At 35.9% G+C, this 72,089-nt stretch overlaps 2 protein-coding genes across 2 annotated transcripts; one reads left to right on the top strand and one right to left on the bottom strand.

Annotated features, from left to right (window-relative positions):
* Positions 1-6,187: 6,187 nt before the first annotated feature.
* Positions 6,188-25,819, bottom strand: ido1 (indoleamine 2,3-dioxygenase 1). Its single transcript, XM_056464285.1, has 10 exons — positions 25,630-25,819; positions 19,575-19,670; positions 17,313-17,432; positions 17,101-17,219; positions 14,273-14,287; positions 13,086-13,185; positions 10,985-11,102; positions 10,423-10,474; positions 10,192-10,340; positions 6,188-7,146 (listed from the first exon to the last, which is right to left on the bottom strand). Exons 1-10 carry the CDS (start codon positions 25,729-25,731, stop codon positions 6,701-6,703), a joined length of 1,317 nt encoding a protein of 438 aa, XP_056320260.1. The 5' UTR covers positions 25,732-25,819; the 3' UTR covers positions 6,188-6,700.
* Positions 25,820-30,495: 4,676 nt separating this feature from the next.
* Positions 30,496-63,915, top strand: rhobtb2a (Rho related BTB domain containing 2a). Its single transcript, XM_056464356.1, has 10 exons — positions 30,496-30,607; positions 39,905-40,106; positions 40,270-40,373; positions 41,906-42,091; positions 46,354-47,306; positions 52,335-52,453; positions 54,837-54,987; positions 59,475-59,563; positions 60,954-61,059; positions 63,713-63,915. The coding sequence occupies exons 1-10, from the start codon at positions 30,546-30,548 to the stop codon at positions 63,913-63,915; spliced, it is 2,175 nt and encodes a 724-aa protein (XP_056320331.1). The 5' UTR covers positions 30,496-30,545.
* The last annotated feature ends 8,174 nt before the right edge of the window (positions 63,916-72,089 follow it).

The following is a 72,089-nucleotide window of genomic DNA, read 5'->3' as shown; positions in this document are numbered from 1 at the left end:
TATTTATGCCACATATTTAACAAAATTCTGGAAACATTCCTCGGATATTTTGATTCATACTTGAATCTCTCATTCCAGCACATCCCAAAAGTGCTCTACTGGTATGAAATCTGCTGAATGCGGAGGCCATTGAGTTTGAGTATGGACAACTCAGTCAGTCATTGCATTTACAAGAACACCAATACTTCCATTTGAATAACCAATATACACTACCTGGCAAAAGTCTTGTCGCCTATCCAAGTTTTAGGAACAACAAATAATAACTTGACTTCTAGTTGATCATTTGGTATCAGAAGTAGCTTATATGAAGATCTAGATTACACCTATTTGACCAAAATAAAACATGATCATGCTTTGATTTTTAATGATTTAATTAGGACAGTAAGATCTGACTTTGCTTAGACAAAAGTCTTGACGCTTAACAGAAATAATGTCCTGTATAGAATATAAAGTCATGCTGCAGTGGAAACAGAATGAATATTGTGTCTGACTCGTATGAGCTTGGAGAACTGCATCCATACATTTCCACACATACATTCACTTGTTAATAAAGTCATCTGGAATGGCAATGAAAGCGTTCTTGCAGGACTCCCAGAGTTCATCAAGATTCTTTTGATTCAACTTCTCTTTCATCTTACCCCAGACATGCTCAATAATGTTCATGTCTGGTGACTGGGCTGGCCAATCCTGGAGCACCTTGACCTTCTTTGCTTTCAGGAACTTTGATGTGGAGGCTGAAGTATGAGAAGGAGCGCTATCCTGCTGAAGAATTTGCCCTCTCCTGTGGTTTGTAATGTAATGGGCAGCCCAAATGTCTTGATACCTTGTAACCCCAAACCATGATTTTTCCTTCACAAAACTTGACTTTTTCTATGAGAATCTTGGGTCCATGCGGGTTCCAGTAGGTGATTTGTGATGATTGGGATGCAGTTCAACAGATGATTCAGCAGAAAAATCTCCCTTCTGACACTTTTCCAAATGATCAACTAGAAGTCAAGTTATTATTTGGTGCTCTTACAACTGGGATCAATGACAAGACTTTTGTCAGGCAGTGTACATGCAGAAGAAAAGTGTTGCAAGCATATTTTTAGTGTCTGAAAACAGAGAACATTCATATAAAAGTCAAAGTGACTATAAATCATCAACAAAAAGAAGTTATGTGGCAAGAAATAGCAGAGAAATTGGGACTCAGTCATTTATTTTAAGTCGTATTATAGATATGATGTGTTTCAGGTTTAGTACTAAAACATCTTAATTTGCTGCTGTATGTTGGTTAGTGGATGAGGTTAATGACAAATGGAGGACATTACAATACAAATGTAATAGAGAAGATGAGGTTGAGTGTTGTAGTGGTTGCAGTTTAGTTGTGTTCATTGCCACGCTCACATGGAAGTATGAATTTGGATAGTTCACCCACACTGTAAAAAGTGTTTGTGCTGCCCTAAAATTTTAAGTTTGCTTCACTTAAATAGTGCAGTTGTCTTAACTCAGGTTTAAGTTGACAGGACTTGACAATACTTGAATTTTGTCAGCCCAAACTTTAAAAAAAAGACCTAAAAACGAGTAGGTAAACACACTTGTATTTTGTTAAATATTTAAACTGATGCCAAATTTTGTCCCAAGAATGGTTACTCGCTGACGCTAAGCAGTGCTGAGCCTGGTCAGTACCTGAATGGGAGACCAGATGGGCAAACTAGGTTGCTGTTGGAAGTGGTGTAAGTGAGACCAGCAGGGGGCACTCAACTTGCGGTCTGTGTGAGTCCTAATGCCCCAGTATAGTGAAGGAGACACTATTTTGTCAGTGAGCACCGTCTTTCGGATGAGAAGTTAAACTGAGGTCCTGACTCTCTGTGGTCATTAAAAAATCCCATGGCGCTTCTCGTAAAAGAGTAGGGGTGTAACCCTGGTGTCCTGGCCTCCATCAGCCCTTAACCATCGTGGCCTCCCAATCATCCCCATCCACCGAATTGACTCTATCACTGTACTCCACCAATAGCTAGTGTGTGGTGTGCGCACTGGCGCTGTTGTCCTGTGGCTGCTGTCGCATCATCCAAGTGGATGCTGCACACTGGTGCTGGTGTGGAGAGACCAACATCATGTTTGTGAAGCACTTTGGGTGTATGGCCATACACAATAAATGCGCTATATAAATACATGACATTACACAATCAAATTCTAAACCTGTAGAAACACATTCATCGTCTGTCACCATCCAAAAGTAAACAAATATAAATTTAAGGAGTACAATAAATTAAAAAAATTTAATAAATTAATTAATTAAACAATGCATACAAATACAATTTTAAGTAAATTTATTTCATTAAAAAGGTATTTGTTTTCATTTGCACATATTTGCCCTATTTAAAAGCTCAGATGTTTAAAGTGGTTAAGTTAACTAAAATATATGAGTTCAGCTGATTCTTTAAGTCTAATAAGTTCAGCCAAATAAAACTTTGATATGTAAATAACGTCAACATGTTTAATCCAGATAGGTTAACTTAACTCAAAATATTAGGTTGTGATAACTAATTGGTGCAATAATTTTTTTACAGTGCAATAAATGAAACATTTCTCACCATTTACGCACACTCAAGTGGTTCTAAACTTTTATGAATTATTTCTTGTGTTGACACAAACACAAAATGAGAAAATCTGCAGAAGGGTGAAAAAAATCAGTACATACAGTTGAGGTCAAAATTATAAAAATATTTCCCAAATAATGTTAAACAGAGCAAGGATTTTTCCACAGTATTTCCTATAATATTTTTTCTTATTTATTTTATTTCGGGTAGAATAAAAGTAGCTTCTAACTTTTTTTAAGCCATTTTAAGGTTTTTGCTGAATGTGGAGGAAACTGATTTGAGTATGTAGAAACTTTGATATATAAATAGGTTAACTTAACTCAAAATATTAAGTTGTGATAACTAATTGGCGCAATATTTTTTTACAGTGCAATAAATGAAACCTTTCTCAACATTTACACACACTCAAGTGGTTCTAAACCTTTATGAAATATTCCTGTGTTGAACACAAAAAAAAAGATATTCTGAAGAATGTTGGAAAAAAGCAGCCACTGACATCCATAGTAGGAACAAAAAATAATATGCATTTCAACATTTGATTGTTTTGTCCAGCAAAATTCACGCAAGCACTGTAGTATGTACCTGTAGTATACTTGTTCCTGCTGCTTTCTGTCACGATCACCAGCGATCATAACTCCCAGATTGCTGGATCTCACACACAAACACACATGGACTACAATTCCGCCATTAATGGACTACATATTCAGTCATGCCACACACATACTCACACCTGCTCCAAGTATCTACTGATTACACTTGCACCACCTGAGGATCGTCGAGGACTGATTACAAACACCATTTAAGCAGCGCACACACTCATTCACATTGCCGAGTCTTGTTTTCTGTAAAGTGACATTACAACGCGTTTCCCTTAGTCTTGTTCCGCCATGTTCTTGATCTTTGCCTGGTTTCCCTTTCTCCTTGTCTGCCGCCTGCCTTCCGACCTCTAGCCTGTGTTTGACTACGATTCTGGACTGTCTTTATACATCTGTTTGCACCTGTGTTGACCATAGCTTGCCTGACTATGATTAAAGCTGCAAGTGGATCCTAAACTTCAGTTGTCTGTGTCACTCCCCATGTAACACTTGCAGTATAATGAAAAACATGATGTCTGCAAAACTGTTGCTAACAATTTATTTGTGTTAAATTTAAACAAACAAATTAAATTTAATAAAGTTCAACTTAATTTGTTTGTTTAAATTCAGCCCAAATAAATTGTTTACAACCCCTTAACGTAAAAAAATGTAGTAAAATCAAGGAATCATCTTTGAATAATTTTTTTTTCGACCCAGGCTCATTCTGAGAACGTAGTCCCAGGGATGTTTCTGGAGACCGCCAAATACGTAGCCGGGGGTACGTACGGCTGCATTTCATTTTTTTAAGCGAACGCTGCAGGGCGGTGTGACGCCGTTACCTTCGCCGCTTGCCGGCCGGCCAGCCGGCCGCTCGCCTCCGTGAGGAGGGCTTTCCCGCTGCAACCAGTTTGTCCGGTTAGCTCTTCGTGTACTCTGGCGGACTCGAGGCGCAGAGAAGGGCTGACCACGACGACGACCGGGTTCGAGTCCGGGGAAGAGCGGTTCCAGAAATCAGGTAAGAAAACAAAAACAAAATCCAAAAAATGAAGCGAACAAGTTCGTCACAGGGTGAGAATGTGGTCAAAATCCGAAAACGTGGTAAAAATCAGACGAGGGCTTTTCTTTTTCTGGACGGCTTTTGTGAATCGTCGTTGGTTGGGTTTAGGGACGGAGGAGGGTGGGTCAGCCGATTGGCCGGTCGCACGGTCAATCATTCTGTCATCCAGGCAGACAGGCGGAAGGTCGTTCGACAGCGGCCTCTAGCGGGTTTACGCGAGAACGGCGCGGGAAAAAACGCGCACAGCGGCCTCTCGCGGATTCGCGAAAACAAAAACTGCAAAAATACGCACCTCCCGGGACGTATAGACTGATTTCACGCGGCTGCCATTTTTAAAAGCGAAATCAAGGCTGCGGTGGGAAGAAACCCGGAAGTATCGTTGGGAGTTACATTAGAACGTTGTGTACTTGGCTGTATATCTTATCAGCGAATAGAAAGAGACACAAATTTATTAATTCACCGCCTTCTGAGTGACCCGAAGGTCCGTTCTGAATGAATGGTGAAAATAAAAAGGGATATCAGAGCTCATTTTCAGCTAAGTTAAGGGAAATGGCACTAGTTAGCTAACGTTTTCTTTCCCAAACACACGTTTTAGATGCCCTTTATCAAACTCAAGTTAATGAACTGATTCTTTCACTATATTAGACTTGTCACGTTACTGAATTAAAAGAAAATTTGTCAATTTCCCGCTAACATTTAAGGCACTGTTGATGGCTTTCTTAAAACAGCGCTGATTGGCCATTGTGTTCACGTGCTCAACAGAAATGCTTGTGATTGGCCGAGAAGGTCATCAGTTCACCCTCCGCTGTTTACTGAGCACAAACACAGCCGAGCGATCTGCTTGATGACTCTACTGATCCTTATGGCTGTTTCGCGCTTGCGCTCCAGTCTCCGTGTATCTGTGTTTGCACTGGGTGAAGAGCGGTAAACTGAGTGCAAACACAAGATACATGGAGACTGGATCGCGAAGCAGCCGTGAAGATCAGTCGAGTCATCCGCGTTCAGCGGCGCTTCAATTTTAACTTAGCGGGAATTAGACTGTTTTAAAACTTCAGTACCGGGACAACACTGTGCTACAGAGGACTGCAGTGTTTATCGCTCACCAAGTTACATAGGTTACATAAGTTACAGACGAGTCTTCGCTGAGGCCAGCTTCCAGCCTCCGCCACTGAGACTGCAGCTCTGCACAAGACGTTTGGCCAGCGGAGAAATTAAAATGGTCGTGCCCAACTGAGTCTGGTTTCTCTCAAGGTTTTTTTTCTTCACTTCCGCCTTTAGTGAAGTTTTTTTTCCCTCTCCGCTGTCGCCACTGGCTTGCATGGTTCAGGATCTGTAGAGCTGCGCATCGTTGGATTTGCTCTTCAGTGTTTGGACTCTCAGTAGTGATTATTAAACCACACTGAACTGAGCTAAACTGAACTGAACTTAAACACTACAAACTGAACTACACTGTTCCTATTTACTGTGACCTTTTATGTGAAGCTGCTTTGACACAATCTACATTGTATAAGCGCTATACAAATAAAGGTGAATTGAATTGAATTGAATTGAATTGAATAGGCTGAAGCAGGGAAGCGTCCCCTCTGTTTACCTGCTGCCATGAACTGAAGCCTAGGAGGACACTTGAGCATATTACTCTTACAGAGCTTGTGATGTTGTTTGATGCTAAATTGCTTTTAATTGTTTAAATTAAACGTACTGACTGATATTAAAGTGATGTTTACACCATATCTGTATTTTGAAATCTCGGCAACAGCTGGAGGTTTGTAGTCCACAGCATGTCACTGCAATGTTTACAGTGCTGGTCCTATACTTCTGCGTTTCTTCCCACCACAGCCTCGCTTTGGTTCTTTAAAATGGCGGCCGCGTGAAATAAGCGTATTTCGTGGTCTCCAGAAACGTCCCCGGGACTACGTTCTCAGAATGTTTTTTTCAGTGAGCTGCTGTGCACTGCTGGTAAAATGACGCCTTCGACAATTATTTTAATAAATAAAATGTGCTTAATTTATTGGCTTGTATTCTAAAATATATGTATAAATTAAGTTATTGAGTTACATTTAAAATTTTATTGTACAAAATTACTTAATACAATAATAAATAATAATTACAAAGCATTTTCAGTTTCGTTTTCCAGCCAAGTTCATCCAGAATTTCAGTTCTGGCCTAGAATTTTTATTTCAGTGCATTTCTACACAAAAAAAAGTAAATAAATCATTGGATTTACTACATTTTTTTAAGGTAAGTGGTTGAAAACATTTTATTTATCCTTAAATAAATTTAACTTAAATTTAAACAAACAAACTATTCAATATACTGCATTACTAAATTAAATTTGTTTATTTAAATTCAACCAATACACATTGTTTGCAACCACTGAACTTAAAAAAATGGACTAAAATTGAGTAAATCCAATGTACTTTTCAGTGTACTTGTAATGCATTACCCTCAACACTGGTTATCATTAGCATTCTCAGCGTGAATGGGATTTATTCTATGGTGAGCTCAGATGCAGATTTCTCAATCTCTTTCACTGGTGGTTCTTGGTTTCCATTAGTAAACACTGAGATGGAGCTGTCTTTAGTTTCATTTCGCACAGTCTTCAGGAAGGTCATGATGCCTGATCCTCCAGTTCCTCTTTCCTCCAGTGCTGTCGGAGCTCGACTGATTGTGTCCAGTTCCTCCGCCAGATTTTGCTTATTGGCACGGAGCTGTTTGGCACGGGACGCTGGTATCGTGATGAAACGGGTGACGATGTTAATGTGGCAGTTTCGAAAGTCCACCAGTCCAGCCACGCACTTCTCAAACGCACGCGTCAGACGCTCATCCGCTTGCTGGAGAACAAAATTACGCAGAGACGGACAAATGGAGATCTCCTGGATGAATTGTTTATGGGAGGGCGGCATGTAGTCCCTCATTCTTTTCAGGAAGGCCCCTAATTGGACAGAATTGACAGAGATCAGCAATATTTAGTTACACTTTACAATGCTCAACATAAATGAGTTATGAAAATGAATATTTGGATCCATTTCTCAGAGAATGTAGGTCATATTTTGGTGTATTTGAACAAAATGGATTTAATAAATGGATATATTTATTAAAATAATATTGTAGTCACTGAACATCTTTAGACAAAGAAAGATAACACATTTAAATGTATGTGAAGTATTCTGGAAAAAAATTACAAGCTACAAAATTGTATACAATTTTTAATACTTGGCGGTTCATTCTGCTGTGGCGACCCCAGATTTAATTAAATTAATTAAATACTTTTCTCTAACCCACTGTTTCCCAACTCTGTTCCTGGAGGCCCACCAACAGTACATATTTTGGATGTCTCCCTTACCTGACCCATTAACTTCAGGATTGGAGTCTCTCCCAATATACTGATGAGTTGATTCAGGTGTGTTTGATTAGGGAGAGGTTGAAAATGTGTACTGTTGGTGTGCCTTCAGCAACAGTGTTGGGAAGCACTGCTCTAACATATAAATTTGGGTGTCATTTGGGGTGTAAAGCTACTAAATAAATCATTCAAGAGTTCACACTTAGCTGATAATCAATAAAGCGTATTTGGCATGCTGTCCCAGGAGAGAGCCCTGAGCTCGTAATGTCCTCGAGCCCAGGGCTCCCTCCCGTTAGAAGGGCGAGAGGGGAGTTCGAGCTCAGGTAGGTCTCGAGGACTCCCCTGCTTGTCGCCGTGTGAGAAGTGTAAACTAGTGTAGTTTTCGGTGATAATTTGGTTTAGTCGATTGGCTATGGTTTATGTTTTTGGACGGTGGGAGGAAACCGGGGGACCCGGGGGAAACCCACGCGAACACGGGGAGAACATGTAAACTCCGTACAGAAACACCAACCAGCCCGATAGGAGGTTGGACCAGCGGTGTTCTTGCTGTGAGGCAACAGTGCTAGCCACTGGGCCACCGTGTTGCCCTATCGGAAAAAGGGGGAGGAAGTAGGGGTGGAAGGGGGGGAAGCTTCAAGACGAAGATAACTGGAGTGAAAAACTCTGGTTATTTATAATGCTTCTGTAATCATCTAATGGGTCAGATTACGGAGCTAATGAGGAGCCAGCCGTGTTGATCATAAGCACGTGATCCTCTCGAAATTAGTTTATAAATAAACCACACTTAAATCCACTAGAGGGCGCTGCATATATTTTACCAATCTAAAAATACATTACTAAGGGTACATTTTATTGTACGTTACAGATACACACACCTCTTGCACACACCCACATAAAGGCGGGGCTTCTCAAACAGAATGATGACAAGATACAGTTGGTGACTATACACTGCACTATAAAAAATATCTGTTAATTAGCAGTTTCCGTATTTTGTGTTTTCAGTTTATTTACGATTGTGAACTGCATTATGGGAGCTTGATCTCTGCTCTGTCAACGTTTGATGTTGAAAATTCAACTTTACAAATTGACTTTTACAGACATTTAAGTAGTTTGAATTAACGTATTTTTAATAAATAATAAGTAAAGAATTGAATCTGTATCATGTTTTGGCAGTTTATAACAAGGGTTTTGTACCATAATATACAACACAAACCCAGACAAAATATCACTTTAAACTAGAGATGCCCAAACTAGGACCTGCAGGACAAAGTTGGCCCATGATAACCTTTGATGTGGCCCACCATCCCATCTGAGAAGAGATTTAGAATGATGTGAATGTTGGGATGAGATCGTCATTGCAAACTTAACGTAATCTTTTGTTTGTTTGTTTAATTGTTGAGCTACAAAAAAGGCAACTGAAAGGAAATGCTTCAGTTAAATGTTGTGCATGGATCAGATTTTTATGTAAATATAAATATAGTCACTTGAAGATAGACAATGCACAAGGCGGAGCAGCTTGACTCGTGTATTCAGCATTGAACACCATTATGCTATAAATGTGTTTATTTATGTTTTTATTGTAAGAAGTTCATTATAAAATGTAAAAAAAGTATAACTATTAATACAATAAAGTATTTTTTGCTATATATTTTTGAATATTATTACATTTGGGACGACATGATGGCTCAGTGGTTAGCACTGTCGCCTCACAGCAAGAAGGTCGCTGGTTCGAGTCCCTGCTGGGCAGTTGGCATTTCTTTGTGGAGTTCTCCCTGTGTTCGTTGTGGGTTTCCTCCGGGTGCTCTAGTTTCCCGCACAGTCCAAAGACATGCGCTATAGGTGAATTGATTAACTAAATTGGCCGTAGTGTACGAGCGTGTGTGAATGAGAGTGTATGGATGTTTGCTGGAAGCTGGAAGGGCATCCGTTATGTAAAACATTAGCTGGAATAGTTGGCAGTTCATTCCGCTGTGGTGACCCCTGATGAATAAAGCGACTAAGTCGAAGGAAAATGAATAAATGAATTAATACATTAGGAAATTAGCATGGCAGCTTTAATGGTATATTCACCTTCAGCCGACCACCTTCAATCAACTTTGGTTTTTGGCACTACATAAGCAAAAGTTTGGGCGCCCATGCTTTAAACTATTAAAAATGGCAATAAAGGTCACTTTTTCCAACTTTTTGAAATTAATTGAAAGAAGAAGAAAGATCGAGGTCTCATAATAAAACTTAAAAGCATAAACAAACTGGGGAAAATAAGAAGAATACGAAAAACTGCTTATATATATATATATATATATATATATATATATATATATATATATATATATATATATATATATATATAAATATATATATATATATATATATATATATATATATATATATATATATATATATATATATATAATGCAAACTGTAAAAAAATAAATAAATAAATTATATATATACATATATATATATATATATATATATATATATATATATATATATATATATATATTTTTTTATTTATTTATTTTTATTTTTTATTTATTTATTTTTATTATTATTATTTATTTTATTTTTTATTTATTTATTTATTTTTTTGCATAATGACATAACCCCGAGCAGATTTAGTGATGATTCTCTCACCATTGTTGCCTTCATGTTGGACTCCCAGAAGCTCATCAAAGCAGTGTAAGATGCTGCTCTGTGCTGCACTGCCTCCAGAAAACTCCATAGGTTGATCATCAACTCCTTCATAGACCAGACCGTCAGCCATCGACGGGTTATCTTTCCATCTAACAACCACAAGCAGAAAGAGATGAGCATATCATCCATTTAGAAGAACTTTGAGGGAAAAAATCCTAGAGTACGGCTTACCCAGAAAGATGGATCCTTATAATGCCATAGAATATGGAGGGATCAACATATTCTGAAAGAGAAAGACAAGCAGTTGAAGTCCTCCTGTGAATTTTTCTAATATTTCCCAAATGATGTTTAACAGAGCAAGGAAATTTTCACAGCATGTCTGATAATATTTTTTCTTCTGGAGAAAGTCTTATTTGTTTTATTTCGGCTAGAATAAAAGCAGTTTTTAATAAAAAAAAAATAACAATAATTCTAAGGTCAATATTATTAGCCCCTTTAAGCTTTATCTTTTTGACTGTCTATAGAAAAACATTTTACAATTGCCTAATTTCCGCCTAATTAACCTAGTTAAGCCTTTAAATGTCTCTTTAAGCTGAATACTAGTATCTTAGTATCTAGTATCTTAGTATCTAGTATCTTAGTATCTAGTATCTAATATCTAGTCAAATATTTTGTGCTGTCATCATGGCAAAGTTAAAAGAAATCAGTTATTAGAAATGAATTATTAAAACTAATTCTGACGACAAGTGAGTTTATTAATAACCAGAATCTGTGTGTCACCTGGAAATATTACCATGCATTCGTTTCAGGGCCTGTTTCATGCTGTCGATGGACTGACTGATCATATCCAGAGCTTTGGTGACTCTTTCAATGTCGTTATAATGGACACCGTTGATGACATCAATAACAGACTGTAAAAAAGACATTCACAATTAATTTGTTTGGATGTTTTTCAAGCATTATTGTGATACAGTCACAATAAACTAGTAAAAAAACTACTTTAAAAAAAAGTTTTACAAGGAAAATGTAAAGGCTTAGTCCCTTTAATAATCAGGGGTCGTCACAGCGGAATAACCCGACAACTTATCCAGCATATGTTTTACTCATTGGATGCCCTTCCAGCCGCAACCTAACACTGGGAAACACCCATACACACTTTTTTACACACATACACTACGGCCAATTTAGCTCATTCAATTAACCTTATTTATTTACAAGCTTATTTATTCAACATGTGTTTGCACTGTGGGGGAAACCGGAGCACCCGGAGGAAACCCACGCTTACACGGGCAGAACATGCAAACTCCACACAGAAATGACCCAGCCTGGGCTCGAACCAGCGACCTTCTTGCTGTGAGGTGATGTACTGCGCCACCGTGATGCCTAATTCAATTCAATTAAATATTTAAATTAATTGAAGGCATTTTAGTATTAAAAAACTTTCTTTAATTCCTTTTTAATTAATTTATTTTTATAACTTTTTTCCTGATTTTAATAGCTAACTGCGTTATTTGATACTTGTTTTAATAATGCTTTAATACATTTTCAGTAAATGTGAATGCCTTGTTACAAGTTTTAGAGTTTTGCAAGAATTTAAAAGGTTTCATTTAGTTTTATAATTGCAATTCCTTTGTAACTATGAGAACTTTTTTTAGCAAAAACACATTTTTTTTTGTCTGATGCATAGTCACATGAATTTAAAAGGTAACATTAGATTCAAGTTTCTAGTAAAGTAATGCATTAATATTTCTCTAGGCATTTCATCTTCAAAAAACAGGTTAACATCAGGTACATCAGGTATATATCGGTATATTGGGTATATATATATATATATATATATATATATATATATATATATATATATATATATATATATATATAAGCAAGGGTGGCTAAGTGGTTGGCACAACGAGAAGGTCACTGATTCAAATCCCAGCTGGGTCTGTTGGTATTTCTGACCCCTGAAGAATAAGGGACTAAGCAGATGGAAAATGAATGAATGAATGAATGAATGAATGAATGAATGAATGAATGAATGAATGAATGAATGAATGAATGAATGAACGAATGAATGAAATAAGCAAGTCCAGGTGAAAAAAGTAACACAACATTACTTCCCTAAAAAGTAACACATAAAGAAATAACATAAGATAATATAATACAACCTAAAAGTCCCCTTTAACAATAAACAAAAAAATAGATAAATGTGTAACTAAATATGTTAATTGTAAATTTTATTATTTTATTAAAGAGTAAGAAAGGTTTAAAATTGTAATATATGACCTTTTTTTTACCCAACACAGGGTACTTCAGGATACAGCTGTGGACAAAATTATTAGGCCTCCTTTGCAATATTTATTCTTTTTCAAATATGTCTTAAGTGATAAGAAAATGTTAACAGTATTTCCTTTAACGTTTTTCCTTCTGGGGGAAGTCTTATTTGCTTTATTTCAGCTACACTAAAAGCAGTTTTTAATTTTTCTAAACCATTTTAAGGTCAATATTATAGCCACCTAAAGCAATTTTTTTGATTGTCTACAGAACTAACCTTCATTATACAATGACTTGCCTAATTACCCTAATTAACCTAGTTAAGCCTTTAAATGTCTCTTTAAGCTGAATCCTAGTATCTTGAAAAATATCTAGTCAAATATTAAAAAAGATAAAAGAAATCAGTTATTATAAGTGAGTTAATAAAACTATTATGATTACAAATCTGTGGATAAATCTTCTTTCATTAAACAGAAATTGGGAAACAAATAAAATAGTAAATACAATATAGCTATACAATTTAACAGGAGGGCTAATAATTCTGACTGTAACTCAGCAGATATAATTAATGAATATTATTTTTTGTCTTCTATGCTCTTGTAACTTTTATAAAGGTGTCCGACCTTCAGTCCAGGAACGGCCGCCAGCTCCACCAAAAGCGTGACCAGAAAAAATCCTCTTAAACTTTGACCTCCAGGCAACGACAGCAACAACTCCAGATTCCTTAGATTGGAGTAGATCAACACTTTAACTACAAAACTTAAATAAATATGCTTCACAAAACACATATTTTAAAATTATTTAGTTGTTCGTCTTGCTCTTGGATTTAATGTAATTGATTGGTCAGATGCTGCGATAAAGGATAGACAGAGTTTTGTTTAGATTTTTTTCACCTATTCCACGTTGTATATGATGAAACAGTTCCCTCTGCTGGTTTTAACAATGAATAACATTTCACCAAAGAATATGCCATAGTTTTTGGTGCAATCCCTGATTGTGTTATACCTTTAGTCAAATCTGGCCCTAAAGGTTCTTTAGATTCTTTTATTTTTGACAACACAAATCTTTTCGTTGATCAAACTCTTCTCAGTTCTATGTCAAACAAAGATATTCGCTTGGTTATTAATAGTTCTCGGATCTGTTTACCTGCTTGCATAGGTTTTTGGAATAATGCATTTGATGACAAAGATTGGGAACAGTTTTGGCTTCTTCGGAAAAAAATCTTTTTATCTAATAAAGCTGTTGAAGTCTAAATCAAAATCATTCATAATTGCTACCCAATAAATACAAAACTAGCTAAATTTAATAACAATATTTCCCCTAAATGCTCATTTTGTACTCAATATGATGAAACACTAAACCATTTATTTTGGGAGTGTACTTACTGTAAAGTGTTTTGGGTAGACTTTTCCAATTTCATTAAAAAATTCTTATTTCCAAACTTCTGCATCTCCCCAAATATTGTATTCTTTAGTTACTCGCTGAATGTAGATCCTTCTCATTGTAAATTTATTATTAATTTATTGTTTTTAGCAAAATTGTACATCCATAAATGTAATTTTTCAAAGAAACACCCTTACTTTTTTATTTTCAGAAAGGACTTTAAAATTTTTTCTTTAAAAGACTCTAACAATTGCATTGCATGTAAAACGCTTTCTTGGTGTAAATCATTTAAACATGTTTAATTTGCTGGAATCTTATTTATGTAACCCTCTTTGTCTCCTTTGTAATGTTCTTTCTTGCATAATAATAATAAAAAAAAAAGAATAACATTTCATTTAACAGTTAATTCATCGAAAATAGTACTTACTCCATGGTGAAAGGTCTGTGGAAAATCAGTATCCAGTTGTGCATAAAAAAAGAAAACAAACCATTAATATTTACAGTTTGCTAAATAATGTGTATGTCACATCTGCAACAGCTGATTTATCAACACATAATCTCATCATTCACTTTATTTTCATCTTTTTGTTGGACTGGGTTCTGTATTGGACTTTATTTTTTTAATGGAAGTGCTGTTTGTTATTGGAAGCTCGATCCATTACAGCTTCGCCTTACGTGCAGATACATTTTGGGGTCTTATCTTATAGAGGACTTTGGGTGTCTTGCAGAGGACCAACAGCATATTAGGCAGCTTATAAATTGATTTATATGTATATTGTATTTTTGGAATACGGAGCTACTGTATATTATGGCGGCAAGATTTCAGGGAAGCAAAGCAGAGACATCTACTTCAGTGGTCAAACTAGCATAGAAATTTTACTTTTGAGTTACAAAACATGGGAAGGTACGGAAACATTTATTTACAATTAGCATATATCTGTTTTCAATTCATTAATCCTGCGGTCAAGGATTGAGGAAATGACAACAAAACGCGGGACTGTCCCTGCAAAACAAGAAAATCTGGTCATGTTAAGGTATGGGGAAGTATGCTAAATTATACTTTATAGGACGAGTTAGCCCCTGCTGGTATAATTTGTTATTACAGTTGTAATCTATCAAAACTCGCTCTTAGCAATTGGTTAACCCCCCCCAAAAAAGAAAAATCTGTAATCGTTTACTCCCCCTTCACTTGTTCCAAACCTGTCTGAGTTTGAAGAAAGCTGAAAACCTCTAACCATTGAATCCTGTAGCATTTGTTTTGTTTTGTTTTGTTTTGTTTTTTCCTACAATAGAAGTCAGTGGTTACTGGTCTTCAGCTTTCTTCAAAATATCTTCTTTAGTGTCCAACAAAGCAAAGAATCTAGTAAAGATTTGAAACTACTCAAGGGTACAGCAAATAATAAATTCATTTTCATTTTTAGGTGAACTACCCTTTAAGTCAGAGATGCCCAAAGTACGCCCCACGGGCCAAAGTTGGCCCATGGTAACCTTTTATTTGGCCTGCCATACCATCGGAAAAGAGAGGGAGAATGGGAGTGGTTGGGGTAAATGCCTTTGATAGAGATCGTCATTTCGAATTTAGAACAACCTTGTTTCTTTGTTTTATTGCTGAGCTACAAAAGAAGCTAATTGAAATTAAATGATTCAATTAAATGTTGTAAATGAATCAGACTTAAAAAAAATGTTTATGTCACTTGACAGATAGAGGACAATGAACAAGATATCTGCTATTTTTATCAAGATATTTTTTCTTTTTACTGTAATAAGTTCATTATAAAATGTTAAAAATGATACTACATTTGTTAATTTGATGCAAAGCAATGTTTCTACTTATTTTTCAATTTTACCAAATAAATTCAGAAATTACCCATGGTAAATTTAATATATACAGTTTGGTATGGATTCAGCCCACAACCCTCAATCAAGTTTGCTTTTTGGCCCTTTATAGGAAAAGGTTTGGGCACTCCTGCTTTAAGTGCATGTGATGGGGCTTCTTAAAGGGATGGTTCACCCAAAAATGATAATTGTCATAATTTATTCATCCTCCGCTTGTTCCAAAGCTGTTTGAGAAACTTTCTTTTTATTGACCTCCGTAGTGTAAATATATTACAACAAAACATTTGATTTAAGCTTAATTAATCAAAATAAAATGCTTTCAATAAATTTTATTTTACTAGTTAGATTGAATTAACTCTAGTTTGTCAACAGATTCCACACAAACTACTTAAGTAAACTCAACTAACTTTTGTTAGTTCCTTTATTCATCAACACGACAATATGGGTCAAAATGGTTGATTTTTATTTTACACCAAAAATCTTTTGAATAAAATCTTTTGGTAAAGATGTTCCATGAAGACATTTTTCACATTTTCTACTATAAATATATTAAAACTCAATTGTTGATTAGTGATGGTCATTGCTGAGAACTTTATTTGATCAACTTTAAACATGATTTTCTCAGTATTTAGTTTTTTTTTTTAATCATAGCCAAATATAGTCTTGTCCTAACAAGGTATACATTCAAGGAATTCATTCATTCATTCATTTTCTTTTCGGCTTAGTCCCTTTATTTAAATCTGGGGTCGCCACAGCGGAATGAACCGCCAACTTATCCAGCAGTTGTTTTATGCAGCGGATGCCCTTCCAGCTGCAACCTATCACTGGGAAACACATACACACTTATTCACACACACATACACTACGGACAATTTAGCCTACCCAATTCACCTGTACCGCATGTCTTTGTGGGGGAAACCGGAGCACCTAAACCCACACGAACGCAGGGAGAACATGCAAACTCCACACAGAAATGCCAACTGACTCAGCCGAGGCTCGAACCCGCAACTTTCTTGCTGTGAGGCGACAGCACTACCTACTGCGCCACTGCGTCGCCCATTCATGGAATGCTTAATGCACAAATATCAATTTCTATACAAAAGAGGGCGGAGCTACACATGGCTACGTGTCAGCATAGTGGCAGATTCAAAACAGGACTAATGTCCTATGCTAATGAGGGAGAAATGGTCGCTAATGGCTGGAGCTTTCCTCCTCTGATGGCGCATACAAAAAGAGAATGTCAATCAAAGTGTTTCTGCAAACTGTTTTTATCAAGTGTGATTAAAAACAAAGAACTAATATATTTTTAGAATAACAGTCTGGTTATATACACACACTGCTGCTACACGACTGTTTAAACATGTTATAAAAGTGATTTTTGCATAATAGGTTCCCTTTAATATCGCATTAATCATTTACCCATTTGGATCTGTTTTCTTCCAGTTGGCAAGGACTGTGTCGGCATGGGTAAGGATTGGTGGCAGACCCAATCTCTGAGAAACCTCACAGAAGGGTACAGACAGAGACTGCGGAAGCACCTGGAAGATCAGAACAAACATGTGCAGTTAGACAAGTTCACTTTTGTGCCTCAGCGCCAATTATGGTCTGAATAGCATTTAAAGTCATTGTACTTTTACGGTTTCTTTTTCTCCCTCCTGCCATACATAACCCATAGTCATTACGCTCAACGCCAGATGAGCCAATCGCAGCTCACGATGGGTTCGCAACAAATCAGTCGTCAACAGTGGCATCTGAGATAGAAAAAACACATGAAACTATTACCAAACTTTAGAAAATATGAATATCACACACTTTATTTTGGACACTGTAAAAGTGATTAGTTACTTTAAAAAAAAAAAAAAAAGTGAGTACATCAATTGTCTTAAAAGCAGCAATTTGACTTTACTTAAAAAAGTTAGTAAATCTGGTGTAACTTAGAATGGCTAAGTTGACTTAATTTTTACAATTATGCACATAAATCGTTTACTTAATTTTAAGGCAACAGTTTTACTCACTTTTTAAAGTAGAGTCAACAAATTAATTTAAAGGCAACAAATTTACTCACTTTTTAAAGTCAACTTTTTGTTTTAAAAGCAACAGGTTTACTCACTATTTTAAGTAAAGTCAACTAATCGCTTTAAAAGCAACAGGTTTACTCACTTTCTTAAGTCAACTAATCGCTTTAAAAGCAACAGGTTTACTCACTTTCTTAAGTCAACTAATCGCTTTAAAAACAACAGGTTTACTCACTATTTTAAGTAAAGTTAGCTAATCGATTTAACAGCAACGGGTTTACTTACTTTTTAAAGTAAAGTCAACTCATTCATTCATTCATTTTCTTTTCGGCTTAGTCCCTTTATCAATCCGGGGTCGCCACAGGGAAATGAACCGCCAGTAAAGTCAACTAATCGCTTTAAAAGCAACAAGTTTACTCACCTTTTAAAGTAAAGTCAGCTAATCGCTTTAAAAGCAACAGGTTTACTCACTTTTAAAAGTAAAGTCAACTAATCGCTTTAAAAGCAACAGGTTTACTCACTTTTAAAAGTAAAGTCAACTAATCGCTTTAAAAGCAACAGGTGTACTCACTTTTTAAAGTAAAGTCAACTAATCGCTTTAAAAGCAATGGATTTACTCTCTTTTTTACTTCTTTTAATACTGCAATTACTTGGATTTTCCCAGCTATTTATAAACAATTTGAAATAGAAGTTATTTCCTTTTTGCAGCTATAATTAATTAAATTTTGAACCAGTATTTGTATCTCATAATTCATAATTAGCATTATTTTATACTATTTCAGAATTATCATATATTTCATAATGATCTTATTTTTGCACAACTAAAACTGTTTGAATCTGTTAGGATGAAACAATGAAATATACAATGAGGGAAAGAAGTATTGAACACATCATGGTTTTTTGGGGGGAATAATATTTCTAAAGGAGCTGTTGACCTGGAATTGAACCAGATTTTGGTAAAAACCCAAACAATACAGTACAAACAATACAAACAAACATAAAAATACAACACAACAAAAACAATCTGAAAAATGAGCTGTGTATTAACAATGGAATGACACAAGGAGAAACTACTGAACTACTGAAATGTATTTAATACTTTATATAAAAGTTTTTTTGGTGATGGCAGCTTAAAGATACCTCTCATGTGGAGAATGAAGTCACATGCATTGCTCAGGTGTGAGTTTCTCACATACTTCAACAGAGTGTAAAAATCTTGATGGTTCTGTGAGTCTCGTCTGTCAAATCGGAGCTTTATTTTGTATTTTCTATTGGATTCAGTTCAGATGATTGACTGGGCCATTCTACAGCTTGATTTTCTTTCTCTGAATGCATTTGAGAGTCTCCCTGGTTGTGTTTTGAATCATCATCCTGCTGAAATGTCCACCCTGGTTTCATCTTCATCCTCCTGCTAATGTAGATGTTGGACTGAATCAGAAGGGGTTGCTGAAGAACTACTGAGAGATTTCAGCTGCTGTCTGGTCTTTCACTGCCTTTCTACATCTCCCTTTCTTCATGTGTTCAATACTTTTTCCCTGTGTTGTTTCATTTTATTACACATAACTTCATTTGTAAACTAATTAGTTTTGTTTTGTTTGCATATATAGATTTTTTTGGTTGTTTCCAACATCCAGTGAAAATTTCAATTCAACAGCACCTTTAGAAATATGCTTTCTGTGGAAAAATGGTGACGTCAATACTTATTTCCCCCACTGTATTTATAGAGATGTACTTCCTCTTAAAATATCACATTATTATTAAAAGGAAGCAGTTCAAGTGACGTAATATGTAAAATAAACACAAAAGGATAGATAGTGGTCATATTTTAAATGTAAATGCAAAACATCACTTGGTTTTTGGTCTTATGAAAGATCATACATTGTGAATTTTGAGGCGTAGTGAATGGGAAGAGATGAGTTCAGTCACATTTCGGCCAATGTCCATCCAGGGCTTGTAGTAAACGGGCAGATCCATCTGAAACACAATGTGGACGTGTACATATGAGATGTGTCCATAACATACACTTGCAGAAATGAAGGTACCAAATCTGTCACTGGGGCAGTACCTTTTCAAAAGGTACATTTCTGTTCCTATACAGGTCCTAAAACGTACCTTAAGGTGTAACTTTTGAAAAGATACCACAGTAACAGATTTTATATTTTTATACATCTACAGTCTACAGTATGTATCATAATATATTCATGATCAATCATTTGGTAGCCTTTTATTTTGGTCCTTTTTGACCCCAAAAAATTAGTTTTTTGAATTCTTAAAAACTGCAGGATCATTGAAATGGTCTCAAATTCTGTTTTGGCATTAGGTATGTGAACACATATAAAATTGAGGCCGTGATTTGAGCATGCTAAGTGGTTGTAAAAAAAAAATGTCACACTTTGACAAAATGACCACCATTGAAACGAATATTCAGAGGATGTATTTTGTTTGTAAACATACAAATCAATATATATATATATATATATATATATATATATATATATATATATATATATATATATATATATATATATATATATATAACAGTTCTGTCTGGTTCTCGAATCTGATTGGCTGATAGCCGTGCGATATTCTGCAATAACAGCACTCGCACAGCCTCTTCACCTGTATTACTCCGCCCACAGAGTGACAGCTGTTAAATGAACTCATTACAGTTTGACAAATATTGCAGCTGTTGGTCAACATAATGTAATGTACTTTTGAGGCTTTTTTTTTAAAGTGAGAATGTAGTTGTTTAGATAGCAACTATGCGGTTTATTTATAAGGATAGTGCCTTTTTAAAATATTTATAATTTCAGAAATTCAACTCTTCGGCAGCCGTCAGCCTGTCATACTGAGCAGAACAAAGACTGTTGTGTCACAAGATGGTGACAGAGACTGCAGTTAAAGGAGGAAAAAGAACATTTTCTCAGTATAAGTTTCAAACTACAGCTGAACAAATCATTACAGAACAGGTAAGTGACATTTTAAGTCGATCTCTCTCTTTTTCATTTGTTGAAGTGCTGTATTTATACCATAGTAATCTGCTAGTGTTTGCTTTACTTTGGCTTTTTCGGGGTTAATTATTGTGATCTCCCAATTGTAACAGAGAAATACTGGGAAATCTCTACAGGCTGATGGCATTTCATGGCGTTCAGCCTTAGTCTTAAAATGTGAGCAAAATCAGCTGTTTTGTCATCACTTTGGACATTATGCAGGAGAATCATTCAAACGCTAGCTCTAAAGTGACGTTTGTGAAGTAGCAACACTTTCTGCTGTTCTGACATCAGCTGCAGATGTGAATGAATGGTGGAAGAAAGTAGTTCCTCATACAAAAATTTTGATACTCTCCGTGTTTGACTTTGAATTTTTTTTAACATACATGACTGTGCTGTCGAACTGTTGTATAAACACAATATCACATGAGTAGCAGTGTGATATGGCTGTATATCGCCACTGGCGGGACACTAAGGTGCTCAGCCTACGGCCTCAATATATAATCTATAATGAAAATTGTTATTGTTGAACAACAAAACCCTAAAGGCGTTTTTGTTCATCATAATTGATGTCTGTGTTGTTCAATTTTATTGTTTTTTTTTTTTCATTATTTTAGCTCATTTTACAGTTTTTATTGTAATGATACAAAAATTAAACAAAAACAAAACAAAAAAAAACACCTGAGATCACCTTTTCAAACTAAAAATATCTAAGACATGTCAAAAGAAGTCTTCTAGATTTTCTGAATGTAAATTCTAATGCACAATTTCTTAGTAATGTATAAACAACTAGAGAATTCACAATATTTTGTATATATAGTAATACTGGAACCTATTAATTACACCTTGTCATTACCTTTTTCTTTTTTATATACAGATACCACTATTTTGCCTTCCACAAATTGTATTTGGATGCCAGAGAGTCTATTCAACTGGAAATACTGCGGCGCAAAAATAAAATAAAATAAAATAAAATAAAATAAAATAAAATAAAATAAAATAAAATAAAATAAAATAAAATAAAATAAAATAAAATAAAATAAACAAAAATAAAATAAAATAAACAAAAATAAAATAAACAAAAATAAAATAAAATAAACAAAATAATAATAATAATAATAATAATAATAAATAATAAATAAATAAAAAAATAAAATAAAATAAACAAAAATAAAATAAAATAAAATAAACAAAAATAAAATAAACAAAATAAAATAAACAAAAATAAAATAAAATAAAATAAAATAAAATAAAATAAAATAAAATAAAATAAAATAAAATAAACAAAAATAAAATAAAATAAAATAGTTTTCAATGGGAGGAAAATGGATGTTAATTACTGCATACATATTCTTTATTAACACAAAACCCTCTCAAAATTAAAAATAAAATAGAAAAAATATTATTAAACAAAAGCTTGATTGATTGTACTGAGAAAAAAACAGCAGGTATTTTACAAGCATTTGTCTTTTTTGACCGACTAAAACCAGCAGTGTAGCTCACAAATAAGGAGCACCAGAGGGTTAAAGTTATCTACATAGTCACTACATAAATTGGGTAATATCTAGAGACTATAGCCCTGAACCTAACTAAACCCAGTTATATAATCCAGTTTTATAACCCACTTTCTTATGCATGTACGTAAATATACATCTAGACACATTCTTTTAAATAAAGTGCAATCGTAATGTCTATGGGTATGAGCACTAATATGTATACTGTATTACGTTTACATCAGTTCACAATATTTTACTTGTATATTTTTTACACTGTGCAATAAATTTAAATGTTTTCGACAAATGGCACAGTCCAAAGTGTGTATGGTGAGGTGGATTTTACGTTTTACAGCAATCATTGAAAGAGATGCATAATCCCAGATAAACGTGAGTTGAGGTTAATGATTTGAAGACTGTACAGTTAGAAGTTATTAGCCCTCCTGAATTATTAGCCCCCCTGTATATTTTTGTCCCCAGATTTTCAGCACATTTCTGAACATAATAGTTTTAATAACTCATTTCTAATAACTGATTTATTTTTTTCTTTGCCATGATGACAGTAAATAATATTTGACTAGATATTTTTCTAAGATTAGTATTCAGCTTAAAGTGACATTTAAAGGCTTAATTAGGTTAATTAGGCAAGTTAGAGTAATTAGGCAAGTCATTGTATAACACTGGTTTGTTCTTTAGACAATCAAAAAAATATTGCTTAAGGGGGGTAATAATTATGACCTTAAATTTTTTTTTCAGAAGAAAAAATATTATAGGAAATACTGTGAAAAATTCCTTGCTCTGTTAAACATCATTTGGGAAATATTTGTAAAAAAAAATAATAATAAAACAATTCACAGGGGTCGAATAATTTTGCAATTCATTTTTTTCTATAGAAATAAAGTCAATTTAAAAATGATTGAAATTAAGTCTATTAATATTCTAATATCTGTGTCTGTCAGCTGTTTTTTCTTTGAATGTGAACTTTAGCAATCATTAGTGTCCCTAAAGAGCAAAGTGTTTTATTAATCTATTTACCATTAAAAAGCAAACAGGTAAAGGTCAGCGAGAGAGAAAACAGTGTCGAAGTCTAATACTTCTTTCTAATGCAAACTGTCAGTCTTACTGTATCTTCATTTGAATAAAAATCAACAGTAAGCAAATGGTGTCATGGCAATGATCTTTTAAATTCATTCATTCATTTTCCATTGGCTTAGTCCCTTTATTCATCACGAGTCGCCACAGCGGAATGAACTGCCAACTATTCTGGCATATGTTTTACACACATCGGATGTTCTTCCAGCCACAACCCGGTACTTGGAAACACTCATAAATACTCATTATACAGCGAATTTAGTTTATTTAATTCACCTACTGTATAGTGCATGTGTTTGGACTGTGGGGGAAACCGGAGCACCCAGAGGAAACCCACGCCAACATGGGGAGAACATGCAAGCTCCACACAGAAATGCCAACTGACCCAGCCAGGTCTCGAACCAGCGACTTGCTTCTTGCTGAGGCAACAGTGCTAACCACTGGGCCACAAGTTTACATGTTCTCCTTGCGTTGGTGTGGGTTTCCTCCAGGTGCTCCGCTTTCCCCCGCAGTCCAAAGACGTGCGCTATTGTTGAATTGCTGAAACTAAATTGGGCGTAGTGTATGTGAACGCGAGAGAGTATGGGTGTTTCCCAATACTGGGTTGCGGCTGGAAAGGCATCCGCTGTGTAAAACATATACCGGAATAGTTGGCGGTTCATTCTGCTGTGGTGATCCCTGATAAATAGGAGACTAGGTTGGAGGAAATTTAATGAATGTATCTCATCTCCAGAGCTGCTCTGTGGGTAACTCGATTTGTATTTTGTATCAACAAATATAAATTGCTATTTATACAATCAATCCACACAACATATAATTTCAAACTGCTAATAATCACAACAAAAGTCACCTTGTTAAACTTTTCTCCATCAAAAGTTGCCTGAGCAGAGATTAAGGTGCCATAATACAATTCAGCAATTGGCAGTTTGTTAAATTCGTAATATAATATTGTTAAACTCAGTGTTGGGGAAAGTTACTTTTGAAAGTAGTGGATTACATTATAGAGTTACAGCCAAAAAAAGTAACTTATACGATACTTTTGAGTTACTTTTGCATTACTTTTTCTTCCCTGGCTGAGGCTTGATCTCTTTCAGAACTTTCAGCAGGGTTTTTTATTTCCTTTTTTTCTTTAATAGAGGAGTTCTACAATTAACAATGCACTGTATAACCTACACCTACATTTACCTTTAAAAAAATACATTAAACAATATATTTTAGGCTGTCATCTGAGAACTTTCTAACCTCAGAGCTCTATATGCCGTATATACAGATTATGAAACGTTCAAAGCAATGTGTTTGTTCTATTTGTCTTGAGTAAAATCACTGTCCATTGAGACATTTCCCTTTCCATTTCTTTGAAGCGTTCAAAATAATGACTGCATGATTCATTGTGACTAATTTTAATTCAGCAATTTATTTCCAAAAGCTAATTAATTAAACAAAAAAGTAACTCGCATTACATTTTCAAAAAAGTAACTTAAATATTGTAACTTAATTTTTAAAAGTAATCTAGTACTTTACTTGTTAATTATAATATAATTAATATTATTATGTAATTCGCGTTACTTCTAATGCATTTCCTCTAACACTTTATAAACTAAAGAAGTTTCATGATCTTCAATCATTGGACAGGCTTTTTAATGCTGCTGACGGTGAAGTGATAGAAGAGCTGTCCAAGGTCCCACACTTTAGCAACCAACTTCATTAATGTATTTCCAGCTTTATTCTTTCTTGTTTTAAAGCTTTTTTAAGCTAGGTAGATCAAAGTACAATAATTCCATATATAATTAAATCATTGGTCTTTTATTAAGGTCTATTGGTCAATTTCTTTAAAAATGTTCAATTATACATAATTATATGACATTTGATTTTTTAATACACTAAACAAAATATGATAAATAAGTGATGACAACATATGTTTGTAGTTTATTATAACTTATTAAACTAAGTTAATCATGTCCTAACTTGATTTTGAAGTTACGCGCACTGTTTTAAGTCAGTTTAACATGATATAAGTTTAATAGACTCATAAGGTTATTTGACTCAGTTACAAATTTAAAGCAGCCAGGATTTATTTACAGTGTACCTATATAGCGCAGTCCTACGGGGACATCTTATACTTTTCAACAACAAAAAAAGCTAATTTGTTATGTTTTAAAGCATTCCCAATGACACAGTGATTTGGATCCTCTCAGTGTACTGGCAATGACCTAAATAGTACAGTCAGAGTACATAAAACATAAGTAATTACATAAGTGTACATTTTCCCAATGTTCCTACACTGTATAAAAACAGCAGTGTTTCTCTATGAAAACTAAACAGATGTGCACACAGATAGGTATAAGAGAAATGACCTACCAGAGGCTCAGGAAGAATAAACCCACATTCATCAGAGATGTGAAACTTTCTAAGAGACACTAATGTTGCTGTAGTTTTCACCTCGGTACCCATAATGTTCATTTTAATACTAGTGACAGACTCTCTGGTTGGCAGGTGCTAGTGTTAGCGCTCTGTAGTCGAATGAACCTTGCTTATCGGGTGACAAATCTCTCTCTCTTTCTCTCTCTCTCACACACACACTGTCTGTCAGTCTGTTTTTATTTTACTGTTGACTATGACCTTTCCTTACTTCCCTTATCTGAAACCATATGAGAACACATAAGAATAAAACCACTGAAACAGGAGGCAGAACCTGCGTTACAAGGGAAATTCTGTCTTTTCATCAAAAAGTGCTTTCATAAGCTTAATAAATATTTTAATGTGTTTTTGGCATGCAATTATCTGTTCTCAAAGGTAACAGGTTGAGAGAAAACAATCCTGATGTACAGTTGAAGTCAGAATTATTAGCCCCCCCCCCTGGTTATTTTTTTCTCCCCAATTTCTGTTTAACGGAGAGAAGATTTTTTTTCAGGCCATTTCTAAACATAATAGTTTTAATAACTAATTTTTAATAACTGATTTATTTTATCTTTGCCATGATGACAGTACATAATATTTGACTACGTATTTTTCAGGATTTACACTATACAGCTTAAAGTGACATTTAAAGGCTTAACTAGGTTAATTTGGTTAACTAGGCAGGTTAGGGTAACTAGGCAAGTTATTGTATAACGATGGTTTGTTCTGTAGACAGTCGGAAAAAAATTTGCTTAAAGGGGCTAATAATTTTGACCTTAAAATGGTTCATAAAAAATTAAAAACTGCTTTTATTCTAGTTGAAATAAAACAAATAAGACTTTCTCCAGAAGAAAAAATATTATCAGACATACTGCGAAAATTTCCTTGCTCTGTTAAACATCATTTGGCAAATATTTAAAAAAAAAAAAAAAAAAGGGGGGGGGGGGGGCTAATAATTCTGACTTTAACTGTATGTTCCTGACAAAATTTCTGTAATATTTGAATGCACTGTAACAAAAATTCTTGCTGCTTCATTTTTTAAGCTGAAATGAACTTTTCTAGTCATCTCAACTCACATCAAAAAATAATTGAAACCTGATTACATACAGATATTTGTAGTCTTGACTTCATTTTGTCTGCTCATTTTTTTTACAGTGTGCCTTTTTCAACTGGTTGTCTGCTCATTTATTTATTTTATTTTATTTTTACCTTGTTTACGTGGCAGCAGGAAGCCTGACTCTCGCTGGCATGCTTTGCCATCCTGTCAGTCTTGTTTATCTGGTCTTGTTGGTTCCCTTTTGATGTTGTGCGTCTGACAGTTTTGCCAGTGGAATCTTGATTACCTGGCTGGTGCTTTTTCCTGGTACGGATTCTGGCTCATCCATCGTGCCCTTGTTTGACCTCTGACCGCCATTGACCTTCATTCTGAAATTCTCCATTACTAATACACTGAGAGATATAAGATTTCTTTGTAGGACTTGGCTATATAGCTATTTAAAATATGTCAAAATGTAATGCTTCATATCATTATGCATCATGTATAATTGAAAATGCCTATGTTAAAAAAAAAAGCCAATTGACCAATAAACCATCCCAACAGGCACAGAACATCTACATGATTGCATTTTGTTTGGAAATGAAAATTGGGTTGACATCAGGACCCAACGTCAGGCCGACCTCAATGTCCAACCTAAAATCAGCCAAATAACTCGTCGAAACGTCTAATAATGTTGACATTGTGTGGATGTTACCACTATGATGTCTATCAGACATTGGATTTTGGTTGCCATATCTGGCAAATAAATGTCAGTATTTGACGTCAATGTGATGTTGGTTTAAGATGTTGGCTCGACGTTGGATTTTGGGCACTTTCAAGAGTTCACACTTAGCTGATGATTGATAATAAGCTAGTTTGGCATGCTGTCCCGGGAGAGAGCCCTGAGCTCATGAGATCCTCGAGCTCGGGGCTCTCTCCCGTTTGTAGGGCGAGAGGGGAGTTTGAGCTCAGGTAGATCTCGAGAATCCCCCGCTCCTGCTGGTTAAGGATTGCTATGAGGGTGTGTTACTGGTGGAATTTGACTATGGTGCTGATTTGGTTTTGTCAATTTACTTATGTCTCATGTTTTTGGACTGTGGGAGGAAACCAGAGGAGCCGGGGAAAACCCTCGCGCGCACGGGGAGAACATGAACTTCACACAGAAATGCCGATTGGCCAGGTACAGACCCGAACCAGAGGCATTCTTGCTGTGAGGCCGCAGTGCTAGCCACTGGGCCGCCGTGCTGCCCTATAGAGGAAAAAGAGGAGGAGAGGGGGTGGAAGGGGGGATTCTTCAAGACGAAGATGACTAAAGGTAAGATGCTTGGTTATTTCTACTGAGTTAGGAATCGTCTGATTGGTGGTTCGTACATTAGCTTGACTCGGGGCCAGCCGTGTCAATCATAAGCACGTGATCCTCTCGAAATTAATTTATAAATAAACTTCACTTAAAACACAACCTAAAATTAAACAAATTTCTATGTCATTCGACTTAATTATTAAACATGAAAATAGCATTGTCCTTAGATGCAGACATTGAATTTTGGGCACCTGATGTCATGAAGTAAATCTAACATATTAGCATCCTATTACTGTCACAGGTGTGTCTTGAACTCAGGTCTTTGGTTTGGAGACTGGTGAATGAACCACTAAGCCACAGGGGCACTTGTATTGGACCCAAAGGAAACATTCAAAGTAGCGATCCAGAAAACAAGGATTAAAAAAAAAAAGTCAACTTAGATTCTTCTCAAAAATGAGGTAGCAAAACAGACAGCTAAGGTTCTTCTCAGAATGAGGCATACAAAATGTTTTAACAGCATAATAAACCTACAAAGAAAACTCCACGAGGGGAGAAAACAAAAAGACAATCCGCTTGTTAAGTGTTGATGTTTTGTTGACGTATGTAATATTGTTTCCGAGTCCAAGCCGCCACTCATTTGAATTGACAAAATATTCGTTTATGATCACTTTTTAGTTTTATATGAACTAAATTTTATATAAAGTCAAAATGTACACAACAATCTCTGGGCTTGCTGAATCACAAATACCAAAATTTTAACACCTTATAAAAAAATTAATCATTTTCTGCCCGTCGGATATTAGGCATGGACATATATATTGCAATCGTGATTTTCGAAAGTATTACAGCACTTTGTAAATGTTTATTATTACCATTTCATGAGTCTCCTCATACAGTTTGATAGACGTGACGTGTGACGTCACACTTAACAAGCGGATAAGGCAGCAAGCAACAGGGAAAACAAAAGAGTCTTACTAGACGTTGCTAGGGATGGTTGACATGAAACTGATGTTTCGACATAGTGTCGAGATCCCGAAGCGCAAGTGTTTAGAAACACTGCACCAAAGCACAAGTCGAAACACCCAGGTCACGTGACTACGATGGAATGAACCGCTGATTACTCTGGCATGTTTTACACAGCAAACTCCCAGCACTGAAAGAACAACCTTGGCCACTACGCTGTTAACAATTTCCTGTAGAATCTACGGTAACTTACTGGAAGCAGTTTGCCAGTAACTTACTGTAAATCATTTACAGCAAAAAATACTGTATTTACATTTACAGCACCATTTATCTTGCTGTATATGTGTTTACAGGACTGTATGTATCTCTTTGCAGTAAAATATACAGAAATTTTCATGATTTGACTTGTAAATACAGTAACATACCGCATTACTGTCCTAAAGTGACATACAAAAATCGTTAACAGTGTAGTGGGAGCCTAACTTTCCAGTTTACGTTTTTTTTTAAAAGATAACGAATGTGCCTGGAACAGATTGAACCAATGAGGACAGGATAATGTAGAGAATTTTAATGATCAATCTGTTCAACTTTGCAGTTTGGATTGATGGGTCAGATGACAAAGAGCTTCAGTGGTTCCTTCCCTGCGTTCATCACCCAATCAGCCGGAATTTTTCATAACAGACAAAGCAGCTCCTTAAAGCTGAACATATTCAAATTATGAAATGGCAGCCCAGAGTCCCGATATAAACCTGGATGGGCCAATGAAATGACCACATTGAAATGGTCTATAGGCAATGTATTTTGATGCACAGATTTATTAAACAGATATATTTATTCAAATAATATTTGAAATATTCATTGTGGAAGGAATGTGGTGAAATGAAAAATGAATCAAAAAATGAGTAGCTGCACAGTGGCACAGTGGGTAGCATGTTCACCTCACAGCAAGAAGGTCGCTGGTTCGAGCCTTAGCTGGGTCAGTTGGTGTTTCTGTGTGGAGTTTGCATGTTCTCCCTGTGTTGGTGTGGGTTTTCCAGGTGCTCTGGTTTCCCCCACAGTCCAAAGACATGTGGTATAGGTGAATTGGGTAAGCTAAATTGTCTGTAGTGTGTGAATGAGTGTATGGTTTCCCAGTGATGTCTTGCAGCTAGAAAGACATCTGCTGCGTAAAACATATGCTGGATAAGTAGGTGGTTCATTCTGCTGTGGCGACCCCAGATTAATAAAGGGACTACGCTGAAAAGAAAATGAATAATAATAAGTATCATTTTTTCAATATGTGTTTACATTATGTTAGTCAGTGAATGGACAGTACTGCTGAGTGTGTGTTTGTGTGTGTGTGCAGTGAATGGGCAGTGCTGGGCTTGCTGTGCCTGTATTGTAGAGCTGGTACGGTAAACTGAGGCAGCATCAGTCTGTCCGGCGCCGCTGCCTGACAGCCAGCATTACATCCGATGGCGAACCACATTCACATTTCTCGCGTAGAAGGGTTGGCTGGTGGCAGCGATTCTAAGCCGTATCTTCTTGATCCGAAAATGAAGTTTAGTCTCAGTTTACCTCAGCCTCCAGCCACATCCGATGCATTTCTTCTGTCGCTTCCCCGAATCGGCCGAGCCGATGCAGCACTTCCCTGTGATGCGGTAAGAGCAGCCGCAGCCTGTGCGTGTACGTGTGTGTGTGGCTCTATTTACTTACTGCTTTATGAGGATATGAAGTCACTGGTATTTATAAAGACGACATGTAAAGTGTTATTTTCTCAAGGAGACATATGCAGTTACGTAATAGCCAGTAGTAAGGCTGAGGCAGTGAATGAGCACTTTATTTCATTCAGAAAATGCAGGTATAACCACACCACGGTTAACCATATCGATTTTATCCTCTTAGTCAGAGTTATCAAAGAAATTCTGATTTAATGGCTGTTCAAATTGGTCGTTCATCCCTCAGACTAGTGATTGTAAACGGGAATAGCCTTGCTCATCGTTCGAGTGTTCAAAACCAAATTATGTAATTTGTGTTATGGTTTCAGGTAGCCAGTTTGTCCACCTCACAGTCATGTTTTCTTAAATTCAGTTCGATTGTAAAGTGAAATATATGATATTATATTTCGTATAAGACTTCATTAATTAATCACACTAATTTGATGATATTTCAATAACATTTTTTTTTTTATCCCACCCATTATAATTCTAGCCTATAATATTCCTATGGCATATTTCATGACTAGAAATAGTCAGACATGTTAGACGTGATTATATGTTAGACATGATTATATTTACCTTCTTAAATCATTAAAGTGGGGTTAAAATCATTAGGACATAGGCTATGTTTGCTAGAAAGGCGTAACGCTTTTAGTTTTGAGTGCGATGAATAGGCTTTGGGACACTGACGGTGTGTTTTCGGACGGAGTTGTTTAAAGATGCTCCTTTTACGCTCAATATTTTGATATAAGCAGACATTTTACTCGGTGTTACGCTTGCTATTCCAGTTATTTACTTTATATATTTCTCGTCAGTGCAGTGTTTTCAGAATATGGAATATTAATATGACTGCATAAGTAGGATTGCTGTCCAGTAGCCTAGCTGAGGAGGAACAGTAGTAGGTCGCGTTTCCTTGGAAACCAAAAGACTGCTGCTTTGCCACCTCCATTTTCAAGACACGAGGTAAAAATACTCCTGTTATGTTTGTTATATAACCTTATATTATATGTGTTCGTTTGAATAATCTTATTTTTGTGTAGCCTATGTAATCGTGGCTTAATTTATACGAGAATTCCGCGTTAAGTATGTTCGCTGTGATGTAGGCATTGAAGCTGAAGCTAGCCTAGTGGATTTTTGATTAAGTGCTCGTGACCGAATCAATATTTCAGTCACGTGATTGTGTATCTAACTTGATAACTTTATCTGTTAACACTGAGTGATGGATTAATAAATCCATAATGACTACATATTGATTATATGTAGACTCCTGACTAAAGCATAGTGATTATGGCATGGCCATTATTGCAATCATCAATTATGGGCAGGCTGCATGGATTGATATGTATGCTGTGTACACTATATAATACTGTAAAGTAGACCCACGCTGACCATATGATTTTATGAGGAATAAATTAGTCTGCAATAATGCTTTTCTTAGACATTTTTTCATGTTCCTAGTCTTAAAACTCTTAAATCAAGAAGCATTATTGTTTTATTTTCAGAAATAGTAAGTCAAAATTAAGTGATTTTTTCATTAAAACCAGCCAAATAATGTGCCAGTGGGGTAAGTAATTCAGCCTGATCTCATGAGCAAACGTAAGTATTTGATATTTTGTCAGTTTAGTGGCTAATTCGTACCCCTAACCCTACCCCTAAACCCAACCGTGATGAGGGTGATGAGCAAATCGTTCTGAATTGTACGAATTAGATCTTACGAATTCATACGAATTAGCCACAAAATCAAAAAGTTACGAATTGCCGTTAGATTGTGTTGAATCTTATTTCAAACCAAATAACAACATTATTTAGCTTGTTTTAAGAAAAAACTCATACAATTCTGACTTATTTCTGAAAACAAAACAATATTTTTAACCTGTCTAAAAATGCTTCTTAATATAAGACTTTTTTAGATAATTGGACTACAGTCAAAACCAAAACTCTAAGTAAAAGCAGTGTAAGAAGGTTGAAACGGAAGCTTTAGCTGATATTGATTACAAAATAGATGATAACAATGTTAAAGATATTGAAGTGGAGGAAAACAAGCAGACAAACTATGCTATTCAGAATGATACAATGAAATAAAGTTGATGTTGTGTGCAAATTAGCAAGGCACAATATTAATTAACAGCAGTTATAGTTTTAGTGTTAAGATTTAGTTTACTGTTAGTAGCATGCAAATATACATATTACTGATATCTTGTTTGAGTCAAAGAGAAATATTCTCTTTTTTGTGTCTGAATAGGTTCCATTGTCATTCATTTTAGCATTTATGACATTTGTCAAAAGTTTACATCTTGCAGAATCTGGAAAAAAAGTTAATTATTTTATTACAGCTGAACTCACATGTAGCTTTTACAAAGGGTTTGAATTCTGAGGCTCCAGAAGGAGATGCAATAGGAGTCAGGGGTGAAAACTTTTGAACAGTTTAAAAAAGTGTAATTTTTTTTCTTATTTTGCCTAAATATATTTTAGTTTTTATTTAATACTGCACTTCAGAAGCTACAGAATATACTGTATTTAGCATGTTTCCCAGAAGACAAAATAAGTTAAATTACCCTGATCGTCATATTCAAGTGTTTTCAACCCCTGGATCTTAATCACTGCATTGTTTGACAACACAGTATTAAGAATCAAGTGTATGTAAACTTTTTTGTTTAAAACGAAGCTGTTTTTATCAATTCAACTATTATTCTCTCTTGTGGACTACATGTAAACATCTTATGCGAAATAACTTAGGTTAGTACTAAAACATAGGCTTTTTGTTTGATCTTTCTTTTGGGGTAAAATAATCTACATTTTGAAGGTTCTGCAAATTGCATGAACATGTTGACTTTAAAAATGAAACATCATACTTACTTTTATCTGTGCTATTGAATATTTAAAAGAATAAGTGATCTACTTTCAGCATATGACAAATGTGTGAAACCTTTAGTGGTTTGCAGGATAGTGTCAGCGCATTAAGGTTTTAAAGTTACGCTTAATCTTCTGGATATGCTGTGACATTTGTGATTATTTCATCTTGGTTGCTTTATTTCTGCATTATTTTATACTTTTTTGTCAGGCAGTAGATTTTACTTATAGAAAAAACAGTTCAAGTCATAATAGTTGATTAATAAAGTTCAAGATTAGTTCAGGCTTTTCTGAAGTTAAGGTTTTAGAATAAAAAATAATAAATAAAAATAATAATCAATACCCTTGGCTATCATGTAATTTCATTTCATTCAGCACAATCTGGGCTGCAATGATATACAACAAAGATGGATGCATATGCAAGTCTCAGAAACAAAACCAATAATCACATAATATTTCTGAAAACATGCCTGACAAGATCAAGATTTGTTGGTACTTAAACTACTAAACAATTTTAGTGTGAAATATATATTTTGACCTTTAAAATGTTTTTTAAAAAATTTAAAACTGCTTTTATTCTAGCCAAAATAAAACAAATAAGACTTTTTCCAGAAGAAAAAATATTATTAGACATACAGTGAAAATTTCCTTGCTCTGTTCAACATTATATGGGAAATATTAAAAAAAGAAATAAAATTCAAAGGGGGGCTCAAAATTGTGACTTCAACTGTGTGTGTGTATATATATATATATATATATATATATATATATATATATATATATATATATATATATATATAGATAGATATATATATAATGGAAAAAAGCAAATATATTAACATCCTAAAGCTTGAAAACCCAATTTGATCTCTGACCCAAATACAACTAAGTTACATTAAAATAAAGTGTTACCAATGCAACAATTACAGAAAATTTTTCAATTTAATTAAAACTGTGTTTTAAAGTATTCTACTTTGCACTACTAGTTCAATGAAACACATCTGCTACAGAACAAATATGAGAGAAAAAATAACAATGGCCACATCTGACCCCATCTGTTCATGTGTTTTTGTGATTCACCAGCTGGTAACCCTTCAGTTTTTAAATTATTATTATTATTATTATTATTATTATTATTATTATTATTATTATTATTATTATTATTTCTAGTGATGTTACCCATTCTCTGACGACATGGGCTTAATCAAATATCCTTTCACTCACCGGAACTTACGATATAGTTTAAAAATTCACACACACACGTAAAAAAATGAATTTTTCCTCCTAGCTATAGTCAAACTTGTAATTGAGCAATTACAGCGTTATGGATGTGAAAACTTAAAACATCAATTCACACAGAAAGTATGTTAACATTATATTGAAACGTGTTTATATTTTACAAAACAACTAACCACAGAGTTACGGGATCAGAAAAATATCAATCTGTGAACATTTTTTATATTTTAAATGAGGGAAATAAACATGCGTTATAAATGAGATCGATAAAGTCTGCAAGTTTACAGTATACATACTCTACCTGACAAAAGTCTTGTCGCTTATCCAAGTTTTAGGAACAACTAATAATAACTTGACTTCTAGTTGATCATTTGGTATAAGAGGTGGCTTATAAGGCAAAGGCCTCTAGATTACGCTTATTTTATCAAAATAAAATATGATCATGCCTTGATTTTTAATGATTTAATTAGGACAGTAAGGTCTGACTTTGCTTAGACAAAATTCTTGTCACTTAACAGAAATAATGTCCAGTATAGAATATGTGGTCATGCTACAGTGGAAACAGAATGAATATTGTGTCTGACTCCATCATGAGCTTGGAGGACTGCATCCATACATCTCTGACATGACTCAAATCACTGATTAATAAAGTCATCTGGAATGCCAAAGAAAGCGTTCTTGCAGGACTCCCAGAGTTCATCAAGATTCTTTGGATTCATCGTCAACGTCTCCTCCTTCATCTTACCCCAGACAAGCTCAATAATGTTCATGTCTGGTGACTGGGCTGGCCAATCCTGGAGCAGCTTGACCTTATTTGCTTTCAGGAACTTTGATGTGGAGAAGTATGAGAAGGAGCTCTATCCTGCTGAAGAATTTGCCCTCTCCTGTGGTTTGTAATGTAATGGGCAGCACAAATGTCTTAATACCTCAGGCTGTTGATGTTGCCATCCACTCTGCAGATCTCTCGCACGCCCCCATACTGAATGTAACCCCAAACCATGACTTTTCCTTCACCAAACTTGAATGATATCTGTATAAATCTTAGGTCCATGCGGGTTCCAGTAGGTCTTCTCCAGTATTAGTGATGATTATGATGCTGCTCAACAGATGATTCATCAGTAAAATTCTACCTTCTGCAACTTTTCCAAATGATCAACTAGAAGTCAAGTTATTATTTCTTGCTCTTACAACTGGGATCGACCACAAGACTTTAGTCAGGTAGTGTACTTTGTAGAAATTCTGTGAATTAAACTGCACAACCCAAAATAAATAATGCTAATCAAAGGAATAAGAGTCGGCTCTCTATAGAACAAACATGATTGATTTTATTTTATTTTATATTTTTTCATTTATGAGGATAAAGCTTGGTTATGGATGTGACTCCTCTCCATTAAAGATTTGACAGATGTGAAATTGGCACTTTGGTAAATCGAATATAATTGCTTGAAAACACTGACAGAGACATTTTTGAGTATTTTTAGAGTGCTGTAAAATACAAACCTAGTAAAGGTTTTGCTTTTTTTCATGGCAAGGTTGACACTTGCATAGAATCATTCATAGTACTACATACGAACTTGTATTTCATTGTATTACAAACACATACACACACATATAAGGATGATTTTGTTTTCCTCCTAGCTACATTCAAACTTTCTTTTCTTTGTGGAAGACAAAACTAAAAAAGACACCCCAAACTCACTATACTTGATGCTTTTTAAAGCACTTAGGCTTATTTGAGTTCCTGAAAGTGTTTAATGCATTTTCGCAGAAGTTGAAAATGGTCCTAAAATGACTGCACAGTTGAATTGAAGCTCACTTAAGGGAGCGGGAGCTCTCAGTGCAGTCAAGTGAATGGGCAGATCATTTAAAAGGCCACATTAGATGCCACTGGAGTCAGTACAGAAGAGCAGCGTGGATACAACAGGAGGGTAGTTCCTTTATTGATTTCACATGTTGCCAGTCTCTGATTGCTCAACGTGCTGAATCAAGACTGTTTGGAGTGCCAGGCTTTTACAGAGATCACTTTCACACGCTCCACTGGAAGAGGTTAAGATGAGTTCCTGAGAATTTCCCATGACAGCAGTGGCATCAGATTAAAAAAAAATTACATTCTGCTATATATGGTTTTTTTAACGTCATCTGTTTATTTGATTCAGTGACATTTGCCACAACCATAGACTGGTTTTGCGGTAGACATTTGCAGACCAAGACTGGTTACTCACTGAAGCTAAGCAGGGCTGAGCCTGGTCAGTACCTGGATGAGAGACCACATGAGAAAACTAGGTTGCTGTTGGAAGAGGTGTTAGTGAGGCCAGCAGGGGGCGCTCAACCTGCAGTCTGTGTGAGTTCAAGGGGACACCATACTGTCAGTGAGCACCGTCTTTCGGATGAGATGTTAAACCAAGCTCCTGAGGTTATTAAAAATCCCATGGCACTTCTCGTAAAGAGTAGAGGTGTAATCCTGGTGTCCTGGTCAAATTCCCTCCATTGGCCCTTACCTGCCATGATCTCCCAATCATCCCCATCCACCGCATTGGTTCTATCACTAGCCCATTTCTCACAGTGATACTGGAAAATTTCTGAAACGACTTTACTGGTAAGTGTAAAAAAGCACTGTTCACACAGGCAAGGAGGCTGAAGTATTATTCCAGAAAAGACCATTCACACATCTATTCCAAAATACCGCTAAATTCTGACATCATAAACCAGAAATGACCTCTAAACGGCTGGGCTTGTATTTGTAAAAATTTGACTACATTACAAACTCTGTGAATGGATAAGTGTTGTGAACAACTTCGATAAAAATCTATAGAGGAACACGTTCGCATGTCGAGATGTACATAATATGTGTGTGTGCTGGCGCTCAGTGACTGCATCACGTGCACATGCGACGTGTCAAGCAACTGAAGGAGGCAGAGCTTGAAGGTAAACAAACAGTTTATCATAAGCATCTTATCAATCATTATTTACACAGTTGGCATTCAAGGGAGAACATAGAAACGTTATCTGACCAACACCTAGCAGCTAAATGTGTCTGGAAAAAATATTAAAAGGCTTATATCTTGATAAACAGCGTGGATGCGAATGAGTGTTCTGATTGGCTAAAGTAGATGTCTCACGTCAGTACGTTCTAGACGTGAATGCGCTCTTTCCAGCAATCTTCCTTCCGCGTTCACAGAGCGGAGCATTCCGGCAAATTACCGGTAATGTTACAACTTCTCTTTCCGGAAAATAGCCAGAACGAATTTACCAGTATTTTCGAAAAGGGCCTGTTCACACATACTGACCTTTCCAGAAAATTGCCAGTACTTTTCCGGAAAGGTCTCTCCACTCCCCCTTTATACCTGGTGTGTGGTGAGCGCACTGGCACCGTTTTCTTGTGGCTGCCGTCGCATCATCCAAGTGGATGCTGCACACTGGTGGTGGCGTGGAGCAACTCCCACCCATGAAGTGCTTTGGGTGTATGGACATACACGATAAATGCACTATATAAACACACATTACATTACATTACATTACATTTAAGACACGGCACTTAAAAGCAGTTTTGAGTGCAATTAGCTACAAAGTAACAAGTTACTGTAATTAGATTATATTCCTGCAGAAAGGTAAAGTAAGGGATTACTTTTCATTTTCAAGTAATTTAATTACAGCAACTTATAATGTACTTGTTTAAATAATGTACATAAATTCAACAGTTCTGGATTAATCAATTATGAGAAGCAGAGTAATTCATTTATCATGTAGATTGAACATGCTTGGGGTGGCACCTCACAGCAAGAAGGTTGCTGGTTCGAATCCCTGGACCAGTTGGCATTTCTGTGTGGAGTTCGCATATTCTCCCCGTCTTCGTGTGGGTTTTCTCTAGGTGCTCCGGTTTCCTGTCCAAAGACATGCGCTATTGGTGAATTGGCTAGGCTAAATTGTCTGTGGTGTATGTGTGTGAGTGAGAGTGTATGGGTGTTTCCCAGAGATGGGTTGCAGCTGGAAGCTGCGTAAAACATATGCTGGATAAGTTGGCGGCTAATTCTGCTGTGGCGACTTCTTACCCCTTTTAATAAAAAGACTAAGCTGAGAAGAAAATGATTGAATGAATGAATGAGTATGCGTGTAATTATATGTAAATTCAACACAATCTCACGGCAATTCGTAACTTTTTGATTTAGTGGCTAATTCGTATGAATTCGTACGATCTAATTCGTACATTTTCGTACGATTAGCTCATCCCCCAATGGCGGTTGGGTTTAGGGGTGGGGTTAGGTGCCACGCCTCCTTTTTAAAATCGTATAATTTCGTACGAATGAACTCGTACGAATTCGTACGAATTAGCCACTAAACTGACAAAACATAAAATACTTACGTTTTCTCGTGAGATCAGGCTGGTAAATTAGCTATTAAATGTAAAAGTTGCAAATTGCAATGAATAGTATGCAGTGTAAAAATAAAAAATAAAAATAGTACTGCTTTAAATAGTTTTTGTTGAATCAAAAGAAATTTTCTAGTCATCTCAACTTACATTAGTCAAACTGACAAAATATATTAAGCTAAACGTGTTCATTTATTAAAATAAGGAACATTAAAAAAAAACATTTGTTGTCTTTTTTTCATATCATTTTTAACAGTGTACAGTGAAAAAAAATACTGTGTACATTTTACTTAAAAAAATTGAGGCAACCATTTGCATTAGCCTTTTGAGTATTTCAAACTCATTTTATTCGAGTTTGTCCTATTACACTTTGCATGTTCTCAGCTTGCATTTCAAGCAACATCAATTCAATTCATCAGTTTTCAACTTGTAATTTTAAGTGAATCAAACCTGATTTTAAGTAAAATGTACTTATTTATCCTAGTGATCCACACTGTATTATAAGTTACTATTATTCAGTGAAACTTGTGCTTTTTAATAATGCAAAAAAAATAAATTCTATTTAAATTAAGTTTATAAAATCCTTTAAAAAAACACATAATTTTTTTTTACATGAATCATTTTTGTACAAACATTAATCTTTATTTTTCTACAGGTATCAAACAATAAACACCAAACAGTCAAATGTATTTATTTAACTGAAAAACTAGTGAGTTGCCAGGTTTATTTCGTTTATTTGCGTCAGCTGATGTTTTTTTTGTGTGTGTGTTTTTTTGTGTGTGTAAAAGGCACCGTTTTATGGATTCTGACATGGACTATGAGAGGCCAAATGTCGAGACTATCAAGTGTGTGGTGGTTGGGGACAATGCAGTTGGAAAGACGCGGTTAATCTGTGCCCGGGCCTGCAATGCAACGCTTACACAGTACCAACTACTTGCCACACACGTGCCCACAGTCTGGGCAATAGATCAGTACAGAGTCTGCCAGGAGGTGAGGAGTGCCTGATATCATTTTCTTGTTGATTCACAGATCTTATATAAAAGAAAAGTTGATGAAAAAGCATTTGATGAATCAATAATCTGATTGGAAATGTGCTGTACGCAGTTTCTCGGGTAAATCTCCATGCATGTGATAGGTGTGTCTCTCCGGACAGGTTCTAGAAAGATCCAGGGACGTGGTGGATGATGTCAGTGTGTCTTTACGTCTCTGGGACACCTTTGGGGACCATCACAAGGACCGCAGATTTGCGTATGGCAGGTCAACATGGGCTATTATTACTCTGCTTCGTTCTAGATCAAATCTATTTGTCACAGGGTACAATTCTCGCTATTAACAGATGAGTTTTAGCTCTAAAAACTCTGAATCTCATTAATAATTATTGAGATATTTGTTGGGTTTAGGATTAGGGACACAGAATCAGATAATTCAGAATATGGACTTATTAATTACTAATAAACAGCCAATTTTGTGCTAATAGGCTAGTAATAAGCCATTAGTTATTAGTGAGAATTGGTCCCTATACTAAAGTGTTACCAATATATAGATAATCCTTATAAATTACTAAGGATATTGTTTATCATTCTTACATTGAAGAATGCAGGCAGGGCAACATGGATTATTATTACTCTAGTTCTACAATCCACGCTATTAACACATTATTAACTATGACGTTATGATGCTCCTAAAAACTTCTAAATTTGCTGCTCTTTAATAGTTATTGAGATAATAGTTGGGATTAGGATTAAGATGCAGAATAAGATCATGCAGAATATGTACTTAATAATTACTAATAAACAGCCAGCATTGTGTTAATATCAATCCACTAGTAAGATAATAGTGAGAATTGCTCCCTATAGTAAAGTGTTATCAAAATATATTGATAATATACTTTTATACTACTTATAAATACTTCATACAAAATCAAAAATATTTGTCAGTTTATTTTAGGGTACAATTCTCGCTATTAACAAACCATTAACCCTACCTGCCAACACTCCCATTTTTCCCGGGAGTCTCCTGTATTTCACACCGATCTCCAGCCACCCTCCCGTTTTGTTATTTCTCCCGGAAAACTCCCGTAATTCCACGCCTCGGGTCCTCAACTTTTTGGTTTTTCCCAACATCCCGCCCCGCTCACCTGATCGTCAACTTTGGTCGTATCTTAACGCCACCGCCACCTGAAACCCTGTCCTGGTACATTTACTAACAAAACACAAACAACCCCCCACCCCTCGGTCTCCCGGAATTTCATAAAACAAATGTTGTCAGGTGTGCTATTAACTATGACTTTAAAAACTCCTAATTTGCTGCTCTTTAATAGTTATTAAAATAATAGCTGGGTTGAGGATGATTAGAATGCAGAATAAGGTGATGCAGAATATATACTTATTAATTACTAATAAACAGCCAATATTGTGCTAATAGGCAAGTAATAAGTTATGGTCCCTATACTAAAGTGTTACCAATATATTTATACTCTTTTTTTTTAAATGACCAAGCATATTGTTTATCGTTATTCAGTTTTAATGTTGTCCTTTTTTTCCTAATTGTTCCATGTCATGGATTTTGTGAATATGTAGATACTAGACAAAGCAGTACATTATCTACGAGTATTGAATAACGAGTATTGTTTGCTAAGTTCCCACAAATGTAAAGTTGTGGCATCCTGTGGAGCTGTATAAGATTCAAATTTGCTTTCCATGAGAAGCTTTGCAGATGTAAAAAGTGACCCACCAATCTGATCGTTTTTTTTTATATATGTTATTGAGTTATCTTTGGTTTATTAACAGGTCTGATGTGGTGGTGTTGTGTTTCTCCATTGCAAACCCAAACTCACTGCACCATGTAAGGACGATGTGGTATCCTGAGATCAAGCATTTCTGTCCCAGAGCTCCTGTTATCTTAGTGGGCTGCCAGCTCGACCTGCGCTACGCTGACTTGGAGGCAGTGAACAGAGCTCGACGCCCACTGGCCAGGTAAAAAAACCACAGTAACTGTGACTTACAGAGGTGTCCAGTCCTGCTTTCGGAGAGCCAGGGTTCTGGAGAGTTGAGCAGAACACACATCTGCCTGAATATTTGGCCAAGTCCCATCTTGACCCCTTGAGGTTTTGCTTGAGTCCACACTTTCCATCTACAGTAATGCCACCTTTGCTACTGGGCAGAAGCTTGCTGAAAGCTGAAATGCAGAATCAGCTGAAGTGTGCATTAAGAGTAAATAGGGGATGAAAAATGGTGGTCATGAGCATCATTTCTGGAAGCTGAAATGATAAATGGGACTCTCTCTATATAAAGATGGCGGCCAATATAAACGTGAGAACTAAAAGTAGTTACAACCCTGGTCTAGGGACAATGCCGCAATGTAAAGGATCACCAGACAAATAAAATTAAAAATAAAATCTTTTTTTTTGTCTTTTTCTTTTTTATCACCCCAAAAACGTGAGGCCAACTACCTTGGAGTGGACCCACAGAAAAATAATAAACGTACACACTAACTAAACACCCAAATAAAACTAACTACACCTAATAAAATAACAGAAATGTACTTTCTCTTAATTTATTAACAGAAAAATACAAACTCCACCCCTACCTCCCTAACTAGTTATAAAACCAGGAGAAAACATTTACAGAAACGAAAAGTGTGGTGTCCAACCCCTACTGCCTCTTACCGTGTACAATATTCAATGTTTACAATCAACAAACAAACAAACCATAAACAAAATAATAGGAGGGAGAAACACGGATGGATATACAACAAGGAGTCAACACTTATACATCGACACGGGAAACACAGTCAACAATAACACTTAGCAACAAGAATAATTTTATATCACACAAACCCAAAATAACACGCCAACCAAAAAAATCGCTCTCACCCCACGCCCATTTTTCCCTTTTTTAAAGTACGTCCTGGGTTACTTCATCCAATCCCAGGGCACGTCGTCTACGTCAGTGTTTCCCAACCCTGTTCCTGGAGGCACACCAACAGTACATATTTTGGATGTCTCCATTATCTAACCCATTCATTTCAGGTTTTGAAGTCTCTTCTGATGTTATGATAAGATGATTCAGGTGTGTTTGATTAGAGAGAGGTTGAAAATGTGGACTGTTGGTGTGCCTTCAGGAACAGGGTTGAGAAACACTAGTCTACGTAACTAGGCCAGGGCCTGCAGATGTAAAGAGAGGGACAGAAAGACACACACACCTGCCAACGCAACAAAGTGGACCATTTAGGATTGAGTTATCCATATGATCCTGAAAAGCTTTATTAGTTTTAGGTTTGTTTAACCAGGACTGGAGCTAAACTCTGGAGAAAAGTTGTCCTCTGTGTGCAAGACTGGACAGCCTGGTTGTAAACCTTTGAACTAGGTCTGGGCAATTAATCGAATTGAAATCGCAAATCTGTGATCGTCATGTACATCTTTTCAAGGAAGCATTGTAAATCTCCTCTGAAGGACAGAGGGCTACGAAACTGTCCATATATACATGAAGGAACCCAGGAAATCCCCTGGGGAAACTAGCGGTTGTTGAATAAACAGAAGATGTTACTGCTTTCTTTGATTCAGCATGACTAATAAACACATAACTGTGGCATCATCTCACAGATTGATCCATTTCACACTTGACTGTAGTTTTGAGGTGAGTTTGGGGTAAACCATGTTAATTAATCTTGTAATTTTATATGTGACATGTACTCCAGCTGTAGTTCATTGAGAAGCAACACATTAAGAGGAATTATTGCAGAAAGCTTGTCTTGATGTTGACCGATTAAACCAAATTCGAGTTTAAACCATTTTTTTTGCCTTGATTATCAGTGTACTATGAGTCTGTTTAGTAAACTCTGCTCCATCTAAAACAGGGGTGTCTAAAGTCAGTCCTGGAGGGCCAGTGTCCTGGAGAGATTGGCTCCAATCCTAATCAAAAACACCTGAACAGGCTAATCAAGCTCTTACTAGATATACTAAAAACTTCCTGGCAGATGTGTTGTAGCAAGTTGGAGCTAAACTCAGCAGAACACCGGCCTCCAGGATCGAGCTTGGACACCGCCTGATCTAAACGCACGTCCTAGAGGATTAATAGAACTGGTTTTATTGTCAAAATGCGCCTGAAAATGGCCTCGATTAAATCACCCTGCCCTGCTTTGACCCTGTCAATTCTGCAGTAAAGCACCGAGCTGGGCAATTCTGACCCTTGAGATCCAATTTTTCTGCACTGTTTAACTCAAAGCCTGATTAAACTCATCTGCCTATAGCTTTCGGGTGGGCATGGTCAGACTGCTCTTTGGCCTCATTGACTTTCATTCATATGCATACGAATGTGCCAGTGCGGAAACGCAAGCTCATGAGAAAAGTTTGGCATTTCGCTGCAGTCCAAAGCTCAAGTTTAGGTGAACTCTGAACTTTGGGAAGGATTTTAAAGCAAATAATGACTTGCATTTCAGTTTCTTTTTTATGCAACAATACTGAATACATTTGTTGTGCAAGTGTGGTATGGAATAATCATATACTATTTTGATACTATTTTATACTACCTTTACAGCGAGCATTTTCAACTTTTGGAGCCTGAAGAACAGGCCTGGGCAAATCTGGGCAGGATGCGTGAAAGTTCTTAAGCTAAAAAATCCCTTAGTTTGAAGGTTAAGAGTACCCTTAGTAAATCTTGGCTTGCAAGAACAAAAACCGAAGAGTCAACTTAAGGAATTTAAGGCTGCCATTAAGTATTTCCCCTTAATGACCTAATTGTTCCCTTAACCGTTGCTACAAGGTCCTTAGTAATCATTTCCCCTTAATAAATCTAAGGGTCCAAAACAGCTCCCTCAACTGAGCAAATGACACTCAAAATGCAAGCATTCTCATCCAAATAAAAATGTTTTAGATAAAAGACTTGCAGAATTGTAAAACAAAAATAGATAAATAGTTTAATAGAACCATTTAATGAACAATATAACATACACAGCATCTGCAAAGGAGTGCATCCATATGAAATTGCCATTTCAGTTCAGCTTCAAAAGGCTCTACGTGATTCCAGCCCAGTTTTATAGGTCCTCCATATGTAATGACGAGATCGACTCGATAAGGGAAAGAAAACGGCACAGATCGTGGTTCGTTGTGATTTGTTTACGTACCTATAGCAACCGCGAAGCCCATTGTCATATGTTGCCAGAAACTACTGTGAATTGCTTGAAAAAGGCACTTAGGTAAGGGTGACAGTTAAGAAGTTTGTTGCAACGCTCTTAATGAAATCCCTTACCTCTGGAATTTTCTCCCCGCAGGGAAACCCTTAAATTAAACCACTTAAAGGACATTCATATATCCGGCATTGGCCCTCCATTTTATGCAGAAATAAAAATTGTCTGCCTGTAGATTTCTAGTAATCCTAAAGGCCTTAGTTAGCTTGTTCAGATGAGTTTCAAGACACTTTTTGCACTGCTCAGTATGGCATATTTACAGTGATGGAACATCCAATGATGCTGGTAGTGACGATTCTCTCTGACAAATCAGTGCGAATCAATCTCAGATGCTTTACTAACAGTTTGACTCACTTGGAACATCACCTGAGGTGGTACAAAAAGTACCAAGTACTAGATACAGAATGCTAGGTACACAAATCTTTTATAGCAGAAAATGATGGGATGAAAATGGCATTTTTCGATTTTCGTCCAAAAGAGAAAAATGTCTGAAGAAAGGTTATGCTGTGCCGCACTGCCAGACGTGCTGGTTTCACTCTCCCTTCAGCTTCAGACACTGCATACCGGATGCAGAAACTGCGCATTATTACCAATAATTCCAATTCACTACACACAGGCCATTTTTTTCCTACATTGACCAAATCGCAAGAGCAGTAGAGCATTCGCCGCAATCAAATTTCAAAGTAGCTTAATATTTTGGTGTAGTCTATCTGGTTATGCATAAACTTTTTAAGCTTTAAAAATGTATATTATTCAATAAAAGATTGGTCAAGATCTGCCAAGCGCATCCAGAAGTTTTGGTTTTGGTCTAGAATTTTCATTTCTGTGCATCCTTACTCTCTAAGAAAGTGGACTTATGGCCAGAGTCACCCACTCTATGCACTAAAAACTTCTAGGTTGGTGCGTTGGGACATTGTTGGAGTCTGCTGAGGCATTATTTGCTATTAAAGAAAGTAAGTCATACATTTGGAATAACACAAGGGTGGTAAACAAGATGGAATTAAAATTTTAAAGCACTAGTACCCTGACACAATGTTGTTTTTTGTTTCAGACCCATTAAATCCAATGAAATACTGGCACCAGAGAAAGGTCGTGAGGTGGCTAAAGAACTAGGTGTCCCATATTACGAGACCAGCATAGTTGCTCAGTTTGGGGTCAAGGACGTTTTTGACAATGCCATTCGTGCGGCCCTCATCTCCCGTCGTCATCTGCAGTTCTGGAAGTCACATTTACGAAACGTTCAAAGGCCACTCCTGCAAGCCCCCTTCCTTCCACCTAAACCTCCTCCGCCCATTATAACAGTTCCTGCTCCTCCAAGTAACATAGAAGAGCATCCGAGCCGTCTGTTGGAAGATCCACTGTGTGCAGATGTGATCTTAGTCCTCCAGGAACGCCAGAGGATCTTCGCCCATCGTATTTACCTCGCCACATCTTCTTCCAAGTTCTACGATCTCTTCTTGACTGAACCTCGGGGCACTGAGGAGACCGAACGGGAACGTGAACGACCTAGAGGACCCCCACTTTCTGGTCGTGATTTGCTGATGCGCGCAGCTAGTTTTGACATTTGTGAAAGCAGTGACGATGGAGATAGAGCAAACTTGCGTGCGTGTACAAGTGATGGAACTTTAAAAGGTGATGGCGATCGTCGTGGTCGTCTGCTTCCTGCATTGAGTCGTGCTTTCATTAGCATCCAAGAAGAAATGGTGGATGACCCTGTGACTTTCAATCCGAGAAAAATGACTGTTGTGCACATGGACCCTTCAATGCAACCTGGTCCGTTCAGATCAGTGCTGCGGTACCTGTACACAGGCAAACTGGACGAGCGGGAGAAGGAGCTAATGCAGGTGGCTCACATTGCTGAGCTGCTGGAAGTGTTTGACCTGCGCATGATGGTGGCTAACATTCTGAACGATGAGGCATTCATGAATCAGGAAATCACCAAGGCCTTTCATGTGAGAAGAACCAATCGGGTCAAAGAATGTCTGGCCAAAGGGACCTTCTCTGGTAAGAGGCATGTGAATTGATTGTTGACTTGGTAGTTAATAGGGATAGTCTAGTAATACAAACAAGCAACTAGTGGCTTATTAAGTTGGACAAGCTAGGTTTTCAGAATTGTTGCTGTAACCTAAATGCAGGGTTTTCACGCTTTCACGAACAGCAGATTCAATTACTTTTTAAACCACTAAATATACACATCAAGAACCTTTGTAATTCATGACACCACCCTACAGTATGTAGACCCCAGTGTTAGGCAGTAGCGTCGCTACTAGCTTAACTACATTTCTCAATAGCGTAACGGTAGCGTCGATACTTTATAAATCCAATAGCTTTTCAGTAGCGAAGCTATTTTTTTACTCACGTAGCGCAGTAGCTTCCACACAAGCTACATTTACCGATCGCAGCTCAATAAGTGACAGTACCGACATTCACGGAGCTGTGAGTCCGGTGTCTAGCCGATGAAGGTAAATCCATATGATGGCGAGAATGACGATTTCTTCTTCTTCCTGTTTTACGATGGTTAACAACTAACTTTTTGGTGCGTTACTGCCACCTTATGTAAGTTAGTTTAATTTAATGCTAATTCGTAAATATTTCCCTTTACTATACATTACTATAGTATTTTAAATGTGTAGCACCTGGTTTTATTTTTGTTTTTGCTGTTAAATACTATAATTTGTTTCTGTTTGGTACAATATTGTTTACAGTAAACAACTAAACAATTCTGCCCATATAATTCATTGACAGTTTTAGTAATCACTAAGATATGATTGATAATTTAAGTTGCTTCGATTTAAAACTGAAAATTGCAAAAATAGCTTAAATGTAGCTTAGCTACTTTTGCAAAGTAGGTTTTAGATTAGCTTGCTACATTTCCCATGGTATAGCTTTTAGTGTAGTTAAGCTTTATTTTAAGTAGTGTAGCTAATAGCTTAGCTCACTACATTTTTCAAGTAGCTTGCCCAACACTGGTAGACCCACTTACACTTAAAATTTACATAAAAATGTCGTTTTACTTAAAAATGTCAAAATTTTACATTTCAAAAAGCCAAGTTTCATATGATTTTTAATAAAATTTCATAAATTCAATACTGGTCATATTCCAATGCGGTTTCTGAAATATTGATATAAAAATGTATGTTATTGATATTTATGATATTAACGTAAAATAAAATGAAACTAATAATTGTAAAGCAAAAAATGTTTTTTGTTATACAAGAAAACAACTTGTTGCGTTTGTTGCAACGGGCATTGATGCTGTCCTCACAGGAAATACAACTCGTTTACTTCACTCCACAAGCTTACGATCTGTGTGTGCGTGAGTCTGTGTTGCAAACTATGTGTTTGCATTTAGCGCGAGCCTCCGCTGACTGCGCGCGCACAGCCGAGATCTGTGAAGGCTTTTATACTTGACGCGCTCGCCAGAAACACGAACATTTCTTATGTGTGATTGCCAACTGTGCAGACGAATATCAAATATGGCAAATTAGAAAAGGTTGGTCAGTTCAATTATGTTACTATAAGTAATGTTTATTCAGCAATAATTCTTCAGTACAGTTAGCAGAACCGGTAACATTAGAGCTTATATATACTTCGGTCATTTATAATGTACCACCGATACCGATAAAGTACCGAGTTTCGGTACCCATCCCTACTGCCGTAGGAGAAGCCACAGTGGGCTTTTTTACATATATAATGAATAACTTGCACATAAAAGCTTAATTATACTTCTGCGTCGAGTGATCATCGTGACCCCCCAGCCTTGCACGTAGTCGTACATTTATACTTCTGCGTGCTGTTTGTGTTGCTCTGCAATAACACTTTCCAAAACGCTAGCTGGCAGCAAGTTTTTATGTTCCCCTGAGTGAGTTTCTTCGTGGGTGTTTTGTTTTTTCTGAACGCTACCTTAATGTACAATTAGCTAAAACTCGCTCATTCAGAGGTGGGAACCGGCAGACGTGCAACAACTTTAATCATAAGCTAAACACAAAACAGTTTTCATCTGGAGCTCCTTCACGGGACTCAACACTTGTAAACAATCAATCCATCAGGCTCTAGCTCTCAGAACTGCCCACGCTCGTCAGCGATACCAAGCTGCACTATGACGTGTAGTTAAATTTTTTGATAGGTGCACGTCACCATCGCTGTCAGCCAGGGCATGGGCTATGCGACCGCGCTAAGGCTGCGCTGGACCACACATGTGCCCTTGACAAAGAAGTATACATGTAAATCAACCTTTAGAAGACAAAGACGAAACTCAATGAACGCTCAACATAGTTCTGAAGGTAATAATAATAACCCACTGTGATTACAGACTTCGGCTAACATAATTAATACTGTAATTACCAAAACAACATTACCACTGGTTTGTCCATAAATGTCGTCCCATTGCACTTATTTTTGTTATCATATGATCTCTTAAACAAAATCACATGACTTTTTTGATGCGCATGCTGGAATTTATTCACTAAATGTGCTCTCATCAAGTTTATACACATTTTTTCACATCAGATAAAAAGTTTATTTTACTCAGTTATATGGATATGTTTTATTTGTGCAGTTTTTTTTAAATGTATTTGCATCTTGGTATATTATTTTAATGTAATATGTGCATAAAAAATGATATGAATGCAAACATAGCTGTTGACTAGTTTTGTTGTCCCTTTTGACATTTTTTGCAAATGCTACCGCATCCTTCCTGCACTGTAAAAATGCTGGGTTCCACGCAATTGCTTCTTGTTATCTCAACACAAATTGATTAAGTTAACATTGAAGTGGATTAAACATAAAATAATTAAGTTGTCCCAAAAAAAACCTCAGGAATTATGTTCAGCTCATTTTAAATAAGTAGTGTGAGTGTGTGTCATGTACAATAATACTTTCAGGTGGATATTAAAAAGCTAAAGTTTGCCTTTTTGGTATCTAAACACATAGCGCGCAGTGTTCATTTTAGCAGAGCGCCACTTCGCGTAACCAAAGCAATTTTTAATATGGACTCAACCAGAATTTCTCTTCAAGCTATTTTCCCCTTTACTTCAGCTCAATTATTCACCCCCATAGAGAAAAACAAGCCCACCTATTTTGTCAGCTGGCACTCGGTTTCATAATCAGTGCTGTTCTGGCTTTTCAACGCTCTCAGGGTTTAGAGGACATCAAGCTGTCTTGTAATGCTGACCTAGCTTTTCCCTCTCCTAACATAAACACGGAGCATTTCTATTTATTTATACTCGAGTGAAGCACTATAATTGAGCTTTAGTGGAACATAATATTAAGCCACTGTCACAAATAATTGGAGAATACGGTCTTATATTTCAGATTAAACCATGCCAACATAACTATAGTGGTAGTTTTAGTTGTGTTTGTTTCAGAAACTTTTTCCTTTTGTTTTAGTGAACTAATAAGATACTACAATAAATATAATACAGTAAGTTATCAATATATACAACTGAAGCCAAAATTATTAACCTTCTGTGAAATTGTATTTATTTTAAAAATATTTCCCACGTGTTGTTTGGGAAATATAGAGAGATTTTTTTCAACACATTTCTAAACATGATCGATTTAAAGGTGCAGTATGTAAGTTTGACACCCAGTGGTTGAACTAGGTATTGCAAGCCTGGTTCAAAACACACGTAAACGCAGGTTGCCAGATTGATGAATCCAACAGCAGTGTGCATAACTGTCAAGTCTAAAGGCTGGTTTAAGACTGATTTAAGTCGTGTTGTAAATAAAAGCAGCGACACGTGAGAAAAGGATGATTTTCCATATTAAAAGGAGTTTTTGTCCTAAGCAACACCTGAAATTAATATTTTAGGCTTCTATTTCTCACAGGTGAACAACAGGATAAACTGTGATCACCTCAGGTACACCTCGTGTGCTTTATTCAGTGTTAAATGCTAATAATGTGAGTTTGAATGCCATTTTACATGATATCTATTGCCATACTAATGAAAGCAGCAGCAGACTTTCTGGTCTCGATTTTCTGATGAAATCGAACTTTAGATCTGGGACTCAGTGCAAGCCAACACATACCAGTGATTCAGCATGTATATTTAATAATGTTAAATAGGTTTAATATGTATTAATTAGATTGTAAACATTACCGATTTGTTGGAGTGCAGTGAGTGCACTATTCTGTGCTTCTGAAAGGCTGTATTTAAATTTCTGTCGTGTTTTGTCTGGTCCAAACAGTCAAATTGATTATCACTGCAAATCTTGTCATGTAGCATGTTGTTAGGACACAGGGTTGCAATGTAACCTGCTCACCTAATGTTTACGCTTGTAATATTTATATTATTTGCTAGTTAATAACCACCTCATGTGGAACTCTGAATCTGTGTCTCTTTCGGAGTCTGCTACTATGCATCAGAGGTTGCATTTCGGTCGCGGATGCACACTTTGAGAGCCTTTCTAAATGAATGAATGACTGACACATGCTGTGTTCCTCCAAGGCAACTTGGGGTGTTGAAATATAAATAGTTAAACTGGTGTTGGGCGGGTTAAAGGGACAAAAAAAGACAGACTTTTCGCAAACATATTATGGTGTTTTTATGCTTTAGAAGAGCCAAACACTTACATACAGCACTTTTAATAACTAATTTCTAATAACTGATTCCTTTTAAGATACTAGTATTCAGCTTAAAGTGACATTTAAAGGCTTAACTAGGTTAATTAGGGTAATTAGGCAAGTTTGCATAACAGTGGATTGTTCTGTAGCAAATAGGAAAACACATATTTCTAATAAAATTGATCTTAAAATTGTTTAAAAATATAGAATAACTGTGTTACTTCCAGCCAAACTAAAAGAAATAAGACTTATAGTAAATTATTTTAGGAAGTACTGTGAAAATATCCTTGGTCTGTTAAACAAAAGTTGGGAAATATTTAAAATATATAATAAAAAATTCACAGGGGCACTAATAATTTTGACTTCAGCGATATACTGATTGGTCAGAGAGTGTTTGTATAATATGGATATCACAATTGTAATTAATAATTAATAATATTAATAATGACATCTGTTATGTGCTGCAGATGTGGTGTTCAAGTTAGATGATGGCACCATCATGGCCCATAAACCGCTTCTCATCTCAAGCTGTGATTGGATGGCAGCCATGTTTGGTGGACCGTTCGTGGAGAGCTGTACAAAAGAGGTACTGTATTCAACTTTCACACAACTTTAAAACTGACAATTCTGATCTACATTGTAAAGCACACCTCATTTAATATGCATTCTTATGGAATATAGTCTTTGATAGTAATTCAATTTTTTTTCTTTATATCTGAGACCTCTTTAGATTTAAATCCTATTCATACAGTACCTGTAAACCAAATTGTTTTTTAACCCCATTAAACCTTCTGTTTCATATTTGATACAAACAAATATTGTTGCACCCAAATTACTTGTTCTCTTGTCTAATTGACAATATTTCATTAAAAAGAGAAGTTCTTGGAGTATAACTGTATATCATTTAGTATAAAAATCCACCTTCAGCTCATATTTTACATCTTATTTGCTGTGAAATCATTAAAATAATAAATAATATGACAAAAAAAACAAACATTATAATAAAATTGTACATTATTTAGTATACAAAACCACCTTCAGCTCATATTTCACGTATTTTTTGCTGTAAAATCATAAAAATAATAAATATTTTTACAAAAAACAAACATTATAATAAAACTACATAATTTAGTATACAAAACCACCATTAGCTCATACTTTTTACATCTTTTTGCTGTGAAATCATTAAAATAATAAATAATATGACAAAAAAACAAACATCATAATAAAAATGTACATTATTTAGTATACAAAACCACCATTAGCTAATTTTTTTACATCTTTTTTGCTGTGAAATCATTAAAATAATAATTATTTTGACAAAAAACAAACATTTTAATATAACTGTACATTATTTAGTATACAAAACTACCCTTAGCTCATATTTTTTTACATCTTTTTTGCTGTGAAATCATAAAAATAATAAATAATATGACAAAAAACAAACATTATAATATAACTGTACATTGTTTAGTATACAAATCCACCTTCAGCTCATATTTCACGTATTTTTTGCTGTGAAATCATTAAAATAAGAAATATTTTGACAAAAAAACAAACATTATAATAAAACTTTACATAATTTAGTATACAAACCACAGTTAGCTCATACTTTTTTACATCTTTTTCTGCTGTGAAATCATTAAAATAATAAATAATATGACAAAAAACAAACATTATAATAAACTGTACATAATTTAGTATACAAAACCACCCTTAGCTTATATTTATTACATATTTTCTGCTGTGAAATCATAAAAATAATAAATATTATGACTAAAAACAAACATTTTAATAAAACTGTACATTATTTAGTATACAAAACCACCCTTAGCTCATATTTTTTACATATTTTTTGCTGTGAAATCATAAAAATAATAAATATTATGACTAAAAACAAACATTCTAATAAAACTGTACATTATTTAGTATACAAAACCACCCTTAGCTTATATTTTTTTTACATATTTTCTGCTGTGAAATCATAAAAATAATAAATATCATGACTAAAAACAAACAATATAATAAAACTGTACATTATTTAGCATACAAAACCGCCCTTAGCTCATTTTTTACATCATTTTTGCTGTGAAATCATTAAAATAATAAATAATATGACAAAAAACAAACATTATAATAAAACTGTACATAATTTAGTATACAAAACCACCCTTAACTCATATTTTTTTTACATCTTTTTTGCTGTTAAATTATAAAAATAATAAATATTATGACAAAGCATACATAATAGAATTGTGCATAATTTGGTACAAAAAATCAACCTTTCAGCTCATATTTCACACCTTTTTTGCTGTGTAATCATAAAAATAATAAATATTTTGACAAAAAGTAAATGTAAAATACAAAAAACAAAACAAACAAACAAAAATTAAATAAATAAATATAAAGAAGGTTGTGGATTTCTTAGCTTTATCTTTGTGGTCAAGGATTCTCATTCAGGTTTAGGTTGGGACTCTGTGCTGGTAGCTTCAAAGGATCTGCTTTAACCAGTTTTTCCTGCATGAAAAGTGCTCGATTGGTTGATAAATGTAGGGAAAGGATCCCATGTTGCTGATGGAGCAGTTTTTCATTCACTCTGCCATGCTTCTGAATAAGAGACTCAAGTCCTGCTGTAGACCCATATAGAAATCTGATATATGGAAATATATGCAGACAATCAAAAAATACTATGCTTAAGGGGGCTAATAATATTGACCTTAAAACTGCTTTTATTCTAGCCGAAGTAAAATAAATAAGACTTTCTCCAGAAGAAAAAATATGTCAAACATAATTTGGGAAATATTTGAAAAAGAATCACAACTGATTTCTATATGGGGAAAACACTGCCTCCTCCACCTTCCGCTCACTTTTGTACACACATTGGGTTTAGACTTGATGATTCCCATGAAATCAGTCTTGCATGTTGCTTTAAGAGATGACAGATTTGATCCCCCTTCATGTTTTGTCAGGTGCTGTTTCCTAACACTACGCGGAGCTGCATGCGTGCTGTGCTGGAGTATCTCTATACGGGACGCTTCTGCTCTCGGCCGGATCTGGATGCCATGGAACTCATTGTACTCGCAAACCGTCTCTGTCTGCCTCACCTGGTCGCGCTGACAGGTACGCAAATAAACCTGCACACACACCATTTTTTGCTGAGGTGATAATTCACAGTCTGAGTCTGATTACCAAAATGCGCTCATACACTGTAAAAAATGCTGCGTTCCACACTATTGATTTGTGTTGAGACAGCATGAAGGAATTAAGTCAATGTAATTGTTTTAACAAATTTAAGTAGATTGAACATAAAACAATTAAGTTGTCCCTCAAAAAACCTCAATAATTGTGTTGTTTCATCTCATTTAAATAAGCAAACATCATTTTTTTTGAGTTTATGTTATGAACAATATATTTTTTGAGGGACAACTTAATGGTTTTATGTTCAATCCACTTAAAGGGCACCTATGGTAAAAAATCTACTTTTCAAGCTGTTTGGACAGACATATGTGCATGTATGGTGTATAGACCGTCATATTGGGGTGATATAAACACACCCAGTGCTTTTTTTTTTCAATTTAACAGCATAAAAAACGGTGGACCAATTGGAGCGGTTTTTAGATCGACCGCAACTTTACGTAGGAGAGTGGTCCTCCCGCCCACCAACATTGATTGACAGGCGCATCATCATATCCTCAGTTTGTTGATTCACGTCCGCCATTTTCAGCGTGAGTCGAAGCGATATCACTAAAGGAACACGCTAGCTCTATTTTTAGATGCAAGGCTCATTGGGCTCAACACAAGAGCAATATTCTCCACATTATCGGAATCATTGGTTGTATCTTTAGGTAGGTTTGCAAACATGTGTACTTCTCATTGAGTCTACCTTATACTTCAGCCGTTTGCATTTCTCGTGATCACAGAAGCTCCCTGTGATCTTAACTAGCATGCGTTTTAGAATTCTAAACATCGGTTTCTATCAGGGTACACTCAAGTCGACGGCTGGGCGCCGCGGACCGCTGCAGAAACCTATGTTTAGAATTCAAAAATGCGTGGCGCGACGATTCGGACACTTCATGTCTCTGCCGCGCCACAGAGAGTGTCTGGTGTGCCATGTCGCGGCTTTGAGCGGCGCATCCGGTGCCTCAGTCAAAGTTAATTCAGTGTGCGTGGTTATTAGTTTCTGTGTACAAGCTCGGCACTTGAAACTAGCACACAGTTGGCTGTAAAACTGTACAAAGACACAAATGACTTTGTACTCTCTGCTTGGTCTGTGTCAGAGTCGTACATGTACGACTGATTGCTGAACCTTTCACTCCTGTTCCTTCTCTGTCTGCCTGTCAGACTCTGTTGCAAACGCAGAGCGGGTGAGCTAATGGCCCCGCCCCTTGTTACGTTGGCGGGAAGCTGAAACTAATCTACATGTGAAGCAACACACCCCTAAACCAGCGAGCTGTGGACACGCCCCCAACATGACACTTTTTAACACATTATAAAAAAATCTGAATTGTGTTTTAAACTGAACCTAAACTGGCACACTCAGAAGAACCATAATATTAATATTAAATCATAAAAAAGGGGTAAACTATGTGCCCTTTTAAATTTGCAAAAACTATTAAGTTAACTTATTTCCTTCATGTTTTCCTAACACAAATTGATTATGTGGAACAGTATTTTTTGCAGTGTAATGTTATAAACTGACAATTTTCCATTTTTTCCAAGCGATCTTCAAAGCAATGTTTTGAATAATTTCCCAGTGACTGCTTTATAATCAGGGTTCATACGGGTGCTGGAAATCCTGGAAAATGCTTGATTTTTAATCTAGTGTTTTCAAGGTTAGAAAAGTGCCTGGATTTTGGATAAATGCTCAAACCTGCTTGAATTTAAATAGCAGGGCTCGAAATTGCGATTGTTTTGGTTGCATTTGCACACAAAATTGTATCCATGCGGCCTCAAAATATATTTGGGAGCATATGTGCGAGTGCATAAATTGTTGCCGTGCAACCAGTTTTCATTTCAAAATGTTCACCGCATGTGCGTATTTATGGAGCTAACAATATGCCAAAACAATCTGAATTTGAATTGTGTTCATTTGAATTATTAACAATTGTAAGTTAATAAAACTGATTTTAAGCTATTAAAATGTTTTGAATTTCTTAACTTGATTATTAAACATCTGAAATTTAAGACAACTGAATTTTTTTAAGTCAGGTTTTTATAGACGTATTTTCAATCTTCCGAGTTTTTTGGGGTTCTGAATTCATAGACTGCAGATATTGGGTATGTAAAAATACAGTTTTAAGTTTTCATGATGAAGAACTTTAGTGGTCATCAACAGGGAAGTGTAGATGATCACCGAAAGGCAAACTCATAATATTGGCCAATCACAGAGCTGCATGCTGGCATTTGTTTGGCTCAGGAGGAGACCATTCGTCTGCAAACTGACTATCGGGGGTCAGCTATTTCAGTAGTTTGTGTAATAAACATACATGCTTCAGTGAATCAGATTCATATATTTAATTCAATTACATCTCATTGGTTAATCAAACTTTTGATGGATAAAGAGCGGATCCTGACCTCTGTAACCTTATCTTTTAGTTAAGAAATTTTAATTCAAAACATTTTAATAGCATATAATAATCAGTTTTATTAACTTACAATTGTCAATAATTCAAATAAACACAGTTTAAATTCAGATTGTTTTAGCCTATTATTAGCTTCATACGTATTTAGGAGACATTCATCCAGAATGCTTCTTTGCACTTGAAACGCCAAACCATTGACTGTAAAAAAATAGCAATGCACATGAACATCATGAACGACTGGTTATGAAAGTTTGGTACTACACGCAAGCAAAATCTGACTGGAAGCTCGTTTCTTGAGATATCAACTTTAGGTAGAAAGAGACCAAACCTAAAAACATACTTCATCCAATAACTGAACTTTTTTTATTTATTTTATTTTATTTTATTTTATTTTATTTTATTTTATTTTATTTTATTTTATTTTATTTTATTTTATTTATTTATTTTTTTGATAATTTTTGGGTGAACTATCCTAATAAATCTATGCTCTAAAGCAGTGGTTCTCAAACTTGGCACCAGCCAAAATTTAGTTTATAAACAGATTTATTGCATTTGAAATCAACACTAATCAAAACTAACAAGCAAAAATATATATATATATATATGCATGCGTGAGGAAAATATGTCTCAATGAAATCCCGTTATCACAAGAAAATAAATTTTTATAGCAGAATTGAGTGACCAAAAGATACACAGACGGACCGCTCACCGGCCCTGCACGCACTGCTTGACATGAATTCATTAATGAATCTGTTAACGATAACTGTGCTGTGTTCTCACGGGTGGTGTCTGATATTGCACGGATGCTTTTGACATATACCTTATTATGTGCATACATAATTTTAATAGCAATACCGGTCTTTTCATGAGCTGCAATATTAGTTTAATCTTAGTCGGTGCAAGCCCTTTTGCGATGGTGTACGTGGTGTTAAATTTTACATACAGCTGCCACTTGTACGGCTGACAGCGTCTGCCGATTAAATGAAGGATTAAACAGAACCTCTTGTGCTTAAAATGTGTAGATGTGGCAAACTGTTACCTGAAAATTCCGTCCCACAGACTTTACAGTGAATTCTTTAGTTATTTTCGTAGCGGACATAGCCAATGGAGGTCTTTTATCCACTCTTCGAAAAGTGTAGATGGTGGATTAACATTCACCACGTAATCAGTAATCAGATGTGCAATTATTTGTAGCTTTAGGTGTTTCTAAGACAAAATCTGTCAGTGTTGTTTTCATTCTCTCATCTTCAGAGCTTTACATTTTCGCGGTTGTAGCTCCTGTTATCTGAAGACAGGAGGCGTTGACTGAGTGATTGACAGCTGATTTTAACCAATCATTCGTATTCAGTTCTTAGAGCAGTGGGCCAATAAGAAGGGCGCAAAGGCGGGGCAAGTATTGCGGGCTTTATTTACTGCAGCAAGTTGACATGACAAGTTTTAAACTGTTCCTGAGCGCTGCGTTTCAAGTACAAAGATGCATTCTGCCTGAATGTGTCCTAAATACTTTATGAATCAGTAATATATTTTTAAAAATCTGAAAATATTAGCTTTCACTTGTAATACTGAAAAATATTTATTATAATCACTGAAAATTACACAATTTTTAAATCACTCTCGCGACCCCTTGAAATTATTCTGCGACCCCTGTAGGGGTCGCGACCCCCAGTTTGAGAACCACTGCTCTAAAGTATTCAACAATTTAAGTTAAAATGTCGTAATCTGTTTTTTAAAATAGGACAATGGTTTTAAATGTGAAAAAGTACATACAACATATATAAACGTAATTAACCGTGGTTGTTAGGTGCTGGAAAAGCATAAAAATGCATCTTGGAAGTGCTTGAAAAGTGCTGGAATTTGAAGTTCGAAAAGGTGTAAGAACCCTGTATAATAAAATGTACAAATTGGAATAAAGGATAAACATTTGAATTAATGAACCGCAGATAAAAAAACATCTATTATTAATGCAAATAAAATACTAAGCTAAAAATAAGGTGTGCTAAATTCTGTTTTGTGTGTCTGTCGTAGAGCTGTACACTGTGACGGTTCTGACTGAAGCTGCTATGATGGGAGCTGATATAGATGGAGATGTTCTGCTCTATCTGGACATGGCCCAGGTAAGCGTACTGTACCCCTGACCAAGAGAATGAAAACATTGCCAAGTGAAACACAATCACTTTAACACCCCAAGAGATAGCTGTTTGGAAAGCCTGATACTAGCTTGTCACTTTATCTGGTGGTAGCTGATGTGAGGTAAATATATAGCTAAACAACCCATCAAAGACAATACAAAGTACGTTCCTAATAATAACCATCATATTATTTAAAAAAAGGGCTTATTTAATTTCTGTTTAACAAATAAACAAAAATGAATATTTTATACTGATACAATATCAATTAGCATCAGGTATCCCAGGAAGATTGTACAAGGAGAAATTAAGAATCAATAGAGATTGAGGTAAATCTGGTTTTATATTCACACATTCAAACTTTCTCCTTAATAAAATAATTTCAGAAAAATATTACCTGACAAAAGTCTTGTCGTTAATCCCACTTGTAAGAGCAACAAATAATAACTTGACTACTAGTTGATCATTTGGAAAAGTGGCAGAAATTAGATATTTTTGGATGAACCATCTATTAAACTGCATCCCAGTCATCACAAATACAGCAGAAGACCTACTGGAACCCGCATGGACCCAAGATTCTCACAGAATTCAGTCAAGTTTGGTGAAGGAAAAGTCATGGTTTGGGGTTACATTCAGTATGGGGGCGTGCGAGAGTTCTGCAGAGTGAATGGCAACATCAACAGCCTGAGGTATCAAGACATTTGTGCTGCCCATTACATTACAAACCACAGGAGAGGGCGAATTCTCCAGCAGGATAGCGCTCCTTCTCATACTTCAGCCTCCACATCAAAGCTCCTGAAAGCAAAGAAGGTCAAGGTGCTCCAGGATTGGCCAGCCCAGTCACCAGACATGAACATTATTAAGCATGTCTGGGGTAAGATGAAGGAGGAGGCATTGAAGATGAATCCAAAGAATCTTGATGAACTCTGGGAGTCCTGCAAGAACGCTTTCTTTGCCATTCCAGATGACTTTATTAATAAGTGATTTGAGTCATTGCAGAGATGCAGAGATCCTCCAAGCTCATGATGGAGTCAGACACAATAATTATTCTTTTTTCACTGCACCATGACTTTATATTCTATATTGCACATTATTTCTGTTTAGTGACAAGACTTTTGCCTAAGCAAAGTCAGACCTTACTGTCCTAATTAAATCATTAAAAATCAAGGCATGATCATATTTTATTTTGGCCAAATAAGCATAATCTAGAGGCTTTTGCCTTTCATGTAAGCCACTTCTGATACCAAATGATCAACTAGAAATCAACTAGTTAAAATGAACACACGTGCGAACTTTACCTCATTCCGACAGAGCAATATTTTTAGCATCAGAAAATGTATGACAATATTTTTTTCATCTGTGTGATTGTTCCCATTAGTTCCACTGTGCTCTTCAGCTGACCGACTGGTGTCTTCACCACGTCTGCACCAACTACAACAGAGTCTGTCGCAAATTCCCTCGTGACATGAAGGCCAAATCTACAGGTAATTTAACAGATCATTTAACTGCCCCGTTTATAGTTATAATGGAGACATGGCAACTTTAGGTTGTTTCCACACTTGACGTTTGTTTATCTAGGCTCTTTTAGTCCAGACAAAATATCCCATCTTGAGATATTGTCTCATTTTGGTTCATTTAGATGTCTTTTTCTATGTAGTTTTAATATTTAAACTGAACGACATGGAAGTGGAGGGAAACCTGCAGAACATCTGCACAGAGTTTGTTTTGATCAAACCTTTTAAATTTGATTGCTGTCCTTTCACTCCGTAGAAATTGCAGTAAGAGCTGAGCGATGTGAAATGGTGCATAAATGTGCATTAAACACTTATACTCAGCAGTTTACATGTGTTTGTTGCCTCATTACAAACTGCACATGTGTGTCATTACAAAAATGTGTCAAATTGCAAAAACAGCAAAAGATACATTTGACCTTATGAGACCTTATGCCTCTTCGTTGTGGCATTAAATACATTTTGAATCCGTATATCCTGCATTTTGCATTCTGATGTGGTTATGCTGCTTTACTCTTCCTTGCGTTCTGTATCATTATCAAAATAAGATTTCCACATACATAGTAAGTATAATACAAGCTTAAATAAACTTATAGAGGGAAAATATATATTGTTAACTTACGTAAAATGATTTTTATGGTAATATCATTTCGAAAAATTGTGGCCAATTTATTCTGCCTGGAACCTGCATATTAATGATCCTGTGTGGAATCTTCGCAGTTTGTGTTTATTTCTGATTGGTAGAGCTGTGAACCTACACTGGTCTCACGGTTCGGTTCGGTTACGATTATCATGCCATCGATTCGGTTCAATTCGATATCTCTGTGCATTGACGGTGCTTTCCATACACAGTTTTATATTTTCTTCACAGCAGCAATTCTTGTATTAAAATGTATACATATATTTATATTTAGATACTATTTGTAATACAATTTTGCCATTTAATACAATCAGTCAGATATATAAACTTTACCTTTAAACAACACAAGCATTTATAACAAATAATATAAACAAATATAAAGTTTCCTTCATTTAATTAAGTTCACTCAACTACAATTCACATGGTAAGTCAAAGGAAAATGATTTGACATAATTGGCTCAAACTGAATTTTGCTGATGGCCTCTGTTAGTCTAAAATAAGTTAAAAATAACAAACTTAAAATATGTAGAAATAACTCAATTTGAATAAGTTAAAGTAACTTAATTACATTCCATGGGAAAAGTTCCTTCATTTAATTAAGTTCACTCAACTACTTCAATTCACATGGTGAGTCAATTGAAAATGATTTGACATAATTGGTTCAAACTGAATTTTGCTGATGGCCTCTGTTAGTCTAAAACAGGCTTGGGCAAACTCGATCCTCGAGGGCCGGTGTCCCTGCAGAGTTTTGCTCCAACACTAATCAAACACACCTGAACACCTTAATTAGTGTCTTCAAGATAACTAGAAAGCTACAAGCAGGTGTGTTTGATTAGGGTTGGTGCAAAACTATGCAGGGACACCGGCCCTCCAGGATCGAGTTTGCCCATCCCTGGTCTAAAATAAGTTAAAATAACAAACCTAAAATATGTAGAAATAACTCAATTTGAATAAGTTAAAGTAACTTAATTGCATTTCATGGGAAAGTTTCCTTCATTTAATTAAGTTCACTCAACTACTTTAATTCACATGGTAAGTCAATTGAAAATGATTTGACATAATTGGCTCAAACTGAATTTTGCTGATGGCCTCTGTTAGTCTAAAATAAGTTAAAAATAACAAACTTAAAATATGTAGAAATAACTCAATTTGAATAAGTTAAAGTAACTTAATTGCATTTCATGGGAGAGGTTCCTTCATTTAATTAAGTTCACTCAACTACTTCAATTCACACGGTAAGTCAACTGAAAATGATTTGACACAATTGGCTCAAACTGAATTTTGCTCGTGGCTTCTATTAGCCAAAAATAAGTTGAAATAACAAACTTAAAATATGTTGACATAACTCAATTTGAATAAGTTAAAGTAACTTAATAACATTCCATGGGAAAGGTTCCTTCATTTAATTAAGTTCACTCAACTTCTTCAATTCACATGGTAAGTCAAATGAAAATGATTTGACATAATTGGCTTAAACTGAATTTTGCTGATGGCCTCTGTAAAATAAGTTGAAATAACAAAACTACTTTTTTTATTCAACTACTTTTACATTCAATTTGTTGGGACAACATGAAGAAAAGAGATGGGTTGTAGCTGGAAGGGCATCCGCTGCATAAAACATATGCTGGATATGTTGGCGGTTCATTCCGCCCCAGATTAATAAAGGGACTAAGCCGAAAAGAAGATGAATGAATGAATGAATGAATAAATGAATGAATGAATGAATGAATGAACATGAAGAAAAATCATATTTTTTTTTACAAATTTAAGTGGATTGAACATAAAACAATTATGTTGTTTCCTCAAAAAACTCAAGAATTTTGTTTCAGCTCGATTTAAATGAATAGTAACCAAATAGCAAGCATATATTATTTGAGTGTGTAAAGAGTTTTAGCTGCATTAAATGGTTATATCAGCATTTAAAATACTTCTGCATTAAAAGCGCACATCCATCACCAATTCGGTTGGCCTCGTTCTGTTTTGCAGACAACCAGGAGCATTTCGAGAAACATCGCTGGCCTCCGGTGTGGTATCTGAAGGAAGAAGACCACTACCAGCGAGCTCGCAAGGAGCGCGAGAAAGAAGATTACCTATACCAAAAGCGGCAGTGCAAACGCAAGTGGCTCTTCTGGAATCTACCTTCCTCACCATCCTCTCCGTCTTCACCTGGATCCTCTGCAGTCATCTGATCGGCTCTCAGGGTGCAAAATCCAGCCCCTAAATGCAGGATATTACACACGATGAGGAACCACAGCCTTTTTCAGCTATACAAGATTACCTTTTCACATTTCTGTTAAGCAAAAATACCCAAGCCCTGCTTTTAGCTGCTGAAGAACACGCAAAAATCAAACAAGACGGAGAACACAAGTAATCAAAGCACATTTTTTTGAGTTCTCTGCTTCTGCACTGGTCTGATTTCTCAGCAAATCGGCTTTAGCAGATCATATCCTGCAGCGGTAGAGCTTCTACTGTTAGCGTCCCAAAAGCTGCATCTGTATAGAAACGTACTCCTAATTTAAAGTGCTTTTTAGCTCTAAAGGAAGTGAACACCGAAACATTATAGAGCAACCAGCAAACGTGACAAACCTGAATTTCTCAGTGTTTTGGCAGTCTACAATCAAACCACTTCGACAGACCCACGTTCTCAAAGATTCAGTTCGACAACTAAAGGTATTATCGTGACATTTTAAAGGCTGTAAGAAAGGATCCATGGCAAAATGTTGATCAGCACAGAAAATAATATTATTGTAGGCATGTAGAGTGGAAATATACAGGGTTGAGCAATACATATTTAAATGCACACACAGTAGATGAAGTCTAGCCACAGAAAGATCTTTGCTTATGTGTTATGAAGTACATCCAATTGAAGCTTATTAGAGCTTATTAAGCTTATTAAAAAATAATCAATGGTAGCAAAGGACTTAGTTCTGTATGTCAGTTGCTGATTGGATGGAGGCTGATTTGAATGTACAGCTAAAGTTGACTAAATAATTGGTCCAGCTTACGGAACCGCAGAAACGTCTGGCATTTGCCCAAAGAATCAAGTTATGTCAATTTGATAAAGAGTTGCAAAGTTAAAAATAAATAATACTAATAATATTAATAATAATAATAATATTAATAATAATAATAATAATAATAATAATAATAATAATGTACACAATTTTGCAACCCAGGCTCATTCTGAAAACGTACTATATACATTTCTGGAGAGCACCAAATACGTCCCAGGAGGTACATTTTTTTGCAGTTTTTGCAGAGGTCACTGTGTACGCTTTTTGAGATCTGAAATTTCTCTCACGAGTACTATTTGCGCCTGCTCTTCTCGCGTAAATCCACCAGAGGCCGCTGTCGACTGACTGACTGACTGACTGACTGATCGACTGACCCACCCTCCTCCTTCCCTAAACCCAACCGATAGTGTTTTCAAAAGTAATCCAGAAAAAGAAAAGCCCCCACGACCACCTGATTTTTTAATATTTATTTTTTTATCACGTTTTCAGATTTTACCACATTCACATCCTGTTATTAACTTGTTTATTTTATTTTGTGGCTTTTGTTTTTGTCTTACCTGCTTTCTGGAACCGTTCTTCACCGAACTCGAACCTCATTGTCGCAGTCAACTTCGCTCTGTGTCTCAGGGCCACAGCCGTACACGGCGAGCCACTGGACAAACGGGTAACAGCAGAAAAGCCGTCCATACGGAGGTAATCTGGTAATCGCGTAAGTAGCTCTGTAGCTCTACATAATTAGCGATCTTCAGAAATGTATATAGGGCTATATTTTCAGAATGAGCATATGTCGCATTTTTGATGTATTTTGACCTGCAGAAAGTAAGTTGATTGTGACCTGAAACTAATCTATCCAGAAAAGTATTTTCTCAAAAATACACATTTTTAATGAATAATCTTAATTTTTTTTAAAAAGCCTAAAATATGAGAGTAAGTATGATTTTTGTTTAAAGCTAAAATTTTGTATAATTTTTTTTTCCGAAAGAAAAGCTGTTAATTGACGAGAAATGTAGTAAATGAACCAAATTAGCATAAAATTAACCAAAGGTATATTGGTTATATTATATATATATTGGTATATTATATAACTTTAATGCAGTTAATTTTAACGTTATTCTTAAAGGTGCTGTATGTAAGTTTGACTCTAAAGCCTAAAAATGCCATAATATGTTTGCAGATATTTAAGAACATGCTAAACGAACATTCGTGTTTATATGAAAAACAATGCTAAAGCCAGATATTCTGCTTTGAAAATGTGCGTTACGTGCCGGAATGGCTGTTTTTATTTTGGTCCCTCTAACCCACCCAACGCCTGTTTAGCCAATTATATTTCAGCACACCGGGTCGCCTTGCTGGAAAACGGTGTATTTGATTCATTCGGTCATGAAGGCTCTCGAAGTATGCGTCCACGACTGAAATGCGACCTCCGGTGGACAGTAGCAGACTCTGAAATGAGACGCAGATATAGAGTTCAACATTAGGTTATTAATTACTTAGCAAATAATATAAATATTACGAATGTAAACTTTAGATAATCAGGTTACATTGTAACCCCACGTCCTAATAACATGCTACATGATGAGATTTGCAGTGATAATCAATTTGACTTTTTGCACCAGACGAAACATGGCAGAAATTTAAATACAGCCATTCAGAAGCACAGAATAGTGCACTCACTGCACTCCAACAAATCGGTAATGTTTACAATCTAATTAATACATATTAAACCTATTTACATTATTAAATATACATGCTGAACCACTGATATGTGTTGGTTTCCACTGAGTCACAGATCTAAAGTTCGATTTCAAACTGTTTATTTTATTTTCAAGATCTGAGCTGAACTATCTGCTGCTGCTTTCAGTAGTATGGCAATAAATATCAAGTAAAATGCCATTCAAACTCACATTATTAGCCTTTAACACTGAATAAAGCACATGAGGTGTACCTGAAGTGATCGTTCATCCTGTTGTTCAACTGTGAGAAATGGTTGTTTCTAAAATAGAATTTCAAGTGTTGGTTAGGACAAAAACGTGCCGTTGCTTTTAGTTAGAAAATGGTTCAAATCAGCCTTTAGGCTCGATATTCAGGTACACTCACCTCAATCTGGCAACCGTGTGTTTTGATCCAGGAGTGCAATACCTAGTTCAACCACTGGGTGTCAAACTTACATACTGCACCTTTAAAATGATAGAACAATTATATACAAAATTTCTACTTTTGATTGAATGATTTCTGAAGAATTGGGTGATGACTGTAATGATGCTGAAAATAGCATTTTAAAATGTGTTCGTAAATAAAACGGTTATTTTAAACATTAATAGTGTTTTGTAATGTAACTATTTGATTATATAAATGCAGTTGGGTATGCTTAGGGAAAATATTACAAACATATTTTCTGTGATAATCAACATTTTGACTGTCAGTAGTGTGTTTAACATGTATTGAGCCCAAATTGCTACTTTATGTGTTATTAGACTCTTTATTTGATCTTTAAGAAGGCCTAATGTTATTTCGAAACAAATCCTTTGAGATTTGCTTTCCCTGCCCACTGTGCTTTTACTTCAGCTTTTTTTTCTTCTGTATTTCTTCCTAGTAACCTCATATGTTTCTTCCCAGTAACATCATATGTTATCAGCTGACAAGAACAGAAATCAAAACCGACATCAAATGATTATGGTTTTTACGCAGAATCGGCATTCGCTGACGTCATGTCACATATTTGTGCTAGATTACACAACTGAAGTTCAGGTTTACAATCAAGCTGCATTTCGTCTCAATAACGACGATATCCTGGAAAACGGTAACAACCTGTAATATCATAACCAGATCCTTCAAAACGGGAGCCCGCTGGGTTTCTCTACAGGGAATATAAAGAGTGCCTCAACACTGCTGATATTCAATGTGTGGGCACCAGCTGCTGTCTTTACCAAAGTTAGCTCACGGGCGCTTCATAGCTTTTAGGTGAGTTTCACAGGCAGGCCTGTGACAATCCCATGATGCATAACTGCTTGTTGTATTTAAAGTGCCCATATTATAATATTTTTAAGATTCTTAAGGCGCACTGCACTTTTCACCCTATTGACTTCCATTCATATGCATGCAAAAGTGCCAGACCGAAAAGTTTCGGAAGTCACTGTGTTCCAAAGTTCAAGTGTGGTGACCTGCAAATTCACATCATGTGAATGCGTGACACCTATAGAGGCTCAAAATGTGACCTCAAAATCTATACAGAAACTTAAAATATGGAGTAATCGTCAGGTTTATCAGTGTTGCGTCTTTTTCCTCGTCAGTTTTTCGCAGTACCGTCCGACCGAATTTTGCACGTTGATACTCTGAGTGTGTCTACGGCATTTCACTGAAAAAGATGATTCATTGGATTTACAATAATTTTTTTTAGGTAAGTGGTTGCAAACAGTTTATATGGGCTCAATATAAACTAACAAATTAAGTTGAACTTTAATAAATTTTACTTGTTTGTTTCAATTCAACCCATTTAAATAGTTTGCAACCACTTACCTTAAAAAAATGAAGTAAATCTAATTAATAATTTTATTCAGGGTACTTTGGTTTCGGACGATATTAGCAATGGTTTACATCTATATAAGGTCAGAAACACTTATTTTTTTCACATCGCTGAAATGGATCCGCTCTCTCTAAATCCCGCCTTTCCGTGAGCTGCTCTGCTCTGATTGGTTTTGTTTCCCAATTAGCAGTGTCTATGCAAAACCAAATACTAGCTACCAAATTTGAATTTCCGCTCATCCATAAGAGTTCACACTTAGCTGATGATTAATTATAAGCTTGTTTGGCATGCTGTCCCTGGAGAGAGCCCTGAGCTCATAAGATCCTCGAGCCCGGGGCTCCCTCCCATTGCAAGGCGAGAGGGTTTGAGGTTTGAGGTCAGGTAGATCCCGAGAACTCCCCCGCTGTAATAATGAATGAACAGCCAGTGATTGCTCTTGAGAGATAACCATTTACTAGAAGCATGTCTATAGTGCCGGTTTGGATTAGTCAATTAACTTATGTTGCATGTTTTTTGGACGGTGGGAGGAAACCGGGGAACCCGGGGGAAACCCACGTGAGCACGGGGAGAAAATGCAAACTCCGCACAGAAATGTCTGCTGGTTTGGTAAAGCCTAGAACCAGAGACATTCTTGCTGTGAGGCAACAGTGCTAAGCACTGGGCCACCGTGTCACCCATCTAGGAAGAAGGAGGAGTAGGGGTGGATGGGGGGATTCTTCAAGACGAAGATAGCGGTGGTACGTAACCCAGGGTATTTGTAGTAGCTTAGGAGTCATCTGATTGGTGCATTGAGAATTGGATAATGCGGATCCAGCCACTAGCAATCATAAGCACGCGATCCTCTTCACTTATAAAGAGGTATTTGAGCGAAAACAATGGCATTGGGTTTACCGTATCAATTCTTGCACGAATCTTCAACCTTCGGAAGTGCTGAGGAAACATGATTTATATTTTTGCGAACATATTTTTGCAAAAATATTTTAGCGAATTGGCAGAAAAGTGTGTAGTTTGTCCAAATTCATATGACGTCGTTTATACAAAAATGTCCAATATTTAAAAGGAGGCATGCCCTTAACCCCACCCCTAAACTCAATCATCAATGGGGGATGAGCAGATTATACTGGAGGATAATGAGATTGTACAAATTAACCACTAAATCAAAATATTACGAATTGCGAAGTAGATTTGCTTACACAGCACAAACAGCTGATTCAAACAATAATTCAAACTAAACTCTTCCAGTCTCAGCCATAACTACAGCGCTTGAGGGTCAAAACACACAATGTTTGCAGAGAATTCTGAAATGATAAATGGTGTGAAAATACGTTATAAACCTCCAGCACATACAGGTATCCCAGCAGGCACAGAACGTCAACATGAAGTCAGATTGACTTTGTACCCCAACGTCATGGGAATGTTGCACTGTGTTTGGAAATAAAAATCAGGTTGCCATCAGAACCCAACGTGAAACCGACATCAATGTCCAACCTAAAATCAACCAAACATCATCTTATGATGTTACAGTTTGACGTTGTGTGGACGTACTATGACGTTTATCAGGCGTTGGATTTTGGTTGCCATACCTGATGAATAAATATCAGTATTTAGCGTCAATATGACGTTGGTTTTAGATGTTGGCTCGACATTGGATTTTAGTCACTTTCTAACACAACCTGAAATCATTCGTCATTTGACGTCATTATTAAACGTCAAAGTAACGTTGTGCTTAGACGCTGGCTAGACATTGAATTTTAGTCACCTGACATCACAACTTAAATCTAACCTAATATTAACGTCTTATGACATTGTGTGCCTGCTGGGATGTTTGTGTAGGGAGTGAGACTGAATTTTTTACTTAGTTTTTATTTTGGGAGACAAATCTCAATTATCTGCATATTTATCTTTTATATACTTTCACAAACAGCTTCATTACACTAAATAAAATGCTATTATATCTTTAAAAAAAAAAGCATAATACGGGCACTTTAAGTAGTTGTTGTAGAATATATCCTAAACCTGCTATATTTAAGCATCCGATTTTGTGAGACACGTTAGGGTCTTTAAAATATGAACTAGAAGTAGCTAGAACTACAAAACAATTATTTATATTATTAAGAAACATACTAAGGGTGCTCTCACGGCTGTAACACATTTCCTTTGGTCAAAATTATGGTTAAAATGATACATTGTCGCATTTTTCAGCACGCTTTTATTCTCAGAGGTGACTTTTTTTCAGATTGCAACTGCAACTGGCCAATCAAAATGGGCACGTCATGATTTCGCCAAATATGCGATCCTGGATTAACATCACTTTTGGTGGAAAATGTAATCCATACCTATTCCTTACCCGTGAACCCAACCATAAATGTAAATTATTCCCAAAATCAGAGGGGAATCATAGTTGAATAACAATCATGTAGAAGTGCATAAGCCTAACCGTGAGCCTAACATTAACATAAACTGTAAACGGATCTCTTAATTCTGATTGGCTGATTGGAATGTTGTTCCAGGATCAGCATGGATGTTAATCCAGGAACATGTCCTATTTGGTGAAATCAGGTTGGCGAAATTCGACTGATCTGGATGTTGTCATATGACCTTTTTGGTTCATTTCAACTGGTTTGATTCAGAACAGATGGTCTGATAAGAAACAGAGCCAAAATGGCTGAAAAATGCTATTTTTTTTAACCTCGGTCCAGACCAAAGGAAACGTACAAGGTGTAAAATCACCCTAACAAATAAAGAAAACAATCACAGCAGTTCCAATTGAAGGCGGTTTCACTTTTTTACTATTTAAGGTGCATTAACTCCTATTACAGGAGATGAAACCTCAAAAGCATGGCTCACATAGACATAATCCCCTGCAGTTTGAATGTTTCTGATCTAGCATATGCGATAGTTATAGAAGCGTGTAGCACCTTGAACGTAGAATGACTTACAATAAGGAAATACAGTAGTTTTTATAGCATCAGATTGATCTACAATGAAAAAAAGGAAACTATATCACCATATACTCTTAAAAATAAAGGTTGGCATTGATAGAAGAATATTATATGTTCTCGTTAAACAAAAAGTTAACCAAAATCTTTTAAGACATCACCTTTCCCAGCAGGCACAGGACTTCAACATGATGTCAGATTGACGTTATCGTGGGACATTACATTTTGGGTGCAAATGAAAATCGGGTTGACGTCAGAACCCAACATCAGACTGAAATCATTGTCCAATGTTGGACAGACGTTGCATTTTTGTCACCAACGCAACCTAAAAACAATCAAATATTAACATCTATGATGTTACAGCTTGTAACATTACCACTATGACATCTATCGTTAGACGTTGGATTTTGTTTGCCATACCTGACGAATAAATGTCAGTGTTTGACGTCAATATGACATTTGCTAAAGATGTTGGCTCGACGTTGGATTGTGGTCACTTTCCAACACAACCTTTAACGATGTTATTGGACATCAAAATAACATTGAATTTTGGTCACCTGACACCACAAGCTAATTCCAACCTAATATTAACATCTTATGACGTTTTGTGCCTGCTGTGTTATTTTTAAGAGTGTAAAGAGAGTAAAAACACATAATCTGCTATGCATTTTCCGCCAGTTGTAGGCAAACTATTATCAGAGAATGTTTTTTTTTCTGCTGTAATGAATCCAATGAGCTGGCCTGCATGTGCAAGGGAATGTTGAGGGATAATGTTTTCATTTAGAGCCCCATAAATGTGTATGTTCTACGCTGTGCTTCGAATGTAGATCCAGAACAGTGACGACTTGAGATCCATCCATTATAAAACACACGATGGACTGTTAACC

Source organism: Danio aesculapii, chromosome 8 (assembly GCF_903798145.1).
Source record: "Danio aesculapii chromosome 8, fDanAes4.1, whole genome shotgun sequence".
In the NCBI taxonomy this organism is placed as follows: domain Eukaryota; kingdom Metazoa; phylum Chordata; class Actinopteri; order Cypriniformes; family Danionidae; genus Danio; species Danio aesculapii.
The sequence above is the reverse complement of the archived record's forward strand: the minus strand, read 5'-3'. Positions and strand labels throughout refer to the sequence as shown.

Excerpts from the sequence above, each read along its gene's own strand:
- ido1 (XM_056464285.1), bottom strand. The coding sequence starts at position 25,731 with ATGAACATTATGGGTACCGAGGTGAAAACTACAGCAACATTAGTGTCT. Across the intron at positions 19,671-25,629 it reads TTATTCTTCCTGAGCCTCTG|ATGGATCTGCCCGTTTACTA; the intron begins GTAGGTCATTTC and ends ATTGTGTTTCAG. Across the intron at positions 7,147-10,191 it reads CCAACATGAAGGCAACAATG|GGGCCTTCCTGAAAAGAATG; the intron begins GTGAGAGAATCA and ends CTGTCCAATTAG.
- rhobtb2a (XM_056464356.1), top strand. The coding sequence starts at position 30,546 with ATGCATTTCTTCTGTCGCTTCCCCGAATCGGCCGAGCCGATGCAGCAC. Across the intron at positions 40,107-40,269 it reads AGTACAGAGTCTGCCAGGAG|GTTCTAGAAAGATCCAGGGA; the intron begins GTGAGGAGTGCC and ends CTCTCCGGACAG. Across the intron at positions 42,092-46,353 it reads GCTCGACGCCCACTGGCCAG|ACCCATTAAATCCAATGAAA; the intron begins GTAAAAAAACCA and ends TTTTTGTTTCAG.